This window comes from Lithobates pipiens, unplaced genomic scaffold, assembly GCF_037356315.1.
Source record: "Lithobates pipiens isolate NorthernLeopardFrog02 unplaced genomic scaffold, aLitPip1_a1.2 Scaffold_1, whole genome shotgun sequence".
NCBI lineage: Eukaryota > Metazoa > Chordata > Amphibia > Anura > Ranidae > Lithobates > Lithobates pipiens.
Genome location: NW_027507685.1, coordinates 218,721,617 through 218,793,705, shown reverse-complemented (window position 1 = coordinate 218,793,705; position 72,089 = coordinate 218,721,617). Strand labels below are relative to the sequence as shown.

General features: G+C 43.8%; 2 protein-coding genes across 3 annotated transcripts in view; both read right to left on the bottom strand.

Moving 5' to 3' along the window:
* NFKBIL1 (NFKB inhibitor like 1) overlaps window positions 1-15,246 on the bottom strand; it is a 15,839-nt gene extending 593 nt beyond the window's left edge. The window contains exons 1-6 of one of the 2 annotated variants that reach the window (XM_077482807.1): window positions 15,025-15,246; window positions 14,693-14,808; window positions 10,087-10,362; window positions 5,781-5,893; window positions 3,516-3,651; window positions 1-793 (exon numbers count right to left, since the gene is read on the bottom strand). The exon at window positions 1-793 is cut by the window's left edge and continues 593 nt beyond it. In XM_077482807.1, coding sequence (XP_077338933.1) covers window positions 156-793; window positions 3,516-3,651; window positions 5,781-5,893; window positions 10,087-10,362; window positions 14,693-14,762 — 1,233 coding nt within the window. In that variant the 5' untranslated portion in view covers window positions 14,763-14,808; window positions 15,025-15,246 and the 3' untranslated portion in view covers window positions 1-155. The remainder of the gene's footprint in view (window positions 794-3,515; window positions 3,652-5,780; window positions 5,894-10,086; window positions 10,363-14,692; window positions 14,809-15,024) is intronic. The other variant, XM_077482816.1, reaches the window with a different exon arrangement.
* A 21,640-nt stretch (window positions 15,247-36,886) lies between these two features.
* SIRPB2 (signal regulatory protein beta 2) lies at window positions 36,887-66,946 on the bottom strand. The gene is made up of 3 exons (XM_077482795.1): window positions 66,822-66,946; window positions 43,687-44,055; window positions 36,887-37,166 (listed from the first exon to the last, which is right to left on the bottom strand). The coding sequence occupies exons 1-3, from the start codon at window positions 66,883-66,885 to the stop codon at window positions 37,009-37,011; spliced, it is 591 nt and encodes a 196-aa protein (XP_077338921.1). The 5' UTR covers window positions 66,886-66,946; the 3' UTR covers window positions 36,887-37,008.
* Window positions 66,947-72,089: the final 5,143 nt, after the last annotated feature.

Here is a 72,089-nt window from a genome sequence, read left to right as displayed (position 1 = left end):
TGAAAATAGATAAGTATGTACAGGTTTACCATACAGGTTAGCCAGCATAGATGTTAGGAGAGGAAGGGACATTTTTAGGACTAGTTCATTTTAGACTACAAATCTACTATAAAAGGTGCCCAGTAAGGCCATAGATATCAGTGGTACCATGGCTTTCACTTTGCTAGTTCTGCCAGTCTGTTCAATTCCTGTGACAGAGCCGTAACAGTCTCCAACACCCGCACTCGGTCCTTTGCAAGTAGACGAGTGCCACATCTCTGCATAAAGCGATCTGGATGCCAAGTCACTCTTTGTGCCCGCAGGTAGCGCTTATATGATGCGATGTCCGAAGAGTCTGCACCTGCTGCTATGAACCGTGCCATCTGCTCTGCAGTGCCACCTTGAACTGGCCAAGGGATGTCCTTGTAGCTCAACATACGAACACCTGTCCTTGTATCTGTGTTAAGGGCACCATCATTGTCAGTCATGTCACAACTTTTTTCTGTTGGCTCAACATTGCCAGTGCCATGCTTTGAGCCAGCCTCATGGCTTGCACTGGCACCCCCGAACACCTCCTGGCATTTCCTGTGATATCTATCACTCTGAGCCTGGTGCAGTTCTCTCTCCATTTGTTCTTTTCTTTCTTTGTATCTCCGCTCCCCTGCGAGCCTGGAGGTGTCCTGCAAAGTCACAACTTTAGTCTTTACACTTGTATTATCATAGCGACAATTTCTAGCATGGTACTCTCTGTAGATACGATCAGCCCAGGATTCAAAGCTTTCTGTTTCGGGAACTGAATCCACGTAGTCGTCATCTTAAAGAAAAAAAAAAAAAAAAAGTTGATTATATAATAGCAAATGTATCAGAAGTTGTTTGAAGATTGTGCAAAGCTGGTAATTTGCATATAAGGCTTGGTTCACATCTACAGGTGCGACAAAGCATGACCGCGTTCCTGCGCATTGTTTGTATGGCAGGCCATTCATTGGAAAGGGCCGCCCTATGTGCAGGAAAGGGGGAAAAGGAGTTTCTGACTTTTTTTTTTTTTTTTAACTATGAGGCACCGGAGGGTTTGGTGCGGACAAAAAAAAAAAAAAAAGCGTTTGCAGATGCATTGGATATCATTAACCACTTAAGAACCGGAAGGATTTGCCCCCTTAATGACCAGGCCATTTTGTGCGATACGGCACTGTGTCTCTTTAACTGACAATTGTGTGGTCGTGTGGTGCTGTACCCAAACAAAATTGATATATTTTTTTTCCCCACAAATAGAGCTTTCTTTTGGTGGTATATGATCACTTCTGCGGTTTTTATTTTTTGCGTTATAAACAAAAAATGAGTGACAATTTTGAAAAAATAAAATATATTTTTTACTTTTTGCTATAAGCAACCAAAAAAAGAAATAAAAAAAAAAAAAAATCTAAACTTCTTCATCATTTTTTTTTACCAAAAATAAATCGCAATAAGCATATATTGATTGGTTTGCACAAAAGCTTTAGGGTCTACAAAACAGGGGATAGATTTATGGCATTTTTATTATTATTATACTATTTACTAGTAATGACAGCTATCTTGACACTTTTTTGGGACCATCGACATTTATGCAGCGATCAGAGTTAAAAATAGCCACCAATTACTGTATAAATATCACTGGCAGGGAAGGGGTTAAAACTAGGGGGCGATCAAGGGGTTAATTTTTCCCTAGGGAGGTGTTACTAACTGTGGGGGGAGTGTAGGTACTGGAGGAGGAGAGCGATCGCTGCTCCTGATCACTAGGAACAGCAAATATCTCTCTACTCCCCTGTCAGAACAGGGATCTGTTTGCTTACATACACAAGTCAACATTCTGCCTCTCTGTGGCGCGATCACTGATGACCGTCGGACATCGCGCATCGGTGTCGCACATGCTCCCTATCACCCTTAAGGTGGCTGACGTACACCTATGTGATTCCCGCAGCCGTGCCAACCTGCTGCCGTATAATGACGTTGCCTGGTTGGCCAGCGGTTAAAAATGAATGGCTCCACAGTTCATCTGCTAAATGCCAATGCATTTCTCTTGTGATTGTGCACGTGTTCCCGACATGCAAAGGATTGCACCTAGCCGAAGACTGGAATCACACTATATACAATGCATTTAACATGCACTGATGTGTGTTAAATGCACTTGCATTGTTGTGCAGGTTTTTACAATGTTGTGGGGCTTTAGATTTTTCTTTTTTTATCCTAACGCATGTTGTGACGTGTTTCGCTGCATTTAAATGCAGCATGTCCTATTTTTGCCCATTGGGGTAAACTGGGCTCATTACAAACAATGAGGGGAATGAATCAAAACTGAAGCAGCCAGCATCTGAAGCAGATGTCATGGCAACCAATCAGCTTCTAGCTTTTATCCTCAAAGCTTAATGGAACAAGCTGAAGAGAGAAGTTGATTGGTTGTCATCCACAGCCACTTCAATTTTGATAAATTTCCCCCCCAATGTATTTTAGCTTACATTGGGCCTACATTGAGCAATGCAGCCTAGCGCATATGGGGTGCGAATGAGCCGTTAACTACTTCCCACCAACCTGGCGCATATATGCGGCCTATCGATAGGTGGGCTTTAATGCTGATCGGTCACATATAATTGGCCCTAGGTAAACACTTTACTGTGCTGAACGCACGCTCCTAGCACAGTAACAAATGGGTAACAGAAAGCTTCAGATGCATACATTTAGATCCACTTAAAAGGGTCGGGAGGCGGAGGCAGGAAGGAGTTAATAATCAATGTATTGGAAAGTGACAGTATACTGGTTTGGTTTTGAAAATGCCAGTTGATCTTGCCAGAAATGCAGTGGTGTTCTTGTCCTTTCCTGTGTGCTTAAAAGAAAGCCCAAAGAACCTTAAATTTCTTGTGTAAACTACTACTATTATCAATCTACAATATAATGGAGATGAACAAAAGGCAGAAGACCTGTGCGACAACCATGGCTTCCTCCATAAATACAGTGAAGGGGATAGTGTAGCCACCCAGGGATAGGAAGTATGTTATTTTCAGGATTATCAGGTGAAAATAAAGAAAAATAAGCTTGAAAATAAATAAATAAATAAAAAGGAAAAAACAATGGCATCTACCACCTCTGGCAAACTGAAATATTAGATTTTTGCTTTTTGGGTTTAAATAACCGTCAATGGATAAGTGTAGCACTTACAAGTATTTATTGACCCCCCCCCCCAAAGCGCCCCTTCATCTACTTTCCTCTCCATAAAGATGAAGGATATGTATGCAGGCATCATCCAGGTTCCCATTCTACTTCCTGGACTGAGATTCTGGTTCAGATGACACCACCAGCATAAGGCTTTGATGTTTTTCACGCGTTTGAGGCCTGTTCTGAACACCTGTAATGGGCTAGCACCTATCCCATGGAGTTCAGTGTGGACTGCTGGATGAAACCTATTGAACCTCTGGTAAACTAAGCACTCAAGTTTAAAAAGAACATGGATGGTAATGTACCATGCACAAACCTAAACAATAACATCGCCATGCTTCTATTGCACTCACCATCATACTGCCCATACAGCTCTTGGTATTCATCCATGCTCTCAGCTAAAAGCTTCTCTCTCCACTCTGTTGTCTCCTTAGATGAGGGATTTGTGTACGCCTCCGGGGAGCTCTTTTTTTCAATCATATGTCTCTCCTGTAAACCCAGAGAAAAACATTTTTTTTTTTTTTTTTTTTTGCACACATCAGCGAATTTCTCCAATGAGACATAAATCAACTTTCCGTTCAATATTGTCTCCTCATATATTCACATCATTGTGGCATAATATATATGTTTTTCCCCTTATCATCAGAAAATATAAATAGAGAATTCTTTTTTTTTTTTTTTTAAGTAGAAAGATACAAAAACATTTATTCCCCAAAAAAAGAGAAAAACATTTTAAACCCAACACAAACCTAAGCAGTGGTCTCTCAGCAGAGGTCCAACAAACACATGCTGAGTAAGAGCAAGAGTCCCCCAATCAGCAGGGAGCATGAAGTTTGATTGCAGAGCGATAGGTCTGACTCAGCAATAGGGGGTTTCAGGACGTGTTTAGTTTAAAAATGGCAGTTGTTTATGATATACAGCGATTAGCAACTAAATGTACTCCGTTAGGATTTACATATACATAACATGCACCCTGTATGGGAGAAGTATGGGCTTGATGATGCCGATTTCCTCTTGAATTGCTTTCTGCCTGGCTTCACAGAAGTGTCAGAATTTCTCATGTCCACATTTTTCATGGGTCAGTGACTCAAACCATTTACATGATATCCATAGAATTACCCTTATCAAAAGGAGAGTTCAAAAAATGGCAGCCTACATAATTCTTAGAGCCCTTTCACATTGCAGCTGCATTAGCGGTTAAGCGGCGCTAGTTTTATCTTTGCTTTACCATCGTTTTAGCTGCGATTTTTGGCTGCTAGCGGGGCTCTTTTAACCCCTGCTAGTGGCTAAGGAAAGGGTTATTTGTGCCCGCGTAGTGCCGCTGCCGAAGTGCTTTGCAGGCGCTTTGGCAGCGGTGCCCATTCATTTCAATGAGCAGGAGTGGAGTATACACCGCTCCTCCACCACCCCAAAGAGGCTGCTTGCAGGACTATTTTTTTTTTTCACATTCTGCCAGCGCAGTGCCCCAGTGTGAAAGCACTCGGGTTTTCACATTTGGGTGGCAGGGGAGGAGTTTTTCAGGCACTTTACAGGAGCTATTTTTAGCCCTTTAGCACCTGAAAACGTCATGTGAAAGAAAGGGGTCTTAAGTAAGCTGTAAGATGACAGCAATTATAGATCCCACCACTGCCACCAGAATGTAATGATTTCAGTCTTAGCTTCATGCTAGGCTTCATGCAAAGCTTGCCCAGGATTTGAGATTGCCATCAATGTTTTTCCAATCGGATCGCGGGTGCTGCCGCCGCCATTCATGGTAAGGGAAACCGGCAATGAAGCTTCTTGCCTTCACAGCTGGCTTCCTACTGTGCATGTGCGAAGCGTACTGTGCTTTCTAACTGGCCCGTCAGCGAAGGAAGGAGGTGGGCCAAACTTCTGGGGGACTTCGCCGCATCCAGGTCTCCTGGAAGTGAGGACAGATACCTGTGAAAAACAGGTACCCGTTCTCCCCGGAGGGGGAGGAAGCAAAACAAGCAGGGCTTCCACTTTTGTGTGGAACTCTGCTTTTAAGGGTTTTTTTTTACCTTAATGCATTAAAGTTGCAAAAAAAAAACTTCTGTTGTGGAGGATCCCCATTCACCCCCCTTATACTTACCTGAGCCCTATTTCGATCCAGCGATGTGCACAAGAGGAGCGGCTCTCCTGGCTCTGTCCCTCCCCACTGTGTAGATTGATAGCAGCAAGAGCTATACAAATATTTTATTCATTCATTCAAGAGCCATTGGCTTCCACTCCTGTCAATAAAATCCTATGACAAGGGAGCAGGGGTGAGGTGGGGCCGTTAATAGACACAGACAGCAGAGCTCAGGGGGAGCCTGCATCTGTGCCACCATAGGAAGCGGCTTCCTATATTGGCACATGAAGAACAGGAGGAGCCGAGAGCACTGGTGGGAGACCCCAAAACAGGAGGATCGGGGCTCCTCTGTGCAAAACCATCGCACAGAGCAGGCAAGTATATTTAATTTATATGTTATTTTAATTTGAACTGGAGGCTTTAACATCACTTTAATCACCCAAGGGGGAATTGTTTTTATCCTCAACAAAAGTCAAGACATTCTTTAAAAACAAACTGATTCTTTTTTGGACCGAACTACAGTTGTGTATCAAAATAAATGGGTTACCATGAGGTCTTCTGCCCGGCGGAGGATTTGACGTGGTGTTGTCCCCTGCTTGTTTGGAACATCAATTGCCTGTGGACAATGTTTCAGAATTGGAACACACAGGTCTGTGTACACTGAGGAGAGAGGATAGGGAAATTATAAGGTCACAATTATAACAGTAAAAGGAAGTAGTAGGGATGCAGGAAGCAAACTAGTAGATGGAAAGACAACATATCACCAAGGCCCCATGTTTGTACCTCTATCATTGCCGTTTTAATCTCTTAAGTGCCATTAAAATACTATACTTGTATGTCTTTATCTGAAGTCACATGACTGCTAGCCTGCTGCTGGTCCTTTCCTTGGTGAGCAGTTGGCGAGTACTTTCCACTGACAAAAGTAAAAAGGGGGGCGCTATATGTGCCTATCAGGTCTGAATGTGGTCGCGGCTCAGAGAAAATAACAGCGTATGTGCACTGGAGGAAGCTTCTGACACGCACAGCACTTTTGCATACATAATGAAGCAGTGCAGCTTCTGGGAGCTGACAACATGCTTGAATGATTAGCAATTTCAATTTTGGCCAAAACTAAGCTTATAAGTAGGGAAACAGCAGAATCACCAGGGAATTTATTGATAAATTTAGGCTAATTTAAGTTTGGATATTAAAGAAAGGTTATTTTTGGCTGGAGAGACACTTTAAGGAAACATCAAGAGCGTAACAAGGCTTTTTCAATGAAGCAGGACAAAGAACAATGAGAGTGTGCAAAAAGGGTAGCAGTAGACAGAAACTACCTCTTATCTGGTTTGACTATAGAAAAACTGAAACCTTGGTGCTAGATTATGAATGTCGCTTAATCTGGGGAAGCCAAACTTCTGCAGTCACCAGGAAGAAAGGTACAGGGCTGCTAAAGGTACTCATCTGAAGCGATGCATGATGTATAGAAATCCACACAGTGCTGCACTCCCAATCAGCCAACCAAGTGCAGACTTGAAAGCGGCCTCAGTCCATTAATCTATGACAAAGCCACACCCCCGACATGTTTCACTCCAGCCACTGGATCTTACTCATAGGGCAGTTCCTACCCTACGATTAACTAATAGGTACTGTGCTGGAACCCAAAAATCGAGACACCAGGTGGGTATGCAGATACTTGGAGAAACAGGTTTTACCAGTAAAAAAAACAAACAAAAAAAATAAAAAATCAAGCTAACTCAGGTAGGGAAAAAGTGACAGGAAACACACTGCACTCCCGGACCACCAACAAACCCTAGACAACAATGTCCCAAATGTGCTAGATGTGGCACAACAGGGAGGGATTTACTCTTGCCACTTTCAGTCCTCTGTCCAGCATGATAGGATGGTAGTGACAATCTCTCTATGCTGTCCTGGCCTGTTGACTATGGCGAGCACCCACAATTACAACATCTTGGCCTGTCGAAGGGGGATGTATCTCACTTCCCAATCCATGGCTTGGACTGCACATACCAACCAGGCCACCAGCCTCGGCTTAAGCTACCACCCCCCCCGCCATGCTCCACATGCTACAGGAGTCAGCCCCCATAAAATATCTAGGGGCCCAGGGTCTGGAAAAAGAAAAGGAGGAGAGAGCAAGCAGTCCTAGACACCATGGGCCCAAAGGATCTCCCTCAGAAGAGGGCCTAATGACCATCCAGCCAGAAGAAAACAAACTTTGTGCTGCTCCTGGATAGTAGTAAACATAATCCAAGCTGATCGGAGAGAGGGAGGGAGGGTGTTTTCACGGTTCTCAGTGGGGTTTATTTACTAGAACTGGAGAGTGCAAAATCTGGTGCAGCTCTGTATAGAAACCAATTAGCGTCCAGGCTTTATTGTCAAAGCTTAAATTAACAAGCTGAAGCCGACTTTCTACCATGCACAGCTACACCAGATTCTGAGTGCTCCAGTTTTAGTAAATCTCCCCCATTGCATCTCCTGTAGAGGAAAGTACCATTCATCGCCTTTAGGTTACTGTCCTGGAAGATGACTGGAGAAGTTCTCTTTTGAAAGGTTTCCATAATAAACGTTCATTCATAATACGCTTCTTTATCTTTGCCTGAGTTATTTGAAATGAATGACCTGGTGATCCTGCCATTTCTCTGCCTTAACCTCAGTTCCAGTATGGATCCACAACGCTATTACGGTGCCTAATTCCTAAGCTGGAATCTGTGCTGAAATTCCCTTGTAGATTGTAATGCTGTGGATCATGTCACTGCCGAAACTGATGTGCGTTACCAAGGCAACTAAACGCCAGTTCCTAAACAATTAACCACTTAAGGACCGAGCCTCTTTTTGAGATTTGTTGTTTACAAGTTAAAAACAGTTTTTTTTTGCTAAAAAATTACTTAGAACCCCCAAACAGTATAAATTTTTTTTCTAACACCCTAGAAAATAAAATGGCGGTCATTGCAATACTTTCTGTCACATCGTATTTGCTCAGCAGTCTTACAAGCGCCCTTTTTGTGGAAAAAATAGACTTTTTTTTAATTAAAAAAATAAGACACCAGTAAAGTTAGCCAAATTTTTTTTATATTGTGAAAGATAATGTTACGCCGAGTTAATTGATACCCAACATGTCACGCTTCAAAATTGTGCCCACTCGTGGAATGGTGACAAACTTTTACCCTTAAAAATCTCCATAAGCGACGTTTAAAAAAAATTCTACAGGTTGCATGTTTTGAGTTACAGAGAGAATTATTGCTCTCGCTCTACCGATTGCGGTGATACCTCACATGTGTGGTTTGAACACCGTTTTCATATGCGGGCGCTACTCACGTATGCGTTCGCTTCTGCAAGCGAGCTCGACAGGGCACATTTAAAAAAAAAAATTTTTACCTTTTATTTTTACACTGTTCTTTTAAAAAAAAAAAAAAAAAATTGTGTCACTTTTATTCCTATTACAAGGAATGTAAACATCCCTTGTAATAGAAAAAAAAGCATGATAGGACCTCTTAGATATGAGATCTGGGGTGGAAACATACACTAAAATATCAAAAAAAAAAAAATTGTAATTTAAAAGAAAGAAAATAAATAAAAGTAATGGCCCTTTAAAGTGGTTGTAAACCCTTACAAACCACTTTGACCTACAGGTAATATCTCCTAAACGATACGGTTTAGGAGATATTTGCCGGAAGACAGGCACCGCTGTCTACGGCGCATGCGCCATAGACAGCGGCGCGCAGGCGCACTGAGCGCGCCATTGTCAATGACGAAGTTGCCACGCGTGTCGGCTCCTGTGCACATGCGCGGGAGTGACGTCATTGCGGCTTCGCCGAATGACAGCGGCGGAGCTGCGAGACTCCACCAAGAAGATGGATGCGCCGGACTACAGGGGACAGCGGTGACATCGCTGGCTCCTGTGTCAGGTAAGTGACACATAATGGACTACTATGCGATGCATAGTAGTCCATTATGCTTTGCCTTTGCAGGGAATGAAAGAGGAAGTAAACCTATCAGGGTTTACTTCCTCTTTAAGAGCTATTGGTGGAAGTGACGTTTTGACGTTGCTTCCGCCCTGCAATGGTATGGAGATGGCTGGGGGACATCTTCCCCTTACTCATCTCCATGTCTAGCCAAGAGAAGGACCAGATCACCTCTGCCACTGCCGACGGCTTTGGTAAGCAGCAGAGGACACCAGAGAGCGGTGGAAGGGGCCTCTCCCGCCGCCCATAAAAGTGATCTCACGCCGAATCTGCCGCAGAGACCACGATTATCAGAAACCAGACCGCCTGCCGAAGAAGAGGATACCGGGGTTATGGCAGCTGGCTGCTGCCATAACAATGATATTCCTCCTCAAAGTTAGGACGTATATCGGCATGCGGGGGTCCGGAACTGGTTAAAGCAGATGTGCACCTCAAAAAGTATCCAAAGTGCACGCACTTTTCCCATGCATGAAGAGTTATGCGTGGTCATTGTTTCAATTGCCTGGGTAACACATATCACTTCCTGGAATGATGCAAGACAACCGAGTTATACACCCACCAATAACCCAGTGTAACTATCTGCAGTAGAATCGTAGTCATGCGACTGGGTGAAGAAAATACGTTTTTACAAAAAAGGATTTCCCAAGCCATTTTACCTAATCATTGCGACCAGCAGAGAAATCCATTAGATGCAAGTGGCCTGTTTGCTGAGCCAAGACTTTACAACTACTTCAAGAGAACCTGTATGGTTATTTTTTGTTTTTTTGTATCTTTATTGGTTGAACTAGATGGATTTGTGTCTTTTTTCAACTTGACTAAATATATGTAACCTGTCACTTGGCAACATAACAGCATCCATTTAGGTTGGATTTAACTGTGACCTCTTCTTACCTCTCCATTCTCCCTTCTCCATCTCCTGGGCCGCCACATGCAGAGCGTTATTTCCCGCAGCGTCACACTGCAGGGGGTCAGCTCCTTTGCGGAGCAGTAGAAGAGCGCAGGCATTATCAGGCATTAAGCAGGCAGTGTGAAGTAGGCTCTGTCCACTTGGCAGTGGCTGGTCGAGTTGCAGATGGCGGTGACGGCGAATGTAAGACTTCAGTCGCAGAACATCTCCCTTCTGAATGTAGCGCAGTGCTCGCAATTCCCGGCGGAAAGACATGAGACCTACAGAACAAAGTACCAGAAACTGCAACTTCACATGTCACACATTCAATTATTTTTTATTACATGTTACATGTACTTCTAGTGTGAGTTATAGATTTAGATATATTTTTGTTCACCATGTATATCCTGTACACCATGTATATAAAAGCCTTCAGAGCGGAGGAGACGTCATTATGGCCCAATTTGAAAAAAATATTTTTGGACATTTTACATTGCAGACGGGGAGAATTGCAATTATGTCTCATGCATCTATCGAGTGATGTTCAATTACTAAAAATAAAATCCTTTCCATTGAGAAGTCAATTAAATCCAATGACTGTTACTTCCCATGTGGCTAGCATTAAGCCCACATTCACACTGGGCCAATTTGGCATGCGATTTGATCAGCAGCTACTGCCGGCAATGGCACTGTCTTTGTGGCACTGCACCAATTCCCAAGTAGTTCCTGTACTACTTTTGCCGAGTTTGGGGGCTATTTGAATAGACATCTGTGTGGGAACCCGTACAGATATCTGTCAAATCGCTCCCGAAGTCGGACTGCATTGTCGGTTTGCAATTCAGCTGAAGTCGATCGATTTCAAACCCATTGCGAATCTAGGCTAAAGGATAGATACACCTTCAAACAAAGTGCAGTGAACTCGTTCTCCCAGATGCAAAATTACTTTACACTCATGCCCTTCATCTCCACAGTCATTTTCTATACCGTTCTATGGGAAGTACTTTGACGCAGTAAGTGGGCTTAGCACTATATAACCCTATAGTGTGACCAAACCCCTGTATTTTCTGAATATGTTCAGGTGTTTTTAACTAGCCTGCTGGGAAATGTCATTCTTGAATGTGTGCGCTGTAATATGTTTTGTACTGTTTGTTGGTCTTGTAGCAGCACCATCTTGAATTTAAACGCATTAAGGTGTGCCCCCCAAATATGTTTTTTGTATATGGGAAAGGTCTTCTGCCTCAGGACTCAAGCTGGACTGCAGAAATACAAAAAAAAAAAAAAAAAAACACACAACACTGCATCCAACCCCTGGATCTGCAAGGGTTACATGCTTATTAACCACTTCAATACCAGGCACTTTTGCCCCTTTCTGCCCAAGCCAATTATCAGCGCTGTAACTTTTTAAATGACAATTGCGTGGTCATGCTACACTATTCTCACAAATAGAGCTTTCTGTGAGAAGAAATGCCTGGAAGTTAAAGCGGGAGTAAACCCGCTGAAGTTTTTTTTTTTTGACCTGCAAAGCAAAAGGCATAATGAGCTAGTATGCACCGCATACTAGCTCATTATGAAATACTTACCTTAGAACAAGGCCCCGACATCTGGCCCGATCCAAGCCGAGGGAGCTGACATGTTCCCTTGGCGTGCCTTCCGGGTATCGCAGCTCCGGCGCTGTGAGTGACCGGAGCCGCGATATCGTCACTCCCATGCATGCGCGTGGGAGATTTCTTTCCGGCGTCTGCTGGACTTTCAGCCGAAAATCCCCTGTGCACATGTGCCGCTGCAGTCAGCCTCGCATTGTGAGGGGAATATCTCCTAAACCGTACAGGTAAGCCTTATTATAGGCTTACCTGTAGGTAAAAGTTTAAAAAATGACTATACAACCACTTTAAGGGATTTCCTTGAGGAACCCCCACCCCGGTCACCAGAAGTAGTGTTCACATTGGAAGATTTCCCTTCTATTACTTTTCTAGGGACAGCCAAAAATTTGGGATTTTCTTTTACTTTCAATAACAGTAAACAGGACACATAGAGAGGGTGAATCTCTTTAACGGGGACACAGACGGCAATAAAAACTGACGGGGTTCTAATCCATCTCCATGTACAATGTAGGACTATTGTTTCTAAATGGTATGTGATGATGTCAGCATGGGACCACTGGCCAGACTGGCCTTACAGCATGGAGGGAGCCTGCAAGGAATAACATAAATGTGACAGCATTTAACCCTTGCAGTGTGTGTGTTGGAGAGTTCAACTTTTAAGGTAACTTGCATTCTATGTTCAGTCCCAACCAGGATACAATCTATATGCATTTTCTCCCTGTGCTTGTTTAAGTTTCCTCCAAATACTTTTTTTTCCCCAAAGATATGCTGGTAGATTAAAGGGGCTGTAAAGGCTTTTTTTTGTAAAATAACAAACAGGTTTATATTTAACCACTTGTGCAATGATATTGCACAGAGCGGCCCCAAACCTCTTCTGGGCTCCCCCACCAGTGCTCCAGTCTCCTCTTCCTCTGCATGCTCTACCATAGCAAGTTGCTTGCTATGGGGGCGCACGTGTAGGATAGCTTCACTTTTTCCACATTTTGTTATATTACAGCCTTATTCCAAAATGGATAAAATTCATTATTTTCCCCAGAATTCTACCAACAATACCCCATAATGACAACGTGAAAGAATATTTTTTGAAATCTTTGCAAATTTATTTAACAAAAAAACAAAAAATCCCATGTATATAAGTATTCACAGCCTTTGCCATGACACTCAAAATTGAGCTCATGTGCATCCTGTTTCCACTGATCATTCTTGAGATGTTGCTACAATTTGATTGGAGTCCACCTGTGGTAAATTCATTTGATTGGACATGATTTGGAAATACATGCGCCTGTCTATATAAGGTCCCACAGTTAAGAGTGCATGTCAGAGCACAAACCAAGCCATGAAGTCCAAGGAATTGTCTGTAGACCTCCCAGACAGGATTGTATCCAGGCACAGAAACATTTCTGCAGCATTGAAGTCCCAATGAGCACAGTGGCCTCCATCATCCGTAAATGGAAGACGTTTAGAACCACCAGGACTCTTCCTAGAGTGGGCCACCCGGCCAAACTGAGTGATCGGGGGAGAAGGGCCTTAATCAAGGAGGTGACCAAGAACCCGATGGTCACTCTGACAGAGCTCCAGCATTTCACTGTAGAGAGAGGAGAACCTTCCAGAAGAACAACCATCTCTGCAGCACTACACCAATCAGGCCTGTATAGTAGCGTGGCCAGCTGGAAGCCACTCCTCAGTAAAAGGCACATGACAACCCACTTGGAGGACTCTCAGACCATGAGAAACAAAACTCTCTGGTCTGATGAAACAAAGATTCAACTCTCTGGCCTGAACGGCAAGCTTCATGTCTTGAGGAAACCAGGCACCGCTCATCACTTGGCCAATACCATCCCTATAGTGAAGCATGGTGGTGGCAGCATCATGCTGTGAGAATATTTTTCAGCAGCAGGAACTGGGAAACTAGTCAGGATCGAGGGAAAGATGAATGTAGCAATGTACAGAGACATCTTTGATGAAAACCTGCTCCAGAGTGCTCTGGACCTCAGACTGGGACGAAGGTTCATCTTCCAACAGGACAACGACCATAAGCACACAGTCAAGATAACAAAGGAGTGGCTACAGGACAACTCTGTGAATGTCCATGAGTGGCCCAGCCAGAGCCCAGACTTGAACCCGCTTGAACATCTCTGGAGAGATCTGAAAATGGATGTGCAACGATGTTCCCCCACCCAATCCAATGGAGCTTGAGAGGTCCTGCAAAGAAGAATGGGAGAAACTGCCCAAAAATAGGTGTGCCAAGCTTGTAGCATCATACTCAGAAAGACTTGAGGCTGTAATTGGTGCCAAAGATGCTTCAACAAGCTATTGAGCAAAGGCTGTGAATACTTACGTACATGGAATTTTTTTCGTTTATTTTTAATAAATTTGCAAAGATTTCAAACAAACTTCTTTCAAGTTGTCATTATGGGGTATTGTTTATAGAATTTTAAGGAAAATAATGAATTGAATCCATTTTTGGAATAAGGCTGCAACATTAAAAAATGTGGGAAAAGTGAAGCGCTGTCAATACTTTCTGGATGCACTGGATGTATGTTCCTGTGTGTATATGCAGCTGTGTTTGGGGAATGCCTTGGCTGACAACCATTGGCTCTGTACAGTGACAGCTTTCTGGGGGGTGGATAAGCTCAAGTCACTTCAGAGTAGGATTCAAACATGACCAAGCTCATCCCTTTTTCAATACAAGAGGGTTAGGGATCTCTAAAGCTGCTTTCACACTGCGGGGTGGGGGGGGGGGGGTAAAGCACTGCTAGTTTTTGCGGCGATTTACTGCCATTTTAGCTGCGCTTTTCGGCCACTACCTGGGCGCATTTAACCCCCACTTGCAGACGAAGAAAGGGTTAAAAGTGCCCGTGTTGCGGCGCTTCCGAATCGCTTTTCATTTCAATGGGCAGGGGTGGTGTAGGAGCGTGACATACAGCTCTCCCCAAACCGCCCTAAAGATGCTGCTTGCAGGACGTATCATGAAGTGACCTACAATGGTATTAACGTGTATGAAATTTACCGAATGACATAGGCAAACGTTCTTCCTTGTGTACGGTTTCTACATTCGTTGCCACCTTCTTCCGGGTCATCCTTTGCTTCTCATCATGGACTTTTTTTTTCCCTATTTGATTATTTCTATACGATACACAACGAGTGAAAATTAAAGATTAATTCCTCAATTAATCATTATTATTATTTTTTTTATCGTTAATAGATTACTAGGTGAAAATAAAGAGGGAAAAGCCATAAAATAAATAAATAAATGAATGAAAAATAAAAACGAATGCAGCCACCACATCTAAGCACTGGTAAGCTGTGACATATTACATGTCTGTTATTGGATTTACATACCCTTTAATTCTCCTTTACCTCCGGTTTTCCCAGGCAGCCTCTATGAATTGCTCCAGCTATGCCCAGAGTCCTGCAGGATGTGTCTGTGATCACCACTCACCCCCCTGTCTGCTCCCAGCAACGATATTCACCATGATTTACTCTTCTTTCCCCATAGTACACAGCATTCGGACACTTCCGGGTGTACTGGGAGGAGTCAAGCATCCCTTTCCTGTGCACTGCTTAAGTCTCCCCACAGCAACAATGTCCATTCTTCTTTATTCCGAGTGAGAAAATGTTTCCTACTAGAATAAAATATACATACATACCTCCCAACATTTTGAGATATGAATGAGGGACACCTACTAACAAACGTATGTAGGCATAGGACACGCCCCTGCCGCACCCTCTTAAAGGAGAATTAACCCCCAAAAAAGATTAATTAAATCCACAAGGATTTTTTTTTTCCTATTTATATTGACATTTAAAATGTACAAATGCAGCAATTTAGAATTTGGATGAAAGGTTTAGCACTGGAAAACACTTTTTGAAAGATAAAAAGTGCATTTTATATACATCTATATAGATCAGACCAAAATGAGGGACACATGAGGGGGGAAGAGGAACAGAGGGACATTACATAGTTGCCAACATTCTAAAAAAAAATTCCAAGACACTTTTTTGGCTGTAGGCGGAGTTGTATTATAATTAGGGGGTGGGGCATGCGGTTATAGGCGTTGCATGGGAAAGGGTGAAAATGAGCGTGCAACGCGCCGCAGCAAAACATGGGCGTGGTTTACGTAAGTTAGTGGGCGTGGCTTACAGGGGCATAGTTCAAAGGGGTGTGGTTAGAGTCTGAGATGAATGCGGGATGGAGAGGGAAAGGGGGTAGAGTTGCCACCTGTCCAGGATTCACCCGGACAGTTCGGGTTTGTAATCATGCGTTCGGGTTTCAGACCACCTGCAACCCGGACACATTATTCAGACCAGACTATGGCTTCCCAGCTGGGTTGCTGGCTGCAGTTGTGTAAGCTGAGAGTGTCTGTTACACTCTCTTTCACACTGCCCAAAGCCAACATTAACAATTAACCTTCCCCCATACAGACGGGAGAAGAGAGAGGGCTTGATCTGCTTCTCTTCTTCACGCCCCTATCGCTCTTTGTCTGCCCACACTTCAACCCCTGGCGCTGTGCCTCAGAGAAGGAAAATGGGGGCCAGAAATTTGAAGTCCAGCAGCCTCAGCTACATCTAGATGAGAAAGGCTGACTTCCAAGGGGTGAGTGAGCTCACTATCCATCCCTGTCTGTGACTGAAGTCTCCCCCCCCCCTTCTCTCTCCTGCCTCTGAGTGAGTACACTAAGATAAATCAGGGTTCTCAGAGCACCCCTTACATCGGAGTTCCCCTCTACACTGGAGGCCACAGTGTTCCTCCTTACATCAGAGTCCTCTCCATACATCAGAGTTCTCAGTGTTCCCCCTTAGATCAGGGTTCCCAGATCATCCCTTATGTCAGAGTCCCCAGAGTTCTCCCTTACATCAGAGTCTGCAGAGTCTCCCCTTACAGTGAAAGGAACTCCATGAGTTCAGATGTAAAAGAAGAACTCTGTGGCCTCTGATGTAAAGGGGGACTCTTGTGATTAACTTCATTTGATTAGAAATGTTATTTAATTGCAAAATATATGTATAGTTTATACTATAAAAAAAGATTGCTATGTGCCGCTAAAGTGTTCGGGTTTGACTTGAAGAAAAGGTGGCAACCCTAAAAGGGGGGGAGGGATGGAGGGACGGCAGCCCCAGATCCTACATCACAGTAGTAATATGTGTTTTCCAGAGTTTGACAATCAGCACATAAAGATACTCCAAATACCTGGTGTTATCGCTTCAATCATCCCGGGGCCATGATTTTTATAGTGTCAGGATGATTGAAGCGCAATATTTCTATTATTACATTGTAATATAAAATGAAATCATTCAACTCACCATAATGCAGAATCAGTGGGAGCCATGAGCACGTCACTAGCCACGTTGCCTGCCACCAGATGCCATGAGGTGCCCCCAGCAGAGTCCCTCCTTACATTAGGTGCCCCATCAGAGCAGCCTTCCTCACATCTGTGTCTCCATCAGCGGAGCCCCTCCTTACATCTGGTGTCCCCATCAGTCCTCCTTACCAGTGGCGTAACTAGAACCTTCAGGGCCCCGATGCAAGAAACCATGAAGGGCCCCCCTGAACCCCAGCCAGGCCCTTCCCTCCGAGTCCGGCGGTGGAACTCCAGGGCGTGGTCCCAGGTATGACCTTTGTGAGCCCTGTAGTTCCACCACTGGTATCAGTTTTTTTTTTTTTATTATTTTTTTTTTTTTAGGTGCCCCATTGGGGGACTGTCCCTAGGCAGGATGGGGCCCCCGTCCCCAGAAGAGATGAGGTCATTTTCTACAGGGCAGATGAAGTTACTGCCCCCAGGTGAGAAGGGGTCCCTGTCCCCAGGGGAGGTGGGGGTCCCTGTCCCCATGTGAGAAGGGGTCCCTGTCCCCAGGGGGAGATGGAGGGGGTATGTAATAGTGTGTGGGGGATGGGGTCCTCTCACTCACCATGACCAAGCTGCAGGCCGCGCACTCATCCATGTTGGCCTGGGCTCCATCCAGTGTGCATATCTCCCAGAAAGACCTTTCATCATCTGTGTATGACGGGGGAGGAGGGGGGCTGGCAGACAAGCCTGCAGTGTCCTCCGGGGGGCTCTCATAGGGCTGCACTGCATCTGTGTGCTTAAAATTTGTTTACCCGGGAGAAGTATGCAGTGCAGTGGGGGCCGGACTCGGGGGGGGGGGGACTCTGGCTGGGGAGAACAGACATCGGACTGAGCGGCAATGCATGGAGCAGGAGAGGGGTACTCTGAGGAGCCGGCTGAGGAAACAGGTCATGTGGGGAATGCACAACTAAAGAGCAGCCAGTGCGATAGTTGAGCGTGGAGCTCTGCTAGTCACCCTCCACCTCAAGCCACCCTTTGTGCATGGTGCACTGGTACCCCTAGCTGCCTATGCTGCTGCCGGCCATATGTAGAGGGGGCTGCATGGGCCCCCTGCATCACAGGGCCCGGTTGCATTCGCGACTGCTGCACCCCCTATAGTTACGCCCCTGCTCCTTACATCTGGTGTCCCCATCAGTCCTCCTTACATCTGGTGTCACCATCAGTCCTCCTAACATCTGGTGTCCCCATCAGTCCTCCTTACATCTGGTGTCACCCTCAGTCCTCCTAACATCTGATGTCCCCATCAGTCCTCCTTACATCTGGTGGGCCCATCAGTACTCCGTACATCTGGTGTCACCATCAGTCCTCCTAACATCTGGTGTCCCCATCAGTCCTCCTTACATCTGGTGTCCCCATCAGTCCTCCTTACATCTGGTGTCCCTATCAGACCTCCTTACATCTGGTGTCACCATCAGTCCTGCTAACATCTGGTGTCACCATCAGTCCTCCTAACATCTGGTGTCCCCATCAGTCCTCCGTTCATCTGGTGCCCCTCTGACGTCCAGACTGCCCCCTCTGACATCCAGACTGGCCCCCGACATCCAGACTGGCCCCTCCTCTGACATCCAGACTAGCCCCCTCTGACATCCAGACTAGCCCCCCTCTGACATCCAGACTGGCCCCCCTCTGACATCCAGACTGGCCCCCCTCTGACATCCAGACTTGCCCCCCGACATCTAGACTAGCCCCCCTCTGACATCCAGACTAGCCCCCCTCTGACATCCAGACTGGCCCCCCCTTTGACATCCAGACTAGCCCCCCTCTGACATCCAGACTGGCCCCCCCTGAAATCCAGACTAGCCCCCTCTGACATCCAGACTAGCCCCCCTCTGACATTCAGACTGGCCCCCTCTCTGACATCCAGACTGGCCCCCCCCTGACATCCAGACTGCCCCACTCCTGACATCCAGACTAGCCCCCCTCTGATATGCAGACTGGCCCCCCCTCTGACATCCAGACTAGCCCCCCTCTGACATGCAGACTGGCCCCCGACATCCAGACTGGCCCCCCTCTGACATCCAGACTGGCCCCCCTCTGACATCCAGACTGGCCCCCCTCTGACATCCAGACTGGCCCCCCTCTGACATCCAGACTGGCCCCCCTCTGACATCCAGACTGGCCTCCCCTGACATCCAGACTGCCCCCCCTGACATCTAGACTGGCCCCCCTCTGACATCCAGACTGGCCTCCTCTGACATCCAGACTGGCCCCCCTCTGACATCCAGACTGCCCCCCCCCCCGACATCAAGACTGGCCCCCCTCTGACATCCAGATTGGCCCCCCTCTGACATCCAGACTGGCCCCCCTCTGACATCCAGACTGGCCCCCCTCTGACATCCAGACTGGCCCCCCTCTGACATCCAGACTGGCCCCCCTCTGACATCCAGACTGGCCCCCTCTGACATTCAGACTAGCCCCCCTATGACATCCAGACTGGCCTCTGACATCCAGACTGGCCCCCTCTGAGAGCCACCGAGCGCCGCCGAGATACACAGGACAACCGGCTCTGTATCTCAGCAGCACCATTTTTAAACTTGGAGGCTGCACTGACACTGGAGCAATGACACTGGAGCAAAGCTGCAAATCACAAGTCTACACTGACAAGGCTGCAATGACAAGGCTGCAAATGACACTGGAGTAATGCTGCAAATGACAAGGCTACACTGACAAGGCTGCAAATGACACTTGACAAGGCTGCAGATGGACACTGATAATGCTGCATTGATGGGCATTTAAATGTAAGTTTTTTTCCTTAAACTTCTCTCCTAAAAGTTTTTTTCCTTAAAATTTCCTCCTAAACTTGGGGTGCGTGTTATACGCTGGCGCATGTTATACGCCGATAAATACCAGCTGACTAAAACACACATTCAGAAAATCGTACAAAAAATATTGCTTTCAAAGTGATCGTACGTTTATTGGATCGTTAGTACACAAGGGACAAACGTGAAAATTTTTCTTGTACAATACCAGATTATATGATTTTTCATTTACTCAGTACAACTTTTGTCTGAAAATACAATACAAAGACAATACAATATATTACATCACTTTTGAATTTGCAAACTTTAGTAATCTCTTTTTCAATATGGAGTCTAACAGGCAAAAAAAACGGACGATCATTTGTCCGATAATAACTAATTAGTCTGTAACTCAGCACATGTTAGCTTCTGTCAGAAGATAAGAACACTAACTGGCTTTACATCAGGCTGCATAATACTAGGCGGAGAGTTTAACATACTGCTCAACCCCCTACTGGACACCTCAACAGAGAATATGTGCATTACCTATAAGATACTCAGAAAAATCAAACTATTACTGCAATCCTTGCATTTGATAGATACGTGGAGACTTCTCCATCCAACAGACAAAGACTACACCCACTACTCTGTCCCACACAACCAATACTACCGCATAGACCACATATTCATCTCCCAGAGAGATCTACCCAGAGTAACGAAGGCACATATTGGGATCCAATCCCTGTCAGACCACGCACCCATATCTCTGACGATCATAGGCAACACACCTGTACCTAACACAACCTCCTGGAGACTGAATGTGTCTCTCTTAACAGACATTGAACTACTGCCCAAAATCACAACTAAACTCAAGGAATTTTTCAGTCTCAACAAGACCCCTGAAGCAGATCCCCTTATGGTGTGGGGAGCCCATAAATGCACAATCAGAGGTGATCTGATGCGCATGGGGGCACACCGCAAAAGGCTACAGGAGGCTGAAGTGGACAGATTGTCAAAATTGATCAATCAGTTAGAGACAATACACAAACAATCTCTGTCGTAATCCTCGGCCACAGCTCTCTTGGAGGCACGAAAAAACTTACAACAAATTCTAGATACTAAAACAAAACGCCTACTGTTCTTTAGGAGAAAAATATATTATGAAGCAGGAGACAAGTCAGGCAAATTACTGGCTAGGGCCCTATGAGAACCCAACGCCTCTAAACATATATTGGGTATCAGAGGCAATAATGGCACCCTGGATGGTAAAACAGAAGACATAGCGAAACACTTCCATACATTTTACTCAAAGCTGTATCACCTACAAACACAACACAGACCACCAGGTCTTACGGGAGACAGAACACAGGCTATACAGGACTACCTGACACAGAGTGGGTTACCCAAACTGGACGAGGAAGAAGTGACTCAGGTGGAAGAACCAATTACCCAGACAGAATTACAACAAGCCATAAAAGTCCTAAAACCAGGAAAGAGCCTAGGCCCATACGGATTTACCATCATCTATTACAAGACCTTCCTGACCATACTGACGGAACCCTTGCAAAAAGCCCATAACTCCTTGACTGAAGTCAAGTCCATGCCTTCAGACATGCTCTCCGCACACATAACCGTCATTCCAAAACAAGGCAAAGACCCCACAGAATGCTCCAGCTATAGACCCATTTCCTTATTGAATATAAATGAATGTAAAACTCCTGGCCAAAATACTAGCAAACAGACTCAGGTCACTCCTGGCGATTGTCATTGGCCCTGATCAAGTAGGCTTTATGCCTGCAGAGAGGCCAAGGATGATATAATTAAAGCACTACTACTCACCCAGGCATCATGTTCCCTGAACATTGAGAGCCTTTTCCTGTCCAGAGATGCGGACAAGGCTTTCGACAGAGTGGCCTGGGACTTTATGTTAGCAACCTGCACACACATAGGCCTAACCACACGCATGATGGTGTGGATCACAGCTCTATACCAACAACCTTCAGCCAGGATAAAGATCAACGAGACATTGTCGGAAAGGGTGGAGATAAGGAATGGCATGAGACAGGGTTGCCCCCTATCTCCGTTGTTATTTATTCTCTCGTTGGAACCTTTTATCCAAATGGTTAACAGGGAAAACGCCATACAAGGTCTTCCCATCAGAGATAACATATATAAAACAGCAGCCTATGCCGACGATCTCCTTTTATTTGTGACAAACTCTCATATTACTATCCCCAATCTTATGAAAGCCTTCCCACACTACGGATTTCTTTCTAACCTTAAAATTAACGTAACGAAATCCGAAGCCATGAATGTCAACATGTCCCCAACTAACCTAATCAATACACAGGCCAATTGTCCCTTTAAGTGGGTGGGCAAAGCCTTGAAGTATTTGGGAGTCTGGCTGACCCCTACGCTTTCAGGGATATACGAAGCAAATTTCCCACCCTTACTGCAAAGACCTAAAACTGTGGCATGCAGGCTATTTTTCGTGGTTTAGAAGGGCTGCCATCCTGAAGATGGTGATGCTTCCCAAGCTTCTGTATCTTCTCAGGGCATTGCCAGTCAAGCTACCCCAGATATTTTTCAAAAGATTGCAGACCACTCTACTGCTATTTCTCTGGGCACACAAAAAGGTCCAGATTAAATTTTCACTCCTGCCTAGACCTAAAGAACTTGGAGGGATGGGACTGCCGGATTTTAAAAATGACTACCGTGTAGCACACCTCACTCGAGTGATAGACTGCCACTGCCATGGGGGGACCAAAGACTGGGTGGCACTAGAAGAAAGTTTGATTCCTTATTCCCTCCTCTTTGCCCCATGGAATCCGGGGCTACAGAAAAACAAGGTACTCAAACACCAACCACTAATGGACAATGAACATTGCTCGGAAGCAACCAAACACACTAAATTGACATCCCCGCTTAGCCCCATAACCCCCCACTGAGACAACCTAGACTTCATGCCAGGACTGAGGAACCGACTGCTATTACAGCCTGACACAAATAAGGCACTACAAGCAGGTGACTGCTTCTTTAATGGAAAATTCTCAAACTTTTTGACCCTAAAAAGAGACAGCGGCTTACAATCTTTATCACTCTAAACCTATTTCCAGATACGCAGTTATGTGAATGGGAAGACAAGACAAAGTCACTTTTCCAGACACTTGACAGAATTTGAGACAATCTGTGCATCCATTGCATATAAATGGCTCCAAAACTCTCTTCCCGCAGCAGAAGACAAATTTAGACAGCGTTGGTCCAGGGAGCTTAAGCAAACGATCACTGACAACCAATGGACAAAAGCCTGCATCTTAGCTCACAAGTGCTCTATAAGCACTAAAATGCAAGAAACGTCTTACAAACTGCTTACAGACTGGTATATCACACCGGCCAAACTGCATATCTGGTATGCTCGGACCTCCAATAAATGTTGGAGATGTGGAGATGAGACCGGCCCGCTCATACACATATGGTGGCAATGCCCCCTTCTGATCACATTCTGGCGACAAGTCAGAGATCTGATTAAATTAATAACAGATACTAGAATAGTGCTTGATGCTGCCTCCTGTCTCCTTCTCGTCTCCACGTCCCCGCTAAAATGCTACAAGAATTCTTTAACCAAACACTTGCTGAATGCAGCCAGGACATTAATCCCAGCCTTCTGGAAGACCACATGTGTTCCCACTATATCACAATGGTTAAAAAAAGTATCAGAAATATGTGAAATGGAAGATACTTTGGCCCAGGCATCAGACAGAGTTGACAAGTTTCATAAAACATGGACACCCTGGTTCATATTCCGTTATTCGGTCGTATATAAAGACCTACTGGAAACCCGAACAGGCTAACCCATGTGTATTTGAAGGGCAATTGGCTCCACGCATTATCATCTGATCACCTCACAACAATGGTGTACCCCCCCTCCCCCCTCCCAAAAAACTACCTCTTAACCTAATTCTTCTTTCATATCTTTTTACTCTCTATCTCAGTAAACAAATTACATTGGTATAGAATCACCCACAAAACTATTTAAGTTGGTAACTACAATTTTAAGTAATCACAAGATCAACACTCGAGTTGGCTATCCAGCAACAGATGATAGAATACCAGTTGTCAATTTGAGGAATAGTGAAACACAAATGACATATAAGAGAACTTAATATGTTTGTTACGCCCGGTAGTATATGTCACTGTTTACTTTGACTGCAATGCAATGGATGAATACTCGTTTCCTTACATTTGTTTGTAACCACTTCTATACTTCTGTTGATAATTAATAAACTTTGAATGTTTAAAAAAAAAAAGTTTAAATAGTTTGAACAGTTTGTGTTTATGTTGAATACATTTGCAAATATATGTGATGCCGTACTGCCACGTCAAGGCTCCTCGGCAAAGTGCGGTCCCTAACTCTATTCTAACATGTTTCCAAATGGAAACATAGATACCAAGAAATACATTGAAAGACTAAACTAGTTAAAAAAAATCATAAAAAAACAGAGGTATTGGTTGCATATATGTGCTATCATATGTGAAATCACCTATGAAAAAGCCCAAAGCATGCCTGAATAAACTACTGGCCTCCTCTTAAATCTAGACCTGAAGATTGTCACCAAAATGCTTACTAACCATCTTTTACCACACATCACAAATATTATACACCTGGACCAAGTAGGACTTCTCCCCACTAGGGAGGCCAGGGAAAATGTCATCAAAGTCCTCAACTTCATCCTCGTTGCCTCCTCCACCAAGACCCCATGCCTCTTCCTATCAACCAATGCCAAAAGGAAAAGAAAAGTATTTTGGCCTCCAACCTCCTCTCACAGCCAGTCCAACACATACCTTCAGAAAAGAAAAAAGTCTCCAGTCTCCAACCTCCCCTCACAGCCAGTCCAACACATGCCTGCAGAAAAAAAAAGCCTACTGGCCTCCAACCTCCCCTCACAGTCAGTACAACACATGCCTGCAGAAAATAAAAAAGTCTTCCGGCCTCCAACCTCCCCTCACAGCCAGTCAAACACACGCCTGCAGGAAAAGAAAAGTCTTCTGGCATCCTAGATCCCTCACAGCCGGCCTGACAGTGAACACCACTTTTTTGTGGAGTCTCAGTGTCAACGTTGCTTTCTGGAGGAAGCATAGAGAGTGGCCATGTCTAAGTCACACTCTGGTGGAGTGGCCGTGTCTAGGTTGCACTCTGGTGGAGTGGTCGTGTCTAGGTCGCACTCTGGTGGAATGGCCTTGTCTAGGTCACAATCTGGTGGAGTCTCCTTGTGGAAGTTGAACTCTGGTGGAGTGGCCATGTCTAGGTCACACTCTGGTGGAGTGGCCATGTCTGGGTCGCACACTGATGGAGTGGCCATGTCTGGGTCCTACTCTGGTGGAGTCTGCTTGTAAAAGTCGAACTCTGGGGGAGGGGCCATGTCTAGTTCGCACTCTGGAGGAGTGGCCATGTCTAGGTCACACTTTGGTGGAGTGGCCATTTCAAGATCACACTCTGGTGGAGTGGCCATGTCTGGGTTGCACTCTGGTGGAGTGGCCATGTCTGGGTCGCACTCTGGTGGAGTGGCCATGTCTGGGTCGCACTTTGGTGGAGTGGCCATGTCTGGGTCACTCTCTGGTGGAGTGGCCTTGTCTGGGTCACACTCTGGTGGCGTGGCCTTGTCTAGGTCACTCTCTGGTGGAGTGGCCATGTCTAGGTTGAACTCTGATGGAGTGGCCATGTCTAGGTCACACTTTGGTGGAGTGGCCATATCTAGGTTGCACTCTGTTGGAGTGGCCATAATCAAGGGTTCTTCTGCACGGGGGGGTGATGACACAGTCTCAGTGTCAACATCACTTTCTGGAGGAAGCATAGAAGGATCACTATGTTTTGGTGGAGTGGCCATGTCTAGGTCGCATTCTGGTGGAGTGGCCATGTCTAGGTCACACTCTGGTGGAGTGGCCATGTCTAGGTCATACTCTGGTGGAGTGGCCATGTCTAGGTCACAATCTGGTGGAGTGGCCATGTCTAGGTCACACTCTGGTGGAGTGGCCATGTCTAGGTCACACTCTGGTGGAGTGGCCATGTCTAGGTCACTCTCTGGTGGAGTGGCCATGTCTAGGTCGCATTCTGGTGGAATGGCCATGTCTAGGTCACACTCTGGTGGAGTGGCCATGTCTAGGTCGTACTCTGGTGGAGTGGCCATGTCTAGGTCACACTCTGGTGGAGTGGCCATGTCTAGGTCACACTCTGGTGGAGTGGCCATGTCTAGGTCACTCTCTGGTGGAGTGGACATGTCTTGGTCACACTCTGGTGGAGGGGCCATGTCTAGGTCGTACTCTGGTGGAGTGGACATGTCTAGGTCACACTCTGGTGAAGTGGCCATGTCTAGGTCACACTCTGGTGGAGTGGCCATTTCTAGGTCACTCTCTGGTAGAATGGCCATGTCTAGGTCGCACACTGGTGGGGAGGCCTTGTTTAGGTCGCTCTCTGGTGGAGTGGCCTTGTCTAGGTCACTCTCTGGTGGAGTGGACATGTCTAGGTCAAACTCTGATGGAGTGGCCATGTCTAGGTCGCACTCTGGTGGAGTGGCCATGTCTAGGTTGCACTCTGGTGGAGTGGCCTCATCTAGGTCGCACTATGGTGGAGTCTCAATTTGAATGTCACTTTTTGGCGGCATCACAATGTGATGGTCGACAGGCCTGCCATATGAGTCTTGTCTGTAGTAAATACCGCATACATCTTCAATAAAAAAAGAGAGGAATTAGATTTAACACCTTCACCTACATTTCATATATTTTTCTTTGTACAACATTCAATTATAGAGAGAAAAGTTCCAAAAACTCTTGCCAGGGACAATTAATAAACTCGGCATAACAGGGACACAAGGATGACTTCTGTTGGCCTTTGTATAAAAATGCTGGTTACCTGCCACTCACCCCAACCCACTGGTTGGCAATAATCGCATGAACAATCAGACAGGTTGGTTGCACCCAAGTGGATGGATCGATCAACTTGGGTACAATCCGCCTGTCCATACATAGTTAGAATCTCAGCTGGTCCCTGGTGAACCAGCCAAGATTCGAACTATCGCTGGCTTTAGGAGCACAGACACTTTTAATTACAGCACTTAGGTTAAAGGGATAGTGCATATTAAAAGGCTCACGGATAATTAATTAGCGCTGTTTTATTTGTATTAGTTTTATCTGTCTGTATGGCTGTATTTACAAGGGTGATGAGGCCCATAGAGCATGAACGGGCTGTTTTTACAGCACCTGTAACTTTCGAGTGCTGCATGCAGGCAGTCCATTGAAAATTATTAGAACGCACAGCTGCATGGATGCAGCCACTCCTCCTAATATGATGTGCACTGTCTGGATACCCAGGGCCACTGTTAGAAATCATGTTGCGCTGTACAGCTTACATGACTTGGCCCCCTCCACCTAAAAAAATCCAGGGCCTGAGCCTGCCCCCCCAGCTCACATTCAGCCAGCAGAGAAAAAGGAGGTGGTGTGCTCTGTGAATAAATTAGGGTTTTAAAACCTGTACAGCATACAGGGATAAAATATGCGTATATAACATTGTCGTGTTTAAACAGGTGGTGAGGAGGCAAAATAACACCTCCTTACCACCTGTCAAATGCCCTCTGAAGAGTGATGTTGATTGCTGTTCAGAGGGCACCACATGTTTAACCACTTGACCACTGGGCACTTAAACACCCTTAATAACCAGACCAATTTTCAGCTTGCGGTGCTCTCACATTTTGAATGACAATTACTCAGTCATGCAACACTGGACCTATATGAAATTTGTGTCCTTTTTTTCACACAAATAGAGATTTCTTTTGGTGGTATTTAATCACCGCTGGGTTTTTTATTTTTTGTACTATAAAAGAAAAAATACAGAAAATTCTGTAAAAAATGAATTTTTCTTTGTTTCTGTTATAAAATTTAGCAGATTAGTAATTTTTTCTTCATAAATTTTGGCCAAAATTTATACTACTACATATCTTTGGTAAAAATAAGTACAAATTGGTGGATATTATTTGGTCTTTGTGAAAGTTATAGAGTCCACAAGCTATGGTGCCAATATCTGAAAATTGATCACACCTGAAGTACTGACGGCCTATTTGAATTCTTGAGACCCTAACATGCCAGAAAAGTACAAATACCCCCCAAATGACCCCTTTATGCGAAGAAGACATTCCAAGGTATTTAGTAAGAGGCATGATGAGTTTTTTGAAGTTGTCATTTTTTCCCACAATTCTTTGCAAAATCAAGATTTTTTTACTTTACAAAATTTACTTTTTTTTCTTCACAAAATTGTCATATTATCAGTTTATTTCTCACACAGCATATGCATACCACAAATTACACCCCAAAACACATTCTGCTATTACTCCCGAGTATGGCGATACCACATGTGTGAGACTTTTACACAGTGTGGCCACATACAGAGGCCCAACATGCATTGAGCTCCATCAGGCGTTCTGGAGCACCCAGGACAATTCTGACATTTCTCTCCTACATGTAAAAATCATCATTTATTTGCTAGAAAATTACATAGAATCCCAAAACATTATATATGTTTTTTTAGCAAACACCCTGGAGAATACAATGGTGGTCGTTGCAACTTTTTATCTCGCACGGTATTTGCGCAGCAATTTTTCGATTGCTTTTTTTTGGAAAAAAAAACAGTTTTGTGCTTTAAAAAAAAAACACAGTAAAGTTAGCCCAATTTTTGCATAATGTGAAAGATGAAGTTACACCGAGTAAATCGATACCTAACATGTCACTCTTCAAAATTGCACAGGCTCGTGGAATGGCGCCAAACGTCTCTACTTAAAAATCCCCATAGGCGACGATTTAATTTTTTTTTACTGGTTATATGTTTTGAGTTACAGAGGAGGTCTAGGGCTAGAATTACTGCTCTCGCTCTAGCGTTCGCGTAATAGGAATATGGCATGACAGGTCCTCTTTACAGTGAGATATGGGGTCAATAAGACCCCGCATCTCACCTCTAAGCTGGGAAGCCTGAAAAAAATAAATAAATAAAAGATTCTGGATTTGATCGTATTGGCGAGTCGGTAGAAGCACCGGAGGGCGGCGGGAGGGGGGGGGGGGCTGTCTATGGCTGGGTATTGCAAGGTATCACCGACTATGGCTGGGTATGGCTGGGTATCTCAGAGTATGGCTGGGTATCTCAGAGTATGGTGTTGCAGAGTATTGCGTTGCAGAGCATTGCAGGATATTGGAGGGTGTTGCAGAGCATTGCAGAGTGTTGCAGGGTATTGGTGGGTGTCGCAGAGCATTGCAGAGTGTTGCAGAGCATTGCAGAGTGTTGCAGGGTATTGGCGGGTGTTGCAGAGCGTTGCAGGGTATTGCAGAGTGTTGCAGGGTATTGCAGAGTGTTGCAGGGTGTTGCAGAGTGTTGCAGGGTATTGCAGAGTATTGCAGGGTATTGCAGGGTATTGCAGGGTGTTGCAGAGTATTGCAGGGTATTGCAGAGTATTGCAGAGTAATGCAGAGTAATGCAGGGTATTGCAGAGTAATGCAGAGTATTGCAGAGTATTTCAGAGTAATGCAGAGTGTTGCAGAGTGTTGCAGAGTGTTGCAGGGTATTGCAGAGTATTGCAGAGTATTTCAGAGTAATGCAGAGTATTGCAGAGTAATGCAGAGTGTTGCAGGGTATTGCAGAGTAATGCAGAGTAATGGCAGGGTATTGCAGATGCAGCCCACATCGCTCCTGACACCTATCTCTTCCCCCTCCGCTGTTTCGATCGGTACAGAGAGGGGGAGGGAGGAACCGGCGTCATAACATGACGCCGGTTTGTTTACATGTGATCACTCCGTCATTTGGCGGAGTGATCACGTGGTAAATGGCCGCTATGAGCGGCCGTTTACCGTGATCCGTGATGCGCCGGGTCCTGTGGACCCGGCGGTCACGGATGCTCTTGAGTGCGCCCCCTAGGGGGCGTGCGAGAGCGGAATTCTGGGAGGACGTCATATGACGGCCTCCCAGAGTTAAGAAACCGCCCTGTAGCCGTCATTCGGGTATAGGGCGGTTGTTAAATGGTTAAATGAGCCCTAAGGCTGTTCAGACAATCCATTCATTTTTGTCAATTCAGTAGGAAACAGGAGGGACTATTTCATTTTTTCTTTGGGGCATTTCTAAGTAATCTCCTGGTTTTCAGCAAGTACAAAATACTTCTGCGGAACCCGTTTGCTCAGCTGGGGCCAGACACAGGTGGCAAAATCAATTTATTTTAAATGAATATGAATAAATCTTTTCAATTCTTTTTATCATATGCGTCATGTTTCTGGCAGCTTGTTGGCGCAACCATCTTGTTGGTTGGCACCGAGGTCATCAGCCCAGCTTGTAATAAGGGGCATGCAAAGCTTGTTCAAAAAAAGTCATTAGCAGGTAGCAGTTGGGGAGAGAGAGGTGGGGGTGAGTGGAGAGGACTGAGAATATTTATGTCTGGTTTTCCTATCATTGTTCTATAGACATTCACACTGCCCCCTAATTGTTCCATATTAGTGTATACAGGTTTTTCTATTTCTATGTTGCATGCTTCTGATGGCTGGTTGGCACTGCCATCTTGTTGGTTGGCACTGAGGTCATCAGACCAGCCTGTAACTGACATATTTTCTTAAAGGAGCCTCCACCTGGTTTTGAAATTCAGCCAGTAGGCTTAGTATAGAAATCTAATAAACAAGGACGTGGCTCCTTTAAAAAAAACATGTTTACGTTCTTACAGTCCTATGCCTTAAAGCGGAGCTCCTCACACATTTTGTACTCCTCCCCATCCAGCACTAAACTGTACACTTGTAATGAATTGGCATATATATATAATATACAATTTTGACGGGGGTAATATGATGGGGGCAATTTTGGGTGTGCCAATATGATGGGGCGATTTTGATGGTGGCAATATAATGGGGCAATTTTGATGAGGGCAATATTGATGGGGCATATGATGGGGACAATATTGATGGTGGCAATACTGACGGGGCAATTTTGATGGTGGCAATATTGATGGTGCAATTTTAATGGTCGTAATATAATGGGGGCGATGTTGATGAGGGCAATATGATGGGGAAATATTGATGGTTGCAATATGATGAGGGCAATATTATGGGGAGATTTTGATTGTGCCAATATGATGGGAGCACTTTTGATGGTGGCAATATGATGGGGCAACATTGATGGGGCAATTTTGATGGGGGCAATATTGATGGTGGCAATATGATGGGGCAATTTTGATGGGGGCAATATTGATGAGGCAATTTTAATGGTGGCAATATTGATGGGGGCACTTTTGATGGTGGTAATATGATGGGGCAATATGATGGGGCAAATTTGATGTTGCAATATGATAGGAGCAATTTTGATTGTGTAAATATGATGGGGGCAATTTTGATGGTGGCAAATGATGGGCACAACTTTGATGGTGGCAATGTGATAGGGCAATATTGATGGGGCAATATGATGTGACAAGTTTGATGGTGGCAATATGATGGGACAATTTTGATTGTGAAAATATGATGGGGCAATTGTGACGGTGGCAAATAAATGGGGGCAACTTTGATGAGGGCCCCCATCCCAAAAAAAAGGGGGAAGGTCCGTGGCCTTTTCTTATGTAAGCTAAGAAAAAAGGAAAACCAGAGGATTGCACAGACCCTGGGGGAAGGAGGAGAAGAATGGGCAAGTTAGGCTAGAGAGAAGGTAGAGAAAAGGAGACATGTGGGGTGTAGGAGTGGCAGAGGGAATGGAAGGGGTCCTTAGAAAGGGCCCTAACCAATAGGTTACAGGTCGTCCAGGGTGGAAGGGGTATGGTTCCACCCTTAAGGTGGTAAGAGAGAGTCATCAAAGTCTGGAGGTATGTAGTGGGCAATCCAGGGCCTCCAAAGCCTTTCAAAGGAGGACACTTTATCTAGTAAGAGTGCTTCAGTTTTGGCATTAATCATTGTTTGAATGACTCTATGTCTCAACTCAAGGAAGCATAGAGAGTAGGATTATAAGCATTCATTTTTAATTAATTATTATAAAGTATCACCACCTTCTGTGGAGGTGTAACAGATATAACAGTTAATACAAAGTGTACGATGTTGCAAACAATAGTACATAGATGAGCAATAACAAGAAACAATAGGAGAGATGGTCCTGCCCATACAAGCTTACAATCTAGAATAAAGATTCTTATAGTAGACCTTTTAGTATAGTAGACCTTTTAGTAACCAGTCTGTATAAACAGGTTCCTCACATTTCACAATATAGAGCAACATTATAGAAAAACTCTACCTCTTATTACAAAGTAGTCCTTGAGCTCAAGATTAGTGACTTGTGTCATCAGTCTGCTGCAGGCAAGAAGAACCCTTTCTCCCCTCCCCCAATGATCACACTGTAACTTTCAAGCAAGTCACAATGTGCAAAGCAACAACAGGGGGTGATATGTGTCAAACATTTGTAAACACAGCCAAGACCTGCACAGGATCTAGGATCTACATGAGTTCTGAGCCAGGGTCTCAGTTAAGGAGGTAGACGGTGAATTCATATGATGCCTGAACAAAGATGGCTTCATCCTCCTGGAGAAAAGATCAGAGGATGGCATTGTCAGAGGCAAGATTGTGATAAGCATTACCAAAAGAACCATGATGGATCAAAACTGATATGGTCTGGAAACAATTAGCTTACACCCATGTGTCCTCAAAGAGTTGAGCTGCGTTATTTCAATGCCATTGTTTTTAATTTTAGAGGCTTTTTAATGACTGGCCTTATACCACTAGAATGGCATAAGGCCAATGTGGTGCCAATATTAAAAAAAGGATCTATTTTTTTTTTTTACTACATACTGGTTACTTTAACTTCTTAAGAGTTTAATAAAAGACCACCAGGTTTTTTTTGCTAGAAAACAATATTTCAAACAATAGTCAGTATGGATTCAAGAAAGATCAAAGTTGTCAAAAATCTGATTTTTTTAAAAATTGCAGCTATGCAGTGGAATAACTTCCGCACAGGACATCTCCAACTTACAAGCCAACCTCAATGCACTGTTTAATAATTCAATTGGGTAACTATGTGTCAAATTAAGTTTAATGTGTGGACTTTTGGGAACTAAAAATATGCACATATCATATATAGTAGGGCAAAAATGGGCATGCTTCTACTTGTGCTGAATATTTGGCTTGTCTTAAAGAGATGTGGTTACACTTAGTCAGAGTTGACTTACATAGTAAAGATATAGAATGAGACAGTGTTGGTTAGGAAATGTTCAGCACAGTATCTGCGGAGGTACATTGGAATGTCCAGGGCTCAACCTTAGATGTTGGAGGACCTGTTTAGGGGTTAGTATTAGGTGACTTACTTTGTACTGAACTCTGCTTCATTTTATACTGACCCCTGAAATGTTACTGCCCTCTGAATTATTTGTCAATTACTACTAACCCCTGAACTCTACTACACTTTACTGACCTCTGAACTCTGTCATTTAATACTGACCTTTGAACTCTGAGTCACTTGCTACTGACCCCTGAACTCAATTTAAATTTCTACTGACCCCTGAACTCTGAGTTATTTACCACTGATCCCTCAACTCTATGTCACTTACTACTGACCTCTAAACTCTGAGTCACGTATTACTGATCCTCAACTCTATGCCACTTATGTCACTTACTGCTCATGCCTGAACTGAGTAATTTACTACTGACCCCTGAACTCTGCATCGCTTTCTACTGACCCCTGAACTCTGATTTATTTACCACTGACCCCTCAACTCTATGTCCCTTACTACTGAACTCTAAACTCTGAGTTACTTATTACTGATCCCGAACTCCATGTCACTTACTATTCATGCTTGAACTTTGAGTCACTTACTACTAACCCCTGAACTCTGTATCACTTACTACTGACCCCTGAACTCTGTATCACTTACTACTGACCCCTGAACTCTGCATCACTTACTACTGACCCCCGAACTCTGCATCACTTACTACTGACCCCTTAAAAGAGAGGTATTTTTTTTGTTTATACTTACCTAGGTAGATGCTGCATCTGTCCCCCGGTGCCTCTACACTGAGAACTGAGCAAACGAACACCATCAATCTCTCATTTCTGACAGCTCCCCAAGTAGAGAGCTTGTGACTGTCAGTCCCAGCTCTCTGCTCTGCCCCCCTCCTCGCTCATTGGAGCGCTGGGCTGTGGAGGAGGCAGGTGCGCTGAGAGGATGAGCCGGGTGTCGGTCCATGCACCTAATGGATCCAGATTCCATTGTTGTGATGGCGCCTGAGCCTGGACCAACTTCTGTGATGTCAGCAGAGAGCGGGCTGAAAAATGGGTCACAGGAGTGCAAAATAAACTGCACTCCTGTTATCCACAGGTGAAGTACAGCCAAACAATCTTTGGCTGTACTTCTCCTTTAACTCTGTATTATTTACCACTGACCCCTCAACTCTGAGTCACTTACTACTGACCCCTTAAAGAGGAAGAAAACTTCCCTCTAATATTTGTACCTATAGGTATTGTAAATATCTCATAAACTTGCATAGTTTAGGAGATATTTATTGTATACTGTGCCGATGACGTCATTGGCGCATGCACTCAGAAGGAACAGCCGTTTCTTCAGAGCCTTGTGCCGTGATTGGTGACTCCCACCCGCATTCGCGGGAGTGATGTCATGCGTCTCCAGCCAGTCACACAGCCGGAGTCTGCGGACTCGGAAATAAGACAGGCAAAGATGGATGTGGTCTCCAGCGGGGACAACGAGGGCTTCGTTTTCAGGTAAGTTTCACATAATGTGCTAGTACGCACATTATGCCTTTTACTTTGCAAGTCACAAAAAAAAGAGGCAGTGTTTACATCCTCTTTAACTCTGCATCACTTACTACTGACCCCTGAACTCCTCATCACTTATCCTACTGACCCCTGAACTCTGCATCACTTACTACTGACCCCTGAACTCTGCGTCACTTACTACTGACCCCTGAACTCAGCGTCACTTACTACTGACCCCTGAACTCTGCGTCACTTACTGCTGACCCCTGAACTCTGCATCACTTACTGCTGACCCCTGAACTCTGCATCACTTACTACTGACCCCTGAACTCTGCATCACTTACTACTGACCCCTGAACTCTGTGTCACTTACTACTGACCTCTGATTTTGCATCACTTACCACTGACCTCTGATTTTTGCATCACTTACTACTGACCTTTGCATCACTTCTGACCTCTTACTCTTTCTGACCTTGCTTTCTAAAGAGTTTAGGGGTCAAAAGTAAGTGGATGCAAAGTTCAGAGGTCAGTATTGACACACAGTGCAGCAGTAAGTGACCCTCTGTTTCACAGTACGAACAGCCCTCCTCTGCGCTGCTTACCTTAGTTTTCCTTCTCCCTGGACTCTTCACAGTACTCAGGTCACTGCAGCTCTGGCTCTTCTCCCCTTCCCCTATTCCGTGGTCCAATAGGTGGGGCTAAATTACAGCTAATCATAGCCCTACCTACAGAACCAGGAGGAAGAGAAACTGGAGCTGCAGAACCCTGAGTACTGTCAAGAGTTTTCCCATGCCTTGGGACCTGTGTGTACCACACACTTTGCACACTTGGATGATATGTCACTTATTTATAGGTCAGTGTTTCTCAACCTTTTTTTTTCCTGACAAGGTACTCTTTAGAATTGCGCACAATCCCAGGCACACCAATCTGAGGTCTCATTCACACCAGGAAGTGTGTCTGAGCATGCACACTTTCTTTGCACATTCCCACGTGTCATGCTTTTTAATGGACTGCTTTATGCTCTTGAAATATAAGATGCTGGCATGATTTTTTTCAGTTGCTCTGCATTAAAATGCATGACACTGCGGTACCATGTGTTTTAGCATGTGCCAACTTACGCACATTTGCTAGATGGCATGGGGGTGACATTATGAATGAATGGCACCTGCGTGCATCTGCAAAAGGCAACACATTTGCAGTGCAGGAAAATGTGAGATTTCACATGTGTTACAACAATGAACCCGGTGTGAGCAGGCCCTAAAATGTAGTTTGTAAGGCAGAGTATGTGGTCTGTAGGGATCTATTGTTGTGGGGGGGGGGGGTGTAGTGGTGCTGTGGTGGGTCTACTGTTGCTGGAGGGGGTAATTTGTTGCTGAGAGGGAACTAATATTGAGGGAAGGGGGTCTGTTGATGCTGGCTGCTGGTAGATCTGTTGGTGCTTGTGGGAGTTAATTGTTGCTGGGGGGGGGGGGGGGCTGATTTCGAGGGACTGTCCCTGATTTGAAACAAAGTCCCTCTGTCTCTCTTTGCTCCTCATTTGTCCCTCATGTTGGTCTGATCTATATAGATGTATGTAAAATGCACTTTTTATCTTTCAAAAGGTGTTTCCCAGAGCTAAACCTTTCATCCAGTTTCTAAATTGCTACATTTGTAAATTTCAAAGGCCAATATAAAGGAATAGTAGTGGTAAAAAGAAGCTCTTGTGGGTTTAACTAATCATTTTGTTTGTATAATTCTCCTTTGAAGGGGGTGTGACAGGAGGTGTTTCCTATGCCGACATACTTTTACTAATAGATGTGCCTTGTTACCATCTCAAAAAGTTGGGAGTTATGGGGGTAGTTGTTTGTGGCAGCTCTATTGTTACTGGGGGGGGGGGGTATTTTTGATGTGGAGAGGTCTATAGGTCTATTGTTGTTGGCAGCAGGGGATCTATTTTATTGCTTTTCTTGTTTTCAGTGTCAAATTACATACAAATTACTTGGTTCTATATTTCTTAAAAGGGGTGGTGCTGAGAGGTGGGTAGGGGGTGGAACCAAGGGGTGGTGCTTGAAGGTGGGTAGGGGGCAGAGACAAGGGGTGATTTGGAAGGGGGCGTGCTTGAACCTATTCCCTGAGAAAAAAGCCCTGGTTAACAGTAATCAAACCCTGTACAGTCTGATCTGAGAGCAATCCTGTGCTAACTGCCATAGGCAGGAGAGAGAGAGAGAGCACAGCCCGCACCTCCTCTCTGCTTTCTCCTCCTCAATGCTGTTATCTGTACTTTTGCAAAACAGAAAGCTATGCAGGCCAACTGACCTGTCCTTAGCAATGACGTCATTGGTTGATTATTCTAGCAAGCACACGTTATTACATAAAGAACATAACATATAGGCATTTAAGAAATGTAATTTATTCATAAGCAAAATATATAACTATAATGTAAAAAAAAAACCTGGATCAGTTACATTCATACATACATTATTTATCACGTAGGCTCTTAACATGAAAGCATTTATTTGGTTCTAGGTCCACTTTCACAAATTTTCTTTAATGTGAGGCCCAGCAGGACAATGAGGATGATGAGACAGATGATGCGAAAGGATTCCATCACAACAAACACAACATGACAGTCTTCATACATTTGCGGTGTGGTTGTGTTACACACTTGATCTATGGAATAGAAAAGGATAGTCATGAAATACAGGTGAACACTTATTTGAGATGTTTATTGGAGATTTGTAGTCTGATGGAAGCAAGTTTTGAATGAAATAGAATCAACTGAATCAAACCAGGGTTTCCCACACTATTGCCTTCTGCTGTGCCACATGGACTGCAGTGTCCACACATCATAAACTCAAACTCCTTCATTTCCTCCTTTGAGTTATTGTCATGAACGTCCTCCATTACCATACAAAGTTGGCCAATGTTTCACCTTCTGATTTTCTATATCACTAAAGTCCACCCAAAAGTGATATTTGAGTTGTAGACAGAGGCTGGTGAGCTGAGTAAGCCCCTAGCTTCTTATACGTCTTGAATACTCCCAACAGTGAGATCTGACTGTCATGAAAGCCAATTGTTCCTGTCCATCTGGGAGATTTAAATGTTATGTCCACCTTTTTGTGTGACCCAGGCTTCTCCCGGTACATTCTCCATAATATTATGTAAAAGGAGGAGCTGGGGCACACAAATAAAGAACCCAGCAGAGAGAGTGGGACCCTTCATAGTAAACACAGAAAGCATGCATACCCACAAAGCTCTCACCAAGGAAGTCCCTAAGATATAGATGAAATTGTCAGGTGGTATAACTCCCCAGAATCTACCAAAAACAAAACAATCTTGTCTATTTCCTGGTACAAATTCACAGCCAAGGTGAAGGTATTCATGCTCATGTTTCTTTAAGTGATTGCAGAAACTTCCATTCAACAGGTGTGTCAAAGGGGTTGATGTTGTTCTTTGAGTTGAGGCGCAGAACAGAGAACAGAGAACCCAAATCACCAAGTGGCTCCTGCAGTGGTAGCGCAATACGTAAGTATTGTCATTGATCAAATAAAACTCAAATATCAGTTTTTTTTATGACTGGCTACAAATTAAAGTGCAGTGTTTTTATACTAATAGGTGAATGACAAGACTGCAGAAGGTTTGTTGTGTAAACCATTGTATCTCAAACTCTGGTCTGGTCTCTCTCCCAAAGTGTCCAACACACCACAGGTCAGGGGTGTTGCTAGGTGGCAAAAAGACCAGGGGCTTCAGCCTGAAGTCGAAAAACCGGGGGGGGGGGGGGCAGCTTATTTTTTGGCCTGGGTGGTGGGTATGTGTGACTTACTGAATAAACCCACCTGCCTGAAACTGACCATTACACTGACCTGCCTGACCTACATACACTGACCTGGCTGACCTGCATACACTGACCACTGACCTGCCTGACCTACATACACTTGCCACTGACCTGCCTGACCTACATACACTGACCACTGACCTGCCTGACCTACACACACTGACCTGCCTGACCTACACACTGACCTGCCTGACCTACACACACTGACCTGCCTGACCTACATACACTGACCTGTCTGACCTACATACACTGACCTTTCTGACCTACATACACTGACCACTGACCTACATACACTGACCACTGACCTGCCTGACCTACATACACTGACCAGCCCGACCTACATACACTGACCACTGACATGCCTGACCTACATCCACTGACCTACATACACTGACCATTGACCTGCCTGACCTACATACACTGACCACTGACCTACATACACTGATCACTGACCTGCCTGACCTACACACACTGACACTGACATACACTCTGTGTCTGACCTACCTACCAGGCAGTCAGTCACTGGGGAGAGGAGAGGAGAGCCGAGCCACCCTCCCGAGCGGAGATGTAGCGTTCCCGCTTTCTGGAGCCTGCAGGCTAAGATGGACGTCACGTCACACTTCCCGCTCCAGAAGACGGGACCAGCGGCACTCGGCCACTTTCAACCACTTTTGCCCGCTTTCGGCCGCTATGGATAATTTTGGCTGCCTGGGACCGATCTGTTAGCAAGTGCGGCCGACATTGGCCGACACTCAGGGCTAACAATGGAATGCAGCATTCCATAGACTCTGGGCTTTTCAGGGTCACATTTGGGGCTTCAGCCACCCCTAGCCAGCCCCTCCCGATGCCCCTGCCACAGGTTGAGAGACACGGTTTTCAATTGTCATTCTGCCCTCTCTAAAGTGCTACAAGAAAGGTTATTGCTCCTCTGTTACCCAGGGTTCACACTATTGCGATTCGGGAACCAGGGTGATTCCAGTGCCAGTTCCCACAGTGCATCTCCCCTGCAGGCAGTTCACACTACCCTCTGTGAGCAGCTGTGGGTGTCAATACAAAGTTAAGTTAAAGTTACTGAAAAAGCTCAGGCGTGAATGCAGGGTTAGGAAACCTGTTTAACCACTTGCCGCCCGCCCTATTACAAAATGACGGTGGCAAAGTGGTTTCAAAATCCTGACCGGACGTCATATGACCGCGGCGATCGTTGTTGCGGGGTGTCATCTGACACCCCGCAACTACGATCTCGGTAAAGAGTCTCCGACTCTATTTGTGGGAAAAAAATGATAAAAATTTCATTTGGGTACAGTGTAGCATGACCGCGCAATGGTCACTCAAAGTGCGACAGAGCTGAAAGCTCAAAATTGGTCTGGGCAGGAAGGTGTTTAAGTGCCCTGTATTGAAGTGGTTAATACATCTCAGTTTCCACTCCAAGTAGCAGCTCAGGGGCGTCAGCGGTAAAGTGCTGATATTTTTAGTGGCGCTTTACCGTCATTTGTAGGACCCTTTTTGGCTGCTAGCAAGGCACTTTTAACCACCCCCCCGCTAATAGCCGAAAAAGGGTTACAAGCGGCGCTGCGCTTTGCCAGCATTTTGCTCCTATAGCGCCTCAAAGATGCAGCTTGCCGCCTTTTTTTGGTGTCCTGCCAGCGCACTGCTCCAGTGTGGAAGCACTCGTGCTTTCACACTGGAATGAACACTGGCCCTATGGCGACCCCTACTGGGCGATCTACTGGCCTGGAGGACAAGCACTGGTCCATGTCCAAGAATCTACAGCCATCCAGACTAGGATCTAGGCTCTTTACAGGCGCTATGCAGGTGCTGTTCTGTAAAGCGCCTCAGTGTGAAAGTAGCCTAAATGAAATTTTAAGAAATTAGTTGACTCAAAGATGGTAAGATCAAATGCTTTGGCAAAGATTTTTTTTAAAACATTCTGTATGAACGCACAAAAAAAATGTTATTGGTGTATTGGTGTAATTAAATACGATTTACGTCTGTCACTCTACTATTCAGACATGGTTTATGGTCTTTTTGGTCACTTTTTATAATAATTATTTTTTTTGGTATTTTCACTTATATAAATTTTTTGGGGGTTTACAGTTAATTATATGCACATTGCACTTTACAGAAAGTGCGGTATCTATTTTGTGTATGCACTTGTTCACTTTATGGTCAATATTGATTTTATTTATATTTTGCCTGGTGTACATACACTTGCACATATGACACATATTAATTATTTTTGAACAGCGCCAATTCCCCTTTTTATAGATTTATTTACTAAAAAGGCTTTATAACATTAGCTTGTATTCAAAATCAAAAATGCAAAGGTAATATACTCCAGTTTTCCAGTCTTTAGATGAGATGGATGCATTAGTTTTCTATTTTTAAATACTTTTTCCTTCTTTTTTTCTACTTGGTAATAATTTAAGTAACATAGTCCTGTTCCTGGGTAGATATGCTCTCACCTCCACTGTATCTCTAGAAGGAACCACAGTTGTCACCCAGGCTGAAGTTCAAACATGTCTGCCTTTGTTCATGTTTATTATATAGGGCATGCTGGGATTAGTAGATTGCAACTAAAGAGGTCAGTGAGGGCTTAATTTGCTGCAAAAATATGAAATTACATACCGTATATACTCGAGTATAGGTCGACTCGAATATAAGCCGAGGCCCCTAATTTACCACAAAAAAACTGGGAAAACGTATTGACTCGTGTATAAGCCGAGGGTGAGACATGCAGCAGCTACTGTTACAGCTTAAAAGAGTGGAAAAGAGGGTCAACAATGCCCATCTGCAGCTGTATACCTCCCTGTGTCCATCACTGTGTCCATCACTGTGTCCATCCCTGTGTCCATCCCTGTGTCCATCCCTGTGTCCATCCCTGTGACCATTCCTGTGTCCATCCCTGTGACCATCCATGTGACCATCCCTGTGTCCATTGCAGCCTACCTGTGTCCTGTGCATGCCTCCGTGTGCCAATCTGAAGCCTCTTTGTCCTTCTGCAGCCTCTGTGTCCTTCTGCAGCCTCTGTGTGCCATTTTGCACCGATCTGCATGTATAAAAAACATACGGCGGCCATGCCAGGATTCAAAAGCCGCACCTCTCCTCCTCGTCTGTGACAGACGGCGGCCATTCCACTGTTCAAAAGCCGCGCCTCCGTCTGTGATAGGCGGAACAATCAATTTCCCAGCAGTCAGTGTTCCGCCTATCACGGATATCCTCTCATCCTCGTTCGTAGTATGAGGATGAGCAGATGTCCGTGATAGGCGGTCCACTGACTGCTGGGAAATTGAGTGTTCCGCCTATCACAGACAGGGAGGCGCGGCTTTTGAAGAGTGGAATGGCCGCCGTCTGTCTGCACGACACGCTGATCGGGCAGGCAGACGGCGGTGACTCGAGTATAAGCCGAGGGGGGCACTTTCAGCCTAAAAAAAGGGGCTGCAAAATCTCGGCTTATACTCGAGTATATACGGTATATAGCCAGGATTTAGATTCATTTTAACCACGTGCTGCCAAATCTCATATCTGGTTCGCCATTTGGCTGCAGCTGCGTAACATCATCTTTTATATTTTACAAAAAATGGATTGTGTATTGTGCTTTTTTTGCATTAATGTGTAAAAAAGTGTATTTTTTCCCAAAAACTGCATTCGAAAAACCGCTGCACAAATACAGTGTGACATAAAAAATTGCAAAACCCACTCATTTATTTTCTAGGGCATCTGGGACCCACCGTGGATATGCGTCGCTACTTTGATGTTAAATACCATTTTTATGGCAGCAGATAGTTGCCATAACCCCGGTATTTTTATTTACAGCGGGCAGTCTGCTTAAAGATAAAAGTGGTCTCCTGAGCGGATTCACCGCAAGATCACTTTTATCGGCGATGGGAGAGGTGCCTCCCGCCATGTGCCAGTCATCTCCACCACTTACTGGAGCTGTCGGTAGCGGCGGAGACGATCCGGCCCTTTCCCCTGATAGGCAGGAAGTCGAGTGAGGGAATGATGGCCCCCACTAGACTCCATGCTATTGGATAACGAGCGATGTCAAACGTCACTACCGTCCAACGGCCTTAAAGGGTCAATTAAAAAAAAAAATACATTTACATTTTTTTTTTATTGCTTTTAAGTGTAAATGTAAGATCTGTGGTCTTTTTGACCCCAGATCTCACAATAAAGAGGTCCTGTCATGCTTTTTTTTTTACTATTACAAGGGATGTTTACATTGCTTGTAATAGGAATAAAAGTGATCAAAAAAAAAAAGTAGTAAGATAAATAAGAAAAAAAAAGTAAAGTGCCCCGTCCCTCCGCACTCGTGCACAGAAACGAACGCTTACGTAAGTCGCGCCCCCGTATGTAAGCGGTGTTCAAACCACACATGTGAGGTATCCCTGCGATCGTTAGAGAAAGAGCAATAATTCTTGCACTAGACCTCCTCTGTAACTCAAAACTGGTAACCTGAAGGCATTTTTAAATGTCGCCTATGGAGATTTTTAAGAGTCAAAGTTTGTCGCCATTCCAAGACCGGCGCAATTTTGAAGCATGACATGTTGGGTATCATTTTACTCAGCATAACATTACCTTTCACAATATAGAAAATTGGGCTAATTTCTTATATATATAATGTTTGGGGGATAATTTCCTAGCAAAAAAAAAGATTTTTCACATGTAAACAAAAAGTGCCAGAAAATGCCTGGTCATCAAGTGGTTAATGCAGTGTTTTGCCCCCAAAAAAATAAAAGCCAGCAGCTACACGTACTACAGCTGCTGGCTTTTAACAATAGGACACCTACCTGTCCTGGAGTCCAGCGATGTTGGCACCGCGGCTATTTACATCAGCTGTTGGGTGCTGCCGCTGCCATTGCAAGTAAGGGTACCCGGCAGTGTAGCCTTACGGCTTCATGCCGGGAATCCTACTGCGCATGCGCGAAGCCCCGCTCCTCTCGCCTACTCCTCTCTCTACCCTGCTCCTCTCTCCTACTGGCCCAGTGACAGGGGGAAGAGGAGGGAGCCCCGCGGTGATGTCATGGGCCATGGCCCGGACTCTCGGAAGTGGGAACAGGATATCTGTCTATCCTGTCATCGCCGAAAGGTGCCAATTGTGGCACCGGAGGGGGAGAGGAGACAAATAAGTGGAAGTTCCACTTTTGGGTGGAACACCGCTTTAAGGTCCAACTACGGCAAACTTTTTGAAGGTTGGGTTAGAACCTCTGTTGCATTTGCACTAACTACTAGTCATGTACTAACCATAATTTTAAGCATAAAAAAATAGAAAAAACCATTACATACAAAACCATATTATATTTCTTAAAACATAATGAATTGTCCATTTAAGTGCATTACTAAATAATAATGTGTTACCTGGTTGCAATTTTGGTATGACCTTTAATATGGTTCCAGTTCCATCTCCCTTCTGCCCATGAGCTGTCTGTATATGACAGCAGTATATTCCGGAGTCATTCTCGGTCAAGTTGAAGATAGTCATTGTGGAATACCTCTTGCAGCACAAAGGTCCTGAGTCAGTTGTTATGTTCCTAGGATCTACATCTGAATGACTAATTCTGCCATTGTAGCATGTCTGATCAGAAAGAAGCACACTGTGATTGCAGCCTCTAGTCCATCTTGCAGTATATGAAGGCGAATCATAGACAAAGGAACAATTGATGGTCACTGATTGTCCAGCTTTGGCTGTCATGAATTCCTGTTGTCTGATCACAATTGCCTTGCCCTCTATTGAAAATCAAAAGATAACAAATGTTAATACAGTCAGCACACAACCATATCACTTTCTATTACCAAATTGATTTGTGTTCTATTATATTTTTTATGCAGCTAAAGAAGTATCCCTGTTGGAGAAGTTCCCCATCCATCCCAATGACCAAGCAAGAAACAAGGAAATCTCCTTACTGCAGGGGTGTCCAAACTTTTTTTTCAAAGAGGGCCAGATTTGATGAAGTGAACATGCGTAAGAGCCGACAATTTTGCCTGACATTCTTTGAACCATTAAAATTAGTGTGTTCGTCCGAGACCAGCACACTGCCCAACAAGAATTCTCTTGCCTTTGTAGCTGTGTGTGGTGAAGAGATGAACTCAGGCATGTATAGCGATACCCTCACTTAAGAGGGCCGCAAGTTTGGTTTGGGTCCTGAGCATAGCTCCGCCAACCCCCCGGCAATCTGCACTACCCACTTTGGCACAGTTAGTATCTAGCAATACACATTAAATCACTTATACTCTAAATATGTGTGTGTGCGTGGGTGGATAACTCAAGCTCATAGACAATCCTTGAAAGTATATAACTGACTTTACTTATTGTTTTTATAAAAGGAATAACATGAATCAAACATTTGGATTGTAACACATAAACAGGTCCCTGCAGTAACCAGTGATAAAGATAAACAGAGTAGTCAGCATAATAAAGTATTTCTATGCAACTCTAGTGCTGCCCTTTTTCAGCTACTTCCCCGCATGGGTAAACTAATACCCAGCACTCTCTACCTATGCAGTCAGGCCTGACTGATCTAAATGGAAGTCCAGTAAAACAATATTCGCTAGCAATCTTTCGGTGGTGCACTTGAAGAACAACTTTGTAATCCAAACGAATAATAAAGATAAAGCATCTGTCTTTAAACAGCTCTCACCACTCGGACAAGTCCAAGTCCGGTTTCTCTGCCTTTTCGTCTAGGAACAGGAATCCACCGACCTCCCAGTCTTCAATCCTTCTGGTGTACTGCAGCAAAGATGAGAAAATGTCTCTCAGGTGCAACTAAGCTGGCAGAGAGCTCTTTGGAAAAGAGCACAAGGCCCAGGCTTCAGGCCTTGTGCTTTCAGCAGTTCAGCACAGACCTCCTCTTGCTAGGAGAGAGGGGGGGTGTCCAAAGAGAGCGAACTAGGCCTCTCCCCCTCCTTATATTTCCTCCCCCATAAGTCTCTGGGGCATAACTCAAAGCATCCTGGGAACCAGCGGGGTTCTGGGAACAGTAGTTTTATAGTTCTTAAAGAGACCCCGCTACACATGTTATTTGGAAACCCGTGCGTGGCCCTCTTCCGAAGAGTGCTCCCCTGGTTGCAGGTCCTCTGGTAGTGAGGGCGTCAGTGCTCTAGCTCCCTCCATAGCAGTCTGTCTCCCCCAGGGCAGACTGGTGTTACAGAGACACTAGACCTGATCACAAGGTAGGGCAAGGAAAGAGTTAAAAAGCATGCATGGGGCCCATTATGTACTCGACAGGACCTCATTCTGTTACTGGGAGTGAGGCAACAGAGAGTACTGGACTGGTGGTGAGGGCGCAGGCTCAGCACATCCCTCATAATGCAACCTACAAGTACAATGTGTAGCAACATGGGACATACCACCTGTCAAAGGAACTCTGCACATCAACAGTACAAACAGTAAAGCTCATCTCTAAGTCGCATTCACCGCCTGGTCCTGGGCATTGATGAGCGTGGTCCGTGTGAAGTATGCCTCTTCGTGCACGGGTGCAGTAGACCACGCCCACACACAATACAGTCTGTTAGTGTAATTTCCTTTACATATACCAGTAAGGATCTTCCTGACTGAACACAATCTTAAAGCGGAGTTCTGATTAAAAATAAAAAAATAAAAGTCAGCAGCTACAAATAATGCAGCTGCTGACTTTTAATAATCTGACACTTACCTGTCCCAGGGTCCAGCGATGCGGGGGAATGAAGCCCCGCTCATCTCCCACTCCTCTCTGCGGCGCCGGCATTGTAACTGTGGGCACCGGGCTGTATTTTCAGTGGCCAGGCAATCATCTGGGACCTGTGACGTGCCCCAGATTATTGCCGAGAGGGAAGGGGGAAAAGTGATCTCCCTTCTGGTGCCGCAGTGCAGTTGGAAGCTGGGACCCTCTAAAAAGATGGTATCCACCCCCCCCCAAAAAAAAATTACATGCTAAATGTGGCATGCCAGGGGGTCACCTCCCTTAAAGTAGAAGTTCCATTTTTGGGTGGTGCCTAAACAAAAAAAAAACGGAACTAATTCCCCATCCACACAGACACAGTCGATCTGGATTGCATTGACAGCGGGACTCTCCTACCGTCAGAAATACACCGATCAGCACTGCAACAGATTGGCTGTAAGCACTGATCGAACTGAAATTTTCCAGCAAGACTGTTCATAAGATCAATAGATCAACTTCTCAGGAATAGCTATAGATGGATTGAAATTTGGCCTGTTCCTGCTGAATTTCGCTCCATGTATGGCCATCTTAATGACACATGGCATAGTTGTTAATCTACAGGAGATTGTACAATTTGTTTATAATGTGGGTGGCCATCTATACAGATATTAGTTTCTTGGATCCTTCAACATTCTGGAATGCTTAAAGCTGTACTCCACACTGCATGAATAAAATGCTTGTTTTGTCTAGGGCCAGGGATTCTCCAAACATTCTAAACAAAGGGACAAATTACTGTTCTTCATACTTTATGCTAGGTGTAGTGAAAGTAGAAAATGCGCGTCAGTGTGAATAAAAAATGCCTTATGCTTGGTTGTTAGTGGGAGTAAGAAAATTGCATAGCGCCTATGTCCCATCTCTGGTATTAGTGGGAATAGTGTCCCATCTCTGGTGTCAGTTGGAGGAATAGTGTCCCATCCCTGGTGTCAGTTGGCGGAATAGTGCCCCATAGTTGGTGTCAGTAGGAGCAATGGTGGCTCATGATTGGTGTCAGTGGGAAGAATGGTGCCTCATTGTTGGTGTCAGTGCGAGGAATAGTACCCCATCATTGGTATCAGTGGGAGGAATAGTGCCTCATTGTTTGTGTCAGTGGGAGGAATGGTTCCTTATTGTTGATATCAGTTGGAGGAATAGTGCCTCATCATTGGTTTCAGTGGGAGGAATGGTGACTCATTGTTGATGTTTGTAGGAGAAATGTTGCCTCAACATTGGTGTCAGAGGGAATAATGGTACCCCATCATTGTTTTCAGTGGGAACAATAGTGCCCCATTGTAGGCACCCATAAAAGGAAAGGGGTGCAATTGTTGGTGTCGGCAGAAGGAATGGTACATCATCGTTGGTCTCAGTGGGAGGATAAGTGCCGCAAGGACAGGGTAAGGTAAAGGCAAGCAAAGGGACGCTGGTTAGAGACCAGTGAATTATGGGGACAAAAAGTTGACATACTTACGTTATACCCCACTACCACAGGCAACAGGTCCCCCAAAGATGGTCAACCAATCTAAGTTCTCCATGTCAGGAGCAGTCCTGCATTATATATTAGGCTGGTAAGGGCTCACCCACATACTAGGAATATTAAAAAGAATGTGGTGGTGATGGGGGTCACTGGCTGGCCAAAATCAGTAGCAGCCCTAGGTGTAGCATTCTTCAGTCACAAACTACCTATGTGTCTTTTTACTATTTTTGCATAACATTTAGGAAGATCTAGTTCCTCCCATTTTAAACCAGTTTTGAATGGCCCACCTGGTGTGCCATGGGATCAGGGCTGTCAGATGAGCCCAATCCCGGCACTGTGAGAAGCTCCGTCGGCTTCAAAAGTGGAAGTAAAGTGCAGAGGAGTGTGCTGTGCTCTCTGCTCATTAATAAACTGCGTGACAGTACCTCACCTATTGACATCATCCCCACAAAACTACTGAAAGAATGCTCCGACATCGTGGCTCCAACCATAACCCACCTCATAAACCGATCATTCCACGAAGGGATTGTTCCCAGCATCCTCAAACAAGGCATCGTCAAACCTCTACTCAAGAAACCAAACCTGGACCCTCAGGATCCAAACAACCGTAGGCCGATTACAAGCCTCAACACCATTTCTAAGATCATGGAGAAAGCTGTAGTACATCAGCTACAACTTCACCTGGATACTCACAAACTCCTGGACCCGCTGCAATCAGGCTTCCGCCCGGGTCATGGAACAGAAACAGCTCTCCTCAAGATTTGGGATGACGCCCTCGAAGCAGCAGATGACGGAGAGCCGTGTCTCCTCGTACTGCTAGACCTAAGTGCAGCGTTTGATACAGTAGATCACAATACTCTACTCGTCTGCCTCACAGAAGTAGCCGGAGTCCAAGACATAGATCTCCAATGGTTCGCGTCCTTCCTAGGAAATCGGTCACAGACAGTGAAACTAGGAAAATTCCTCTCCAAAACTCGGGCAGTCACCTGCGGAGTCCCTCAAGGCTCTCCGTTGTCACCCGTTCTCTTCAACATTTACATTCGCCCACTCCTTCAAATCATCAGATGCTCAGATCTCTGCTTCCACTTTTACGCTGACGACACGCAACTTTATTTCTGGATCAATGGAAAAAAAGATCACCAACAACAACTTGAAAACTGCCTCAAATCAATAGAGGACTGGATGACCACCAACTCCCTCCAGCTGAACCAATCAAAGACAGAGCTTCTTATCTTACACCAAAATCATAAGCCCGCAACCAAAACCTCCTGGTCTCCACCAACCATCTTTGGGCAGACTATCTCCCCAAAGACCAAAGCGAAGAGTCTCGGGGTTATTTTAGACGCACAAATGTCAATGGATGCGCAAATAGGATCTGTAGTCAGTCGATCTCGCCATCTGCTGCGAATGCTTCGCAGACTCATCCCTTTTATCCCAAAGAATGACAAAGCAGTGGTAGTTGGAACAATCATTAATTCACGACTGGACTACGCAAACTCGCTTTACATAGGATTACCACAATATCAACTTGCGCAATTACAACTGATCCAAAACACGGCGGCAAGGCTGATAACAGGAAAAAAACCCTGGGAATCCATTTCTCCTTCACTGAGGAGCCTACATTGACTAACCGTAAAAAATCGGATCACGTTCAAGACCCTTTGCCTCACCCACAAATGCGTGCATAGAGAAGCTCCGCAATACCTAATGGAGAAAATAAATCATTACACACCAAACCGCAGTCTTCGATCAGCCAACAAAAACCTCCTCCTCGTGCCCAAAGCCCGGTATAAATCCAAGGGTGATCGGAGATTCGCTGTCCAAGGGCCTCGGCTATGGAATGCTCTACCAATCAACATCCGCCTGGAAGAAAATCACCTGGCTTTTAGGAAAAAACTCAAGACCTTCCTCTTTTAGCAGATGATCAAAGCTCGCCACAGCGCCTAGAGGCGATTCAGTTCGCATTGTGCGCTATATAAGTATTTCATTCATTCATTCATTCACAGTGCAGTACCCAGCTGAATGAGGAAGCTGGAAAGGTAGAGTACTGTTCTACAAGCTAGATTCGTTTTAAAAGGGCTTTAATCATGTGTGTGTGTGTGTGTGCATGTGTGTGTGTCTGTATGCATGTGTCTGTATGTACGTGTGTGCGTGCATGTGTCTGTATGTATGTGTATGCATACACATATGCGACAAACTATGGTACCTAAAAATCTCAATAGTCAATGCTTTAAAAATTTTTTCCAGTTACTAGGTTAGAGTTACAGAGGAGGTCTAGTGCTAGAATTATTGCTCTCGCTCTGATGATCGCGGCGATACATCACATGTGTGATTTGAACACCGTTTACATATGCGAGCGCGACTTCCGTATGCATTTTCTTTGCTTCGCAAGCTCGCGGGGACGGCGGGCGCTTTAAACATTTTTTATTATTTTTTTTTTAATTAATAAATTATTTTGTTTTTTTTGATCACTTTTATTGCTGTCAAAAGGAATGTAAACATGCCTTGTGACAGTAATAGGTGGTGACAGGTACTCTTTAAACTTCAAACTATTCAGATCGCCGAGTAAACGGGAAGGGACGTCATGACGTCGCTTCCGTGTTTACCATTAGGAGACTGGAATGAAGCCGCTTGCGGCTTCATTCCAGTCCCTACCCAGCCGCCAGAGGAATCGGATGTGTGATCGGTGCTCTCGATTGAACGGGAGCACTGGTAAGAGTGGCGGGAGGCGGTGGGAGGGGGGACGTCCCCTCCCGCTCCTCCGGCATAACAGCCGAGCAGCTTTTAGACGCATCGGTTTTATGGCTGGAAAGCCGATCGCCCGCTCTGAAAAACAGGCATCATCCTGGTATAACACCTGGAAGCCGAGTACGCACATCTGCGTACGCTCGGCGGCAAGGGGTTCAAGCTAGTAAAAACGAAAATTTAGTATCTCGGAAAATTTGAGTCTGGGTTCACGCTTATGCGAATTGAATGTGGATTTTCCCGCATCCAATTTGCATGACAAGGGATTTTTGGCGCTCTATGGAGACGGTTTACACACCCCCGGGAGGACTGTGGAGTGGATTCCACAGTTGTCCTGTGCGTCTTTGGCTCCATTTCTGGTCCGAATTCAGGCAAAAATTTGGGTTTGATTCAACGGAGAACAGGGATGCACCGGACCCCTGGTGTCAGCCATATACATTTTTAGTGTGAACCCAGCCTCAATATGGTGAAAAAGCCCAGTATTGTGGACTCATGGTGTCACACTCTAATCAGCTAATTAACTCAAAACACCTATAAACGTTTCCTGAGCCTTTAAATGGTCTCTTGGTTTGGTTCAGTTGGTTACCCACTTCAGCCCCAGAAGGATTTACCCTCTTCCTGACCAGAGCATTTTTTGCGATTCGCCACTGCTCCGCTTTAGCTGAAAATTGCGCAGCCCTGCGACTTGCACCCAAACAAAATTGATGTCCATTTTTTCACACAAATAGAGCTTTCTTTTGATGGTATTTGATCACCACTGCAGTTTTTATTTTTTTACGCTATGAAAAAAAACACAAAAACAAAAAAAAAAGAGTCACAATTTTGAAAAAAAATTGCTATAATAAATATCCCCAAAACACTTAACACACTTAACCTCTACAATGCCCCCTAGTGGTTAACCCCTTCACTGCTATTGTCATTTACACAGATTCAGTACTGCTTGGACCTTGAAGAAGGGGACATACCCCGAAAGCTTGTCCTGAAAAATTTTACTTATTTTCCCTGTCTTCATTTACACAGGAATTAGTATTTTGTATAGCACTGATTGCTGTATAAATGACAATGGTCCCAAAAATGTGTCAAAAATGTCCGATGTGTCCGCCATAATGTCGCAGTCGCCATAAAAATCGCTGATCGCCGTTATTACTAGTGATGGACGAACGTTTCGCCCGGCGGTCGTTTCGCGGCGAATTTCCGACATTCGCGGTCCGCACGTTCGAACGCCTTTTTCCGTCGTTCGCCGCGGCGGACTTACGTGTTTAATGTATACAAGAACTTTAACCTTTGGTGACACGTTTATCATGTGATACAGGACAGCCAATTGAGACATGACAGCACATGGACACTTGGACATTCCCCCTAACCTATAAATACACCCGATCCGGTGGCCATTTTACATTCTTTCTTCTGTTACGATAGGGACAGGTTCCTGTGTGGAGTAGGGAGAGATAAACCACTAGCTATTTGGTACACAAAAGTTCTTTTCAGGACTGGTATAGGTGTTAGGTGTTGATAGGTTTGCTGTGCTGCTGATTCTTGCAGCAGCCTGAGTGTCTTTTGTTAGTTTAGAGAAAGGGAAAGGACGGTGTATGCTACAGGGACAGCCAGATTAGTCTTTCATCATCATCATCATCATCATCATCATTAGCTGTTACTATCAAGGTCCACAAAAGAGCTGTTCCAGTAACCACTAATCGTTCTCTTTTTTTGCCAATTTGTATAGGGACAGGAAGGAAGCAGTGTTGTCAGGCAGTGAGGGTAATTTTAAAGACTTGCTGTTATTATTAGTTCCACAAAGGTTCTTTTCAGGACTGGTATCAGTGGTACAGTAATAGGCTTGTACATGTATAATATTCTTTCTTCCAAATATAGAAAGGATATTATACTTGACTGCTGCCCTTCTGCTGCAGTCTGCTAAACATTCACAACTCACTTGTTCCACAAAAGTTCTTATAAGGACTGGTAACTTGGTATAGGGTGCTACGGTACATAGGCTTGAGTGCGGTACAGTCTGCTGTTCTGTAAGGACCGCTATCGGTCCACAATAGATAGGGTTGACGTGCACCACTGCTGACCGCTGCCCTATACTGCAGCAGTCCTTCAGCGGTATAGGGACTGACGTACAGTCTGCTAATCACTAACACACAACCTGCTTGTTCCACAAAAGTTCTTATAAGGACTGGTAACTTGGTATAGGGTGCTACGGTACATAGGCTTGAGTGCGGTACAGTCTGCTGTTCTGTAAGGACCGCTATCGGTCCACAATAGATAGGGTTGACGTGCACCACTGCTGACCGCTGCCCTATACTGCAGCAGTCCTTCAGCGGTATAGGGACTGACGTACAGTCTGCTAAACACTAACACACAACCTGCTTGGTCCACAAAAGTTCTTATAAGGACTGGTAACTTGGTATAGGGTGCTACGGTACATAGGCTTGAGTGCGGTACAGTCTGCTGTTCTGTAAGGACCGCTATCGGTCCACAATAGATAGGGTTGACGTGCACCACTGCTGACCGCTGCCCTATACTGCAGCAGTCCTTCAGCGGTATAGGGACTGACGTACAGTCTGCTAAACACTAATACACAACCTGCTTGGTCCACAAAAGTTCTTATAAGGACTGGTAACTTGGTATAGGGTGCTACGGTACATAGGCTTGAGTGCGGTACAGTCTGCTGTTCTGTAAGGACCGCTATCGGTCCACAATAGATAGGGTTGACGTGCACCACTGCTGACCGCTGCCCTATACTGCAGCAGTCCTTCAGCGGTATAGGGACTGACGTACAGTCTGCTCACTTCCTTGACCCAAAAAAGCACACCGTACTATATGCCCCTACCCTCCTCTTTGAAGAGGTTGAGCGGTGTCATATTTCTACTGGGGCTGCTTATGATATCCCTGTGCTGTGCTGACTTCCTCCTGGGGGTTCTTATTATGAAGGGATCACACTATCCCTGTGCTGTGCTGACTTCCTCCTGGGGGTTCTTATTATGAGGGGATCACACCATCCCTGTGCTGTGCTGACTTCCTCCTGGGGCTGCTTACGGTGCTGCTGTCAGTGCTGTATGTCACGGTGCTGCTGTCAGCGCTGTATGTCACGGTGCTGCTGTCAGCGCTGTATGTCACGGTGCTGCTGTCAGCGCTGTATGTCACGGTGCTGCTGTCAGCGCTGTATGTCACGGTGCTGCTGTCAGTGCTCTGTATTACGGTGCTGCTGTCAGATGCCTCTATCACGGTGCATGTGTCATTCCGGTATGTCACGCTGCTGGTGATCATCTCCTGCACCCTCTTCTTTGCCTACCCTGGTCCCTGACCTTCCCTCTCCTCCATTGCCTTCATTAGCTCCATAGTCCTGAATTGTTAGAACAATTTCCCAAATAAAATAAAAATGCTTGTAGTTATCGATCCCAAATTCACCTCATACATGTATTATGTCATTGTCCAGATGGTGGGACTACGTTTTACCCCCTAATAATTACCACGTGGCCGCAAATTCGACATGAAGGTTTGCAAAGTTCGCCTCCCATTGAAGTCAATGGGGCCCGCGGCGAACGTTCGGTTTCGCGAACGTTTGGGTCCGTTCGCATTTCGCTTTCGCGAAACGTCCCGTCGGAAGTTCGTCCATCACTAGTTATTACTAGTAAAAAAAAATTATTAATAGAAATGCCATAAAACTATCCCCTATTTTGTAAACGCGCTAACTTTTGCGCAAACCAATCAATAAACGCTTATTGTGATTTTTTTAACCAAAAATATGTAGAAGAATACATATCGGCCTAAACTGAGGGGGATATTTATAATAGCAAAAAAATGTGTATTGTGTTTTTTTTTCAAAATTGTCGCTATTTTTTTATTTATAGCGCAAAAATTAAAAACCGAAGGGGTGATCAAATACCACCAAAAGAAAGCTCTATTTGTGGGAAAAAAAGGACGTCAATTTTGTTTGGGTGCAACGTCGCATGACCGCTCAATTGTCAGGTAAAGCGACGCAGTGCTGAATCGCAAAAAGTGCTCTGGTCAGGAAAGGGGTAAATTCTTCCGGGGCTGAAGTGGTTAAATTATCTCTGGTAATGCACTAGGTGTGCACACCATCCAATTCTGTTTTTCTTGTAGTTCCTTTTGGATTACCCAATCTGAGGAAGGCAGCATCCACCACTTTTGGGATACCACGTATACCTTTTACACCACCATTTTATCTGACATCTGTTACTCCTCACCTTGGAAGACCTATTAGCGCTGGAAATGACTGCATATTTTGTTTTGGACTTTGGACATGCCTGCTCTAGACACACAATGTTAGGTATCCAAAACAACAAGCCCCCCTGTCCTGCTAGTATCACAGACCAATAATATGATATTTTCTTGAGACGTGTGGGCAAGCATGCCTTTGTTCTCATGTTATTTTATTAATATCATATTGCTGGTTTCCGATCCGAGAGCTGTGGTCACTACAAAAGCCATCCTAATAACCGCAGGCAGTGTGATGATATTTATCACCTTTATGCATATTTTTCTACTAGCATCTACAACTGACCAATATAGGCCACACAGCGATACAATGACCCAATGACCTAGATATATTAATTACTCAGTTCTTTGTGGTGGCTACATACTCAACCATTTTCTGATATACAAGGTCTAGCTGTGCTCTGTCCGAATAACAGTAACAAAATATAAAATAAAATGGAGTCAATGTTCAGAAAGCCATTTTCTTAGTTCAAAATGGAGGCATCTGGGATATAATAAGTTCAATATTTATATCTTTATCAAAGAAAAAAAAATTGGAAGCTTTCACCCTCCTAGTTCAGTCCAAATCTGTGAGCGATTCCAAAAGGCTAAAATCAACAGCTTTCAGAAGCTGTACAAAGGATAAGACATTCTAAAATTTATTTACACACTTTAGGAGAAGAGGCAATAGGAATAAACATTTGAGAACGGCCTTTTGAAGGGCTAAAGAATGAGATAGGATGGTGGTAACAATCATGTGAGTGTAGCACTGACCCCCGAAGGAGCGGCTGGTTTTCTTGGGCTTACCATTTACCTTCTCCACCTCATAGTTCGTTGTTCTTGCCTAGGGGTTCCCGAGATTGATAGCCCAATAACTGCAGAGAACGACACTTGAATTCCTTTAGGAACGCATAAAACATTGAACAGAAACACAGTCTCTCAGTTGGGAATAGAGGGTATGGGTAGGAAGTTCAGGCACTTTGGTAACTGCTGACACTTAATAAATGTCTCTCTAGGTAATCCAGGGAATAGCCACTCGCAACTGGATATTTTAACTGTCGGATAAATCCTGGTTTATGGATTTAGCAGCCGACAAATGATTAAAAAAAAGTCTCTGCCACAGACTTGATTGTAAAACTTTTGATGAACACAGAAAGTCTCTCACAGGAACTTAGTTGTAACCGAAGGATGAAATTAGGAACTTTCTTACAATACCAGTATCTTGCAGCCGGTCCAGTGATACTGTAAGAAATGTGGATTCAATTAGTGTCCATAGAGTTCAGCCTCCAGGCTCTTACTGAGCAGTCAGCCTCGTGCGTGGCCCTCTTCCGAAGAGTCCTCCCCTGGTTACATGTTGAGTTGCTGGGCCTCTCGAAAAACCAAGACGGCACTGGACCACTTTAGAATCCTCCTTCCAGTTACTGTGTCTCGGACTAGCCAGTTCTGAGACTTGGAAACGGATGGATCCGCACTCCAGGCCATGAGGGCCTCTGGAGGCTGGTCAGGAGGACCAGGACCATGGAGTCAGAACATACTTCTGGACCGGAACAACAGAACCACATGACTTCAGCACCTTAAGTACCCTCTCCCGGAATACACAGCGAGACAACGCACCCACTGATTGGCTCCGAGAGAGAGATTGGTACCCAATGCGTCCATCCAGACTGTGTTCCAATGCCTGTCAAAGGTGCTACCTACACCTATGACTAGGCAGAACATAGTACAGCCCAGACAAACTGATGCCAAAACCAAAATTTAGTGCAATTAATCCCAAGACTCAACTATAGTCTTAGGAGAAAACTAAATTTACAGACATAGCGCATATTCTTCAGGAGTACCGGCGCTACAGGAGGAATATAAGGAAAGATTTGATTTATTGCTGGATACCCTGAACAATTGAAAGCATTAAAAAGAATTCTGATGTGGCATCGGTTTCTGGAGAATTCATATGTTTCTGGGATGATGATATTGTCACCTTTAGTACCCATAGAAGGCCCAAATCAATCTTTGATTATCTAGTAGACATGTGCAATTCGATTTGTAACAAATCGCTTTTACGAATTTGTTAGTATTCGTACTTTCGGATCAATTCAAACATCCGAATAGCTGAAAGAACCAAAATGTGAAAATTACGAAGTTACGAATAAGCAAAATAACTAAGGTGCGGAAATACGAACTTATGAACAAATGTTCGAAAATACGAAACTCCGAAACAGTAAAAGCAAGAAAACGGCATCTATAACGAATGATTTGCATTTCGTATTTTCAATCCTTTGTATGTTCGTAATTTAGTATGTTCGTATTTTTATTTTTGTGTTCGTAATTTAGTTTCTTTGTTCATAATTTTGTTTGTTCGTGTTCTCGAATTATTCTTTTAAATGGACAGTGTAAGTGTATCATAATATGCATGTTCATAATTTCGTATGTTCCTATTTTCATTTGTATGTTAGTAATTTTGTGTTCTCGAATCGTTCTTTCGGATATTAATGTGTGATGTATCTTACTTAAAGTGGAATTCCACCCCCCAAAAAAAATGTATTACTGTGCTTAAAAAAAAAAACATTTGGAGAAAGATTTTTTTTTAATCACCTCTAAATGCCTGTTACTAGGGGGTCCCTTGTAGTCTGCCTCCTTCGGAGACTGGGCTCCTGACGTCACTTCCCTCGGCGCAGGTAGGGAAAACACTTCTCTCCCCTCCCTCTTGTCAATCATCTGAGACACGTCACAGGTCCCATATGATTGCGTAGCCAGTCACAGCATGTGGCACGACTCGCGCATGCGCAGTGGGTGCCCAGCTGTGAAGACACAGCTGGGCGCCCACAGTTAAAATGCCGGCGCCGCCGAGCAGAGGGGGAGATGATCGGGGCTTCGATCCCCCGCATCGCTGGACCCTGGGACAGGTAAGTGTCCGATAATTAAAAGTCAGCAGCTGCAGTATTTGTAGCTGCTGACTTTTAATTTTTATTTTTTTTAAGCGGAACTCTGCTTTAATATCTTTAGCCAATCAGCTTATCCCTTTTGTTTCTGAGTCACACAGCATTCCTGAATCTTTTTAGATTCAGTTGAGGAGGAGACTGAGTCAGGTCTCGTAACTGAGGGAGTGGACTGGAGTAAGTACAGGACTTATTAGAAAAGCAAGCATAGGATTATTATTCTTTATTTTCTACGAAAGTACGAATCAACGAAAAAAGCAATCTCACAAAAGTAACAATTAAGAAATTACGAGTAGTGTACCGAATAAAGGAAGATTATTATCTAACAAAATTACGAATTTCGAACCAAAGAAAATTAGACTAACGGGATTACGAATCATTTCGTATAAACGAAAATAAAACTGTTACGAAAATACGAACAAGTCCGAATATGAAAAATCGCATCTTACGAAATTACGAATCATTACGAATCAACGGAAACTTAAAGAAACTAAACCAATTTTTTTGTTGTGCTCATCTATTATCTAGTGCACAGTCAAAACAACAAATCCACTGTTGGGTTACAATGGACACTTTTAGATGTGGTTCCTATGTGCAAATACTGTATGTAATATTAACCTCTACAGATCCGCGCTATAGCCGAATGACGGCTACAGCGCGAACGTACTTTGAAGGGGAAACGTCTATTGACTTTGTCCCGTACCCGAGCGGCCTGCACGCCCCCTGCAGGTCGCGCATGGCACGCTCTATGATCAGCGAGTCTATGAGACTCGCTGGATCACAGATCGGAGTAAGGGGTCGACCTCAACCCCTTACCACGTGATTGATCACGTGATGTTAACAGAGCCGGTAATCAGCTGTTTTTCCTCCTCGCGCTGACAGTGAGGAGAAAAAAAAAAGCTGATCACCCGCGGCCGTGATAGGGACATCAGTCCCAAACATGGCTAGCTGCCTCAGATCCTTAGTGCCCACCTGTGCCCCCTGCCAGTGCCCACCAGCGCCACCCATCAGTGCCCATCAGTGCTGCCCATCAGTGCCACCTATCAGTGCCCATCAGTACCATCTATCAGTGGTACCTATCAGTGCCCATCCGTGCCACCCATCAGTGTCACCCATGCATGCCACCCATCCATGCCACCTTATCTGTGCCCATCAGTACCGCCTTAACCGTGCCTATCAGTGCCCATCAGTGCAGCCTATCAGTGCCCATCAGTGAAGCCTATCAGTGCCCACCAGTGCAGCCTATCAGTGCCCACAAATGCCGCCTCATCAGCGCATATCACTGAAGGAGAAAAATTACATGTTTGCAAAATTTTATAACAAACTTTTAGCAAAAAATTTAAATCCCAGCAGTGATTAAATACCACCAAAAGAAAGCTCTATTTGTGGGAAAAAAATTATAAAAATTTAATTTGGGTACAGTGTTGTATGGCCGCGCAATTGTCATTCAAAATGTGTCAGCGCTGAAAGCTGAAAATTGGCCTGGGCAGGAGGGGGGTTTAAAGGGGTTAAATAACAAACATGTTATACTTACCTCCACTGTGCAGCTCGTTTTGCACAGAGTGGCCCCGAACCTGCTCTTCTGGGGTCCCTCGGCGGCTGTCTCGGCTCCCTCCCGCAACTTCACGCAAGCTCCCTCGCATGATGTGGAGTGCTTGTGGGCACGCTCCCATGATAGAGGTGGCGGCTATAGCCGCTCTCTGTATCACTCAGCCCCGCCCCCGGCGCGCCACGTCATTGGATGTGATTGACAGCAGAGTGAGCCAATGGCTGCGCTGCTTTCAATCCATCCACTGTAACCAATCAGTGGCCAGGCTGATCGGCGAAGAGGATGTCGGGGACGAGCGTGAGATTTTCGAGGAGTCAGGTAAGTATAACGGGGGACTGGGGGGGCCAGTATTTCCAGATGTTTTTTCACCTTAATGCATAGAATGCATTAAGGTGAAAAAACTTTTACCTTTACAACCCAGTGCCCAGTAAGCAAGTGGTTAAACAAGAATATCCAGTTGCCAAACTGCAAAGTATTGTGGTCTTACCACTTTACCATATGTAAGACAGAGGGCCTGTGATTGATATTACATTAGTAAAATAAAATGTCCTTTCAAAGTTAAAATATCTAACCACATCTATGATGTATCGTTAGTTAATTTACATTCACATATAGAGCACCATGTTCTGTCTAAACATGCTGCAAAGCATCTTCTCAGGTCTTAGACAGAATTTATTAAAACAGTAGAGGCAAATAAACAAACACTAGTGAAGTGTGAATTATAGCAGTGAGTTATTGCCTCAAAGCCAGCCCATGTACCCATATATGGACCCAAATATTCTTCCAGTACAACTTTTTAGATCAATTAACTCTACAGCTAAGAAACTGACGCCGATTTGCTAAAGGAGCATATTCCATTTGCACAGCCAGATTTCACTTATCTTAGTTAATGAGGTGCAACAATGTTACAACTCAAAGAATACCTAATCATTTGCATGGTAGATTTAAAAGCCAATTCTGGGAAACTTAAAAAAATATTTCTAGCAGTGGGGCTGTTCTTGCACTGCAACATTTAATTGCTCATTTTTGTCTAGGAGACATAGAAAAGAAAATCTACTTACCTGATCCATCATACAGCTAGATCCCCACAGCGTCTTTCAAGGGTACCTGAAGTGCTGAGACCCAGCTTTGCACTGGCCGGATCGGATGTAATGAACTGTGGTTATGTTATATGTGTAACACTAATGCCCCGTACACACGGTTGGATTTTCCTATGGAAAATGTTCGATGGGAGCTTTTTGTCGGAGATTCCGACCGTATGTAGGCTCCATCGGACATTTCCCATCTGGATCCCAAATTTCCCGACAACAAGATCCGAAATTCTGATCGTGTGTACACAACTCTGACGCACAAAGTTCCACGCATGCTCGGAATCAAGCAGAAGAGCTGCACTGGCTATTGAACTTAATTTTTCTCGGGCTCGTCATACGTGTTGTACATCACCGCGTTCTTGACGTTCGCAATTTCCGACCAACTTTGTGTGACCATGTGTATGTAAGACAAGTTTGAGACAACATCAGTCATAAAAAATCCATGGATTTTGTTGTCAGAATGTCCAATCAATGTGCAATCATGTGTACAGGGCATTACTGTGTTCCAGAGCTAAAGCTCCTCATTGACTCTGTGATCTGAAGTGCTACATTGTTGAATCATCAGTGTAAAAACCAGCTAAGAGTATGGATGCAACACCCTAATCTACAGTGAATGGCCACATTAACTCTAACTCACGGCTCTCTTCAAGGGCCTACAGATATCCATGGTTACCCACTGAGTTGGGACAAGGACAGTTCCTGCCATTCATGGGGAAATTCTGTGTTTAGCATGATTTGAAGTGATTTTCAGGGATACCCGCTGCTGGGGTGCTCACTACGTTTGCCTATTGTGGCTATAAATTGTAGAGCCCTCCGTATGTGGTTGTAAGAGGTCACATGAATTGGGTTCTAATTTGAATTGTTTGGTAGGGTGCAGGTGTAAATCACGGGTACCATCTGGGGAGTTGTCCATGGTAGTGGTCGCAGCTCGTAGGAAAGGCTCCAGTTAATATCATTAGGGGTCAGTGAACTATTAGGGGTGGATAACCTTTTTGGGGGGGTTTAGTTTTATGGGAGGGTTGGTATATGGAATCTAGAGGGTGGTAAATGTTAATGGGAGTTCGTGCAATCTGAAGTGGAGACTGACTGCTTCCACATGTATGCCTCCAATGCTGTACAAAACTTTATTCTATAAAATAGCTTTGGGAGATAGCCTTTGTGGGTTCACGTTTTCTTTTCTTTTAAATTGTTTTCTATATACCCCACAGCGTTTTCTACCTCATACTAAGGTCTAAGGTCCTGACATCATCAAGACCAAGGTGGGGACCATAGTCCTGCACTGGACGTGGTGATGTTCGAGGGACAGTTCACAGCCACAGCACGGGGGGCTGCTGCCTCCCGGGGGACTGGAGGATCGGGTAAGTAGACTAGACTAGACTAAACGAGCAGGTACTGTAACTCCTGTAGTGTGGGCACAGCACTGCCTCATTTACTCAGCATATTTTCTCTTTGCAATGTAAACTTGAATCTGATTGGGTAATTTTGCCAAAATTAATTTTCTATTTGTTTCACCTAATTTACTGAAGATAGCACAGGTAGATTTTCATTCAAAAACAATGGTTTTGAAAGATTTGATCTATTTTCTAATAGTTGATGGAGATAAATCAACAACAATTTTTTTTTTCTTAATGAGTCGAAAAATCGGAGAAGAATGGAAAATATTCCTTGTTTCTCATCTGAAAGAATTTAAATTCTTAAAGTAAATATAAGTGAAAGTGAAGGCACTTAATTTCAAATATTTACCCGATGCTGTTTTTGACCCATGATCCTAAATCCAATGTGGCCGTCCGGAGCTGGGAAAGGGATCTTGCCCTTAATCTTTCCCCAGACGAGTGGGAACACATCTACACGTTGATTCATAAGGGATCTACTAACGTGTCGGCCCAAGAAAATGGCTTTAAAATCTTCTCGAAATGGTAAAAAACTCAAACTAAATTGAATAAGATCTCCCCGACTATCTCCCCCAATTGTTGGCGTTGTTCACAGGATACGGGCTCCATGCTACATATATGGGGGTCCTGCCCTAGAATCCAACCCTTCTGGCAAACAGTCCACCAACTGACTTCCAAGATCACGACATACCATTTAGATTACACTCCAGGACAAATGTTATTACATCACTCTTTGATCCCCTTTAACCATTATCATCGCTCATTGGCTCTTCACCTAATCACTGCGGCCAAGATGTGTATTCCCACATTTTGGAACTCCACGAAAGTTCCAACAACTGCAGATTGGCTTAATCGCATTTCTAGAATTGCGGAAATGGAAGATCAAATCCACCAAGCCAAAGACACAGCGTCTAAATTTACGAAGATATGGTCCTGCTGGAACCACTTTAAGTTATCTGATGAATATAAACTTCTACTTGCCCAATGAGAGGATACATCCCTAGCTTTCGAAAGCTTAGGGAAAACTCAGCATAGCTCCCCCTACCTTCTTCAGGCTGGTTCTGAGTGCAGCTGTCCCCCTCTGGTGTTGAAAGCATATTCGACGCGAACGTGTGTATGTTGGGCACATACATCCTAGTCTAGGTGCCCCCTCTGCATGCGTCATTCATGGTCCCCTCCGTGTCCCTTCACTTCCTACTACCCCCCCCCCCCCTCCCCCCATTTTTTCCTTTTTTTTTCTTTTTTTTTCTCTGGGGTTTGGATATAAGCGTATTCTAAGGTAGCGTTCAAAGAGGGGTCGCTAGTGGTCCGTGACCGCACCCCCGCACCTCTTCCGACACTGTAACAATGCATATGTGCTGCCAAATAACCCCCAAGCTCCTGGTCAATAAAGTCTCCGGTTACCTCAATGTTCGACACAAGATGACCCACTTTTGGGTCTGTTATTCAGGCCTTGGCCGGTATTCTTCCTGTTATGTTCTACTAGTATGAGCAGTTAAAATTTTAATTGTTTTTCTGGTTTTTGATCTAGAGGAGCTTTTAGGCAAACGGGTCAGTTGATTATAACCCTCGTCTCTTCTGACGGTATTTGCCTTAAATCGTAGACATGTTAATTGTTTCATTCAATGTTCCTTGGTTATTAATCGACTTTAACATCACTGTGCTGTATTGTTCTGATGTGCTGAACTGTAAGTTTTATGCAACATTTATAATAAAACTTATCTTGGAAAAAAAAATAAAAAAATAAGTGAAAGTGAACAAATTCTACTCCATTATTAAACAAGGCTCATAATCTCTCATTAAATATACTTGGAGACTATATTAAATACAGCCAAAAATAAAATGCTTAATTTGTTAAAGTCTATCTTACCCCAACATTAGCATTACACAATTAGCTTGTGTAAATTGCTGAAACAACATTTGTATTGTGACATCAGCAGTAGCATGGTATATAAGAAAACATAAATAAATAAACATATATACAGTATGTATGTATATATATATATATATATATATATATATATATATATATATACTGTATATATGTTTATATATATATATATATATATATATATATATATATATATATATATATATATATAAACATATATACAGTATATATATATATATATATATATATATATATATATATATATATATATATTACTATAGATAGCTATATATATATATATATATATATATATGAAAAATACCAGGGATAAAATGAAAGAAAATCATTAATTTTAGGGCACATGTTGCTCTGTGTGCACTAGATGCTGTTAGTATCAAACCCACCCTTGTTATATGTTGTATTACTATATACAGTATATGAGAAATAAAGGCACTATAGAAATACTGAATAACAACATACGCAAAGACTCCTTTACACATCAAAGCAAATTCTATGTATTAAGTGTTTCATTTAAATTTTTTAAAGGTTTTTTTTCCAAGCTCCTTAAAATAATTACTAGATTAACACACAGACAATAGTTAATTATAAGTAAGTCACTACATTGAAGGGGGCATTGTTATTTCTTTTAGCGGATGTGAAAGTAAATCACAAGGTCATATGCAATACAAAATATTCTATTTTAATTAGCAGCAATAAAAAAATAAATCATGCATTTTGGTCATTTAATTTTAGTATCTCCTACACACTAGAGATTTTATTGACCTTTTGCGCAATAAAAAAAAATATGCACAACTATATTTTATGCTTTGGCTTCCTTTTTTATTTGAACTTGACCTTTTCTGTATCAGATACGTTTCCAGAATTCTAGCAATAGTAATAAAATGAGTTAACACATGGTGTATTTCAAGTTTGCAATTCAACGTGATATTTGTAGCCATTTATTTAAGAAAAATGTCATGAATTTGAGTCTACTCAGGAATAAACATACATTTATAAATTCAAAATACTGGACTGTGCTTTTTTTTTTTTTTTTTATTCTTTTGTGAAAAGACATTTGGCTTGTGGGCTAGTTTCTATGGGGTAACTCAGACACAGCACATTAATAGTACATTAAAATTCTTGCTGTACATTATAATTATAATGCTTTGCTTTTATATACTGTTTGGAATTCTTGCAGCCTCAGAACTCCCTACTTCACTATAACATTAAAAAGATAAAAAAAAGGGGAAAAACCACGCTTATCAAATAAGAAACTATGAAAAAGCAGCAACCCAAATGTTATACTACATTTGGCATAAAGGAAAAAAGGGTGGGTTGCGCTGAAAAAAAGTTTACTAAACAAAACAAAAAATACACCTATGTGAAAAAACTCCAATAACTTTAACTTAATAATTTGTCAATCCTATGCGGAAAAGTTTTAAGTGCAAGGAAATTTCAAATATATATCAATATTGTCAGTGAAGATACCATAAATAATAATGAATTATCCTAATATGATGTGAACATTCAAAGAAAGGAGCAATGTGACATCCAATGACCGATTGCCTTAAAACATTAATAAAACATAAATATATGTGAAAAAAAAAAAAAAAAATCATAACATTGAATATTAAAGTGTTCATAAAGTCCATGAAAAGTATCTATTTTCAAAGTATTCCACGGTGATATGGTGACAGCATAAATATCCAAAACGAACGTGAAGCGTGCACAACCTCCACCACAGATATTACTGCCGCTTACCGAAGGTGTATGGTTCCTTATTACAGAGAACCATGGAGAGCGGATGACTGATTCACTCTGATACACTCCCTCTCACCGGTTTACATAGAAGGTAATAAAACTCACAATAGTGTAAAACCCAAGTAAAATTTTAATCGAACGTAAGAGACAAATGCGCACTTACAGAAATAATGTTTAAAACGATCGTTATGCAAATCCGAGCCGGCCGGTCTCGATTCGCGCCCAATACTTCCGCAAACAAACAACGCGAGCTGGTGGCGTCAGGGCGTCGCTCCTCCTCCCTACGCGTTTCGTCACTATAGGACGTGGTCATGGGGTACCCCGTGACCACGTCCTATAGTGACGAAGCGCGTAGGGAGGAGGAGCGACGTCCTGACGCCACCAGCTCGCGTTGTTTGTTTGCGGAAGTATTGGGCGCGAATCGAGACCGGCCGGCTCGGATTTGCATAACGATCGTTTTAAACATTATTTCTGTAAGTGCGCATTTGTCTCTTATGTTCGATTAAAATTTTACTTGGGTTTTACACTATTGTGAGTTTTATTACCTTCTATGTAAACCGGTGAGAGGGAGTGTATTTGGAGGCGAACGGGTTCCAGAGTTCCTTTGCATCCATTTGTGAAAACCCTGGACTGGGGGAATCAGTCATCCGCTCTGCATGGTTCTCTGTAATAAGGAACCATACACCTTCGGTAAGCGGCAGTAATATCTGTGGTGGAGGTTGTGCACGGTTCACGTTCGTTTTGGATATTTATGCTGTCACCATATCACCGTGGAATACTTTGAAAATAGATACTTTTCATGGACTTTATGAACACTTTAATATTCAATGTTATGATTTTTTTTTTTTTCACATATATTGATGTTTTATTAATGTTTTAAGGCAATCGGTCATTGGATGTCACATTGCTCTTTTCTTTGAATGTTCACATCATATTAGGATAATTCATTATTATTTATGGTATCTTCACTGACAATATTGATATATATTTGAAATTTCCTTGCACTTAAAACTTTTCCGCATAGGATTGACAAATTATTAAGTTAAAGTTATTGGAGTTTTTTCACATAGGTGTATTTTTTGTTTTGTTTAGTAAACTTTTTTTCAGCGCAACCCACCCTTTTTTCCAACATTAAAAAGATGTTCAAAATTAAAAACTGGGGTACCTGATACAATTAAAAAATGTTTCTGATATTTGAAAAACACAACATATCAGAAAGGATCAAAGCAAGTGTCTTTTTACCATGAAAATAGGAAATGGAAGTAATATATATAAAAAACCTTGAAAATCTGACCTTATCTACAGAAATAATAAATACCAACATACACAAACACACTTTTGCAAATCCTTGGTGTTAAGTATTAAACTATTATTATCATTATTATTATTATTTTAATGATTTTTTTTTAAGAAATATTTTTTTACAGGTTCCTTTAAGTATTTACTGTATATATATTTACACACAAACGATAATTCACCATAAGTACAGTAAGTGATTCCAAGTCACTCTCTTTGAGAGAGCATTGTTATTACTTTTAGGGGATGTGTAACTAAATTACAAGGTCAGATAAAATGTAAATTATGGTGGCAGTAAAAAAAAAAAAGTATATATATATATATATATATATATATATATATATATATATATATATATATATATATATTATTTATATAATAGTTTTTGGTCATTTAATTTCAGTATCACCTACACACTGATAACTGTGTTTAAATAGTAAGTATGTATGTAGGTTTTTGTGTTACCTGCAATCATGGAGAGGATCAGGTGCTGGGTGAAGATGGTCATAAATAGAGATGAAATAGCCATTCTGGTAATGCCAGGGTGAGGAACATGGACCGCTTTATTCTTAGAAAAAGGTTTGTGGGTTTGGCTGTGACATCATGGAAATTGAGTTCACACCTTCATGCTGGCCACTTGGTAGATCTGTATATCATTTGGTTCCTTCCTACCCATCTGAAATAACTCAACAGTGTTGCATATTTATTAACTACTTACTGACTAGATGGTTTTTAGTCACTTGCCTGCCCAACTGCGGAAAAGCACTGCTTTGTGCACTAAACAACTTGCTAAAAATGTTCTTAATTTTGAAAAAAAAAAACGAAGAAAACCAACACAGCCAGCACTTCTAAGGACTATCAGCTGCAATATATTATATTTTTTATAGATATAGAAAGTAAAAAAAGACCAAATACTCCATCGAGTCTGACATTTTTGTTTATTTTGTTTTTGTCAGTTTTATTTTGTTATCTTTTTTGTCTGAGTATAGATCTATATTTGTCCCAAGCATGTCTGAAGTCATTTACTGTTGACTGTCTCACTACCTCTGCTGGAAGTTTATTCCAAGCATCAACTACCCTTTCAGTAAAATAATACTTTCTGGAATTCGTTTTGAACTTTCCTCCAGTTAGTTTGAGATCATGGCCCCATGTTCTTGAATTTGGTTTCATATTGAGAAAACTGCCCTCCGGAACCTTATTCACACCCATGATGTATTTAAAAGAGAAGTATGGGAATCTGTTTTTTCCCATAATCATACTTACCTAGGTGGAAGCAGCATCTGTCTCCTGGTGTCTCTGCATTGATAACCGAGCGATCGAACACCACCGATGGCTCGCTTTTCTCGGCTCCCCAAGCAAAGAGCTGCTGCCTGTCAATCAGCAGCTCTCCTGCTGTGCTCCTTCACACTCACTGGAGCTCTGAGTTGTGGAGGGGCAGGGAGCAGCCATCTCAGCAGCTCGCTGAGAGTCTGAGACGGCCATCAGTCCAGTGGACTGATTCCAGTGACGTCAGCAGAGAGCGGGCTTCAGACGACTCTCTGCCGAAAACGGGTAACAAGAGTGCAAAACGAATTGCACTCTTGTGACCCATAGGAGAAGCCAAACCAAACAAGTACAGGCTAGACTTCTTCTTTAACCGCTTCAATACAGGGCACTTAAACACCTTCCTGCCCAGACCAATTTTGAGCTTTCAGCGCTGTCGCACTTTGAATGACAATTGCGCGGTCATGCTACACTGTACCCAAATGAAATTTTTATCATTTTTTTCCCACAAATAGAGCTTTCTTTTGGTGGTATTTGATCACGTCTACGGTTTTTATTTTTTGCTAAATAAAAAAAAAATACCGAAAATTTGGAAGAAAAATATGTTTTTTTTGTTTCAGTTTCAAAACTTTGTAAATAAGTAAGTTTTCTCCTTCACTGATGGGCACTGATGGGGTTACACTGATGGGCAATGATAAGGCGGCACTGATGGGCACCGATGAGGTGGCACCAATGAAGTGGCACTGATGAGGTGGCATTGATGGACACGGATGGGCACTGATAGGTGGCAGATTGGCATGGATGGGCGGCATGGATGGATATGGATAGGCGGTACAGGTGGGCATGGATAGGCGGCACAGATGGGCATGGATAGGCGGCACAGATGGGCATGGATGGGCACTGATAGGTGGCATGGATGGGCACTAATAGGCGGCACAGATGGGAACTGATAGGCAGCATTGTATTATAATATACTGTACTAATGGATGCCAATCAGTGCCAAACAATAATGCATGCCAATCAGTGATGCCCATTGTGGGCACCGATTGGCATCCATTATGGGCACTGATTGGCATCCATTGTGGCACTGACTGGAATCCCTGGTGGTCTAGGGTGGCATACCTTGTCCTGGGCATCCCTGGTGGTCTGGTGGCGTCCCTGGCGGTCCAGTGTGGGCATCCTCGGGGGGCTGCACTGATAATCGATCAGCACAGACCCCCCTGTCAGAGGAGCAGCCGATCGGCTCTCCTCTACTCGCGTCTGACAGACGCGAGTGAGGAAAAGCCGATCACCGGCTCTTCCTATTTACACTGTGATCAGCCGTGAGTCGGAGACTCTTTACCGAGATCGTAGTTGCAGGGTGTCAGACTAACACCCCACAACAACGATCGCCGCGATACACGCCCCCGGGTGTGCGCAGTGGCTCAAAATCCTGATCACGTCATATGATGTCCGGTCAGGATTTTGAAACCACTTTGCTGCCATGTATCTGCTATAGGGCAGGCGGCAAGTGGTTAAAAGATTCAATCATGTCTCTCCTTTCGCTTCTTCCCTCCAGACTGTACATATTAGGTTTTTGAAGTCGCTCTTGGCATGTTGATCTTTGTTCTTAGATTTAGTTGTCCTTTTAGGACTTATCATCTTACCTTAATATATAAAGGCTTAAAAAAAATATACAGTATTCAGAATTGTGATCTAAATACTTTGAAGTGCAAAGGAGGGATTGGAGGTATTTTAGACCCCGAACCCTCTATAAAGAGTACCTGTCACCACCTATTACTTTCACAAGGGATGTTTACATTCCTTGTGACAGCAATAAAAGTGATCAATTTTTTTTTTTAAACAATTTATTAATATTAAAATAAATAAAATAAATAAGCAAGCTCACACAGCAAAGAAAACGCATACGGAAGTCACGCCTGCATATGTAAACGGTGTTCAAATCATACATGTGAGGTATTGCTGCGATTGTCAGAGCGAGAGCAATAATTCTAGCACTAGGACTCCTCTGTAACTCTAACCTGGTAACTGTAAAAAAAAATTAAATCATCGCCTATGGAGATTTTTTGGTACCGCAGTTTGTCGCCATTCCACGAGTGCGTGCAATTACAAAGCGTGACATGTTTGGTATCTTTGGTATGTTTACTCGGCGTAACATCATCTTTCACATTATACAAAAAAAAAATTGTGCTAACTTTACTGTTTAGTTTTTTTTAAATTCATGAAAGTGTCCCTTTTCCCAAACAAACACCACTACACAAATACCGTGTGACATAAAATATTGCAACAATCGCCATTTTATTCTCTAGATTCTCTGTTAAAAAATATATATAATGTTTGGGGGTTCTAAGTAATTTTCTAGCAAAAAATACAGATTTTAACTTGTAAACACCAAATGTCAAAAATAGGCTTAGTCATAAAAGGGTTTAAAGTACTGTAAGTGTATCTCTAAAATCAAACTTCATTATAATTTGGCCCCAGCAACAAATATAAGGAAAAGTCCCCTTCTTGCTGCCTGCAGCACCAATCTCTGCAGTAATGAAGAAAAAAGCCAGCTGAAGATCCCGCAGAATACAACCTCCATGAATGTTGGATTCCTGGTCCCCTTTTGTCCTGTCCCATTTCACCATCCTTTAGTGTCCGGACCTTGCCTGATCTATCTGCCCTATTATTTTCTAGCCCCAATGCCGTTTAAATACTCCTCCCTCTGTACCAAAAACCTCTCCCCTAGCACCTACCTCTCAGGTGAAACTTATCTTTAACGTATAGACTGTATCCCAATGAAAAGTCAATTTGGTGCTCTAGAAAAACAAATCTTTCTTTTATGTATCTAGACTTTAGCCATGCATTTAGCTCTCTAATCTCCCGCTCACTTTCATTTGTTACTCCAGAGAATACAAAGTTGGGGATACTTTCTTACTTTAATATACACCCTAGTTCTCTAAACCGATTCTTAATGATACTTCACCTTCCATGTATCTGGTCTTTCATTCAACTCCAACATGGACCAAGACAGCTGAGTCATTCCCAGCACCCCCAGTAATTTGTCTGTCTGGTTCTACACACAGGGCTGCTGATAGAAATTGCGGGGCCCTGTAAGACTACCTGACAGCCCCCCCATGAAAATATTAAAGTGCTATTTCACTAAAAATACAATAAAATGATTAGCAGACACAAATACAACATAACTCACAGAATTCCTGCTAAATCTAAAAGATTTAATAAAGTTAATAAATAAAAATAAAGATGAGATGGAAAAAATATACATGCTCGGCAGTTGGAGCTCAGAGAGACAGGGAAAAGAAGGGAGAGAAAGAAAGTTACAGAGATAACAAACTCAGGAACCAGTGGCAGCTGGTGACGTTTTAGGATGGGGGGCACCAGATCCGCCCTTTCTTTTTGACCCCCCCACTTGGTGAAATTGGGCATGGTTTCAGCTAAATTGTGGGCGTGGCTCTAAGGTGGTGTGGTTAGCGTCCGAGATGAACGAGGGATGGAGGGAGAGGGAGAGAGGGATGGAGGGACACCAGGTCCAGATCCTACACAACAATAGAAATATGTGTATTCTAGAAAGTTTAACAATCAGCAGAGATATTATACAAGATATTCCAAACACCTGGTGTTAGCACTTCAATCATCCCGGCACCATGATGGTTATGGTGTCAGGATGATTGAAGTGCATTATTTCTATTATTACATTGTAATATAAAATTAAATCATTCAACTCACCATAATGCAGAATCAGTGGGAGCCCTGAGCGTGTCTCTAGCCATGTTGCCTGCCACCAGATGCCATCAGGTGTCCCCAGCGGAGTCCGTCCTTACATCAGGTGCCCCCAGTGGAGTCCCCCTTCAAATGCAGCCTGTGTCCCATAAAAATTCAGCCTGTGTCACACAAAATGCAGCCTGTGTCCACCAAATACAGCCTGTGTCCCACCAAATACAGCCTGTGTCCACCAAATACAGCCTGTGTCCCAACAAATGCAGCCTGTGCCCCCCAAATACAGTCTGTGTCCACTAAATGCAGCCTGTGTCCCACCCAATGTAGCCTGTGTCCACCAAATGCAGCCTGTGTCCACCAAATGCAGCCAGCCTGTGTCCCCCAAATGTAGCCTCTGTTCACCAAATGCAGCCAGTCTGTGCCCACCAAATGCAGCCTGTGTACCCCAAATGCAGCCTGTGTCACATCAAACCCCCTCCCCCTGTTCGCCGGGGGAGCACAGCGGTACTTATCTTGCTGTTTTGTCCTCTCCTGCAGTGTCTCCTTCCACAGCAGCGATGGAGGGGTCCACTCCTCTCATACTTCCTGTTTTCTCTCTCCCGGGCGCAATGGGAGAGAGAAAACAGGAAGTAACATCAAACTCAGATGTGAGTCAAACTGCCCGGCCGTAGTAATGGATACTACGAGCGTCGGGTGGAAGCTACTCGGTGCTTCGGAAAGCGCCGCAAGGCGGGATAAAAGTCTGCAAAT

Excerpts from the sequence above, each read along its gene's own strand:
- SIRPB2 (XM_077482795.1), bottom strand. The coding sequence starts at position 66,885 with ATGGCTATTTCATCTCTATTTATGACCATCTTCACCCAGCACCTGATC. Across the intron at positions 44,056-66,821 it reads GATCCTCTCCATGATTGCAG|AGGGCAAGGCAATTGTGATC; the intron begins GTAACACAAAAA and ends GATTTTCAATAG. Across the intron at positions 37,167-43,686 it reads CATACCAAAATTGCAACCAG|ATCAAGTGTGTAACACAACC; the intron begins GTAACACATTAT and ends TCTATTCCATAG.